General features: G+C 36.2%; 1 protein-coding gene and 1 pseudogene across 2 annotated transcripts; one reads left to right on the top strand and one right to left on the bottom strand.

Moving 5' to 3' along the window:
- Positions 1 to 2,185: 2,185 nt before the first annotated feature.
- On the bottom strand, positions 2,186 to 53,996 carry PTTG1IP2 (PTTG1IP family member 2; the record flags this gene model as incomplete). The annotated part of the gene is made up of 6 exons (XM_081283310.1): positions 2,186 to 2,332; positions 26,749 to 26,854; positions 30,950 to 31,043; positions 32,369 to 32,462; positions 42,117 to 42,163; positions 53,840 to 53,996. 6 exons carry the CDS (start codon positions 53,994 to 53,996, stop codon positions 2,186 to 2,188), a joined length of 645 nt encoding a protein of 214 aa, XP_081139436.1.
- Positions 27,339 to 28,450, top strand: LOC308645313 (large ribosomal subunit protein eL43-like; annotated as a pseudogene). The gene is made up of 2 exons: positions 27,339 to 27,342; positions 28,045 to 28,450. The product of its transcript is annotated as a large ribosomal subunit protein eL43-like (transcript).
- Positions 53,997 to 72,089: the final 18,093 nt, after the last annotated feature.

A 72,089-nucleotide genomic window follows, 5' to 3' on the forward strand; every position in this document is an offset into this window, starting at 1 on the left:
TTCTTATATATTCTGATATGTTCTATAATTTCCCCTTGTATTGCATTTTGTACTCAAGTTCATATACCCTGTCTTCAAAGCCTGAAGTTATGTCTTCAATGACTAATATTCTATTTTCTATACAACTTAATTTGTTAGTGATGCTTTCAAGTGAATCTTTGATTGATTGGGTTTTTCATTTCTACTAGCTCTGATTAGTTTCTTTTCACATCTTTTCTTTCTTTTTTGAAGTGGTATTTCATGTCATATTTTATCTCTTAATTTATTCCTTTTACTTCAATGAATATTTTAATAATCAGTTTTTTATAATCTTTCTCTGGAATTTCATCCACATCAATATCAGTGGGATTCATTGTTGGGGAATTGTGGATTCGGGGGGAGTGGTTCTTTTACCTGTTTCCTCATTTTTCAGAGGTCTTTGACTTGTGCATCAATTGAGATGGATTCCCCTTCCTCTTTTTACAGGCGTCCTTTTGTTTGTAATTATCCTATTTGTTCTGGGACGTCTCTCTGCTTTTGATATATGAATGGATGTCAAGAGGTAGGACCTGAGGTCCCTTTCTGATTGTTCCTCCTTGGGTCCTGGTTGTTGTATTGTGTATTCAAGTTCATATCCCCCTGTTGGTTTAGGGTTTATGTCTCAATTCTTTGAGTTTGAGTAATGTCAGGGCTCAGTGAGGTTAGATTGTATGTAGGGTAAGATTCACTGTTGCTTGGTTGAGATGAATTCCTCAGCTGTACAATCTCTATTCTGTGATCTTGAAGTGTCCCAATATCTTTCCAGCCCCTTGGGGACGGGGGAGCCAGAAATGGTGCTAATGTCAGCAATGGATAAATGCTGACAGTCTTAGGATAAATGTCCAGTGTTTTCTTTTACATCTATAACACTAATAGCCACCTACATAGAAATGGTGGTGTCACAATTTAACAACAATACCAAAAATTAAAAAGCATAAACTAGATAAAGCATTCGACAGAAGGTGTCTATTATGTTGTACTCTGCATTAATAATCACAACTTAAATGGGATACAAATTACATAGTCTATATGATTTGCATTATTTAGTGGGATTACAGTTTAAGTAAAAGAAAATAGGCTAGGAAGACAAGAGAAAGTTGAACCATTTGGAAAAGTGATCAGAGGCAAAATCTAGGGAGCAGGTGTCAGCTGTAAAGGAGGAGGAGTAATAACTGAAAGTAATGAAAAACAGTCAGGAGGAGGGAGCAGAAATCTTGACTGTTAGTGAAGAAGGGTAGCTAGGAGGGCTCAGAGCCTGGGCAGGAATGAACCAGTAAATATAAGATTGAAACAACTTGAACCCTAAAATAATTGTATCCCACCTAAGTCTAATCTAGGTTAAATAATGAACACATGCAGGAGAGAGCTATTAATATGTAAGTAAAGTTATAGGATTAAAATACATACATACATATATATATATATATATATATATATATATATATATATATATATATATATTTTCATTCAAACTTATCCATGCAGTGAGAGCATATATAACCAACCACACACACTTACATACACACAAAATCATGCACAATGAAAAAAGAAACTGAAGAATAATATGTTTAAAAAAACCGTTAAAATTTAAAAAGTTAAAAAATGGAAATATGAAAGAAAAAAGAAATAAGAAAAAAAGAGAGAGAAAAAATATTTTAGTGATAAAGGGCTTGTTTCCATGGTGGTGGTCTAATCTATTGGCAGGGATGGATTTTCAGTCCTTATATTTGTGGCTTTGTATTTTTGGCCACTGTCATTGTGTGCCTGGCCTAGCTGTCAGCCAGGTGTAGTAACTCTCAGTTTCCAATCTCTCAATGTTGGGTGGGATAGACCGGGGAGTGTGGAGGAATTGTGTAATCTGGGTATCAGCCCTGAGTATCAGATGTGCCTGCGTGGCCCCAGTGAGCGACTTCACAATAGCTCTTCTGGGGTACCAGCTATTATGCAAAGTTTCTCCCTTGGGATCCAGAGGCTGAGTGGTCCTGGTAAAGTGTTCTTTGTGCCTGTTTCAGTCTCTCTGGTTCAAATATCCTTTGGGAATGTTTTCCTCGGCTGCTAGTAACTCCCTTTATGAATTACCAACCCCCACCATCTCTGTTCAGAGCTGCTCAGGGACAGTTTTCAACTCACTTGCCCGCTCTTCCCTGCTGGCTGGCTGAAGACTGCCCTAGTGGGGCCGGCTCCTTGCCACGCCCACGGAGGTTGCCACGCCCACGGAGGTTGCCACGCCCACGGAGGTTGCCACGCCCACGGAGGTTGCCACGCCCACGGAGGTTGCCACGCCCACGGAGGGCTTGCTGGCTCCACTTTCACCCTAGTGGACCGCTTAGGATGTGTTTTCACTGAGACACTTACCCTACCAAGTCTGTGTCCATTGATTAGCCTTTCTCTGTAAACCACAGGTTTCCCTAAGTCAATTTTTCTTTCTTGTAAAATTTCTTTTCCCGGCCATATGTCTGTTTTGTTTGCGCTCCTGGCTCTCCTCTGATGTCAGTGGGAGCTGGCGCATCTCTAAGGCATCATTTCTTATGTTTAAGTTACCAACTTTCTGTAGTTCTACGGTTTTTATTTTGCTTTTTAATAACAGTTCGTTGTTATGTTTCACTGAGGATCCTTTGTTACTCACCTTGCTGCGAAGTCTTCCCGTTTTCTAAGTCTGATGCTAAGCTACTACTAGGCCGCGCTTCCTTTCTCGGCACTGCCATCTTCCCTTCCCAACAGGCCCCTGCGGATTTGTTTCTGACTGGCCAGAACTGGGCTGCACGTCTATTAATAATTAATATTAACAGTGGCAAGTAAAGTCAAAGTGCCTTAGACCAACTGGGATTTGCTGGAAATCCAGCCAGCCTCCCTCAAATACAAGGGCAAGGTGGGAAGGAGGGCTTCTTGATGGAGATCAGGGGCATTTAGCACATGTGGGCTGGGAGGTAGATATTGAGGAGGCAGCCAGTAGAATCTTCTACACTATACAGGGGCAAAAGCCTCCAAGTAGCAGCTGAGAATCACTGAAAGAGATATTTTAGAAACCTGTCGATCATTTTCTGCTGCCTGTTGCTATAGTGACTTTCCATTTTTCTTCCCTGCTTGTCTTAACCACCTTCTCTTCTTCTAAACTGGCCATGAACTGCAATTAGTCTGCACTATTCTGAGTCTACTACATGCAAAGCACCATAATAATTTGAGGGGCTTAATCTTTTGAGGGCATGTTTATTAAAATTATGTCGTTAATTAAGTCAGTTTATTATTTTATAAGCCAACTTCTGAAGTAAATTGCTATTTAATATCAAAGGCACATTTACTTCTTTCTTTTTACCCCAATAATAAGTAATCTTCCACAGAGAAAAATATTTTCCACTGAGTTGTTGTCACTAAAATACAAAAAGTATCCTCAACAATGCAAGGGGTTTTCTTCTCAAATGTTCATTGTATCCCAGAATGCTTTTGAATATATTATTTCCTCCTCTGGTAATTTCATTCCATGAACATAGTTATATTCTGCGGAATGTCTTTTGTGTCATAAAAGTACTTTTCTTTTACAGTTCTTTATTGCAAAGATGGTATTGGTATCATTATGGTAACTGACAAAAATCATTTGCTTTCTGTCCTAAAGCTTGCTATAACTATTGAAATTAATATTATTCATAGCTCTGAAAGAATCAGATGTGAATCATTATGAATTAATATGTGCCTATTGAAGGGGTGACTAGAAAAAATAAGGATGATTATTTTTTATCATAACAGACCTTCAGAGGCTGATGACAAAGCTCAGTGTTAGAGTGTGCAGTATGTACAAGGCCCTAGGGTCAATCCCCAGCTCCAGAAAAATTAAAAAACAACAAATCTGTATAGGTCAGTCATTTCACTGACCTTAAAAACACAAGAAAGCACGTGGATTTTAAAGAAAAAAAAATATAGTTGAAATCTTCACTGAAATATTTACTATTTTTGTGAGTTTTTGCAAGTTGTTTCCAAATCTTAGTTTTCTTCTGATTTTGGAGAAGGAAGGAAGGAAGGAAGGGAGGGAGGGAGGGAGGGAGGGAGGGAGGGAGGAAGGAAGGAAGGAAGGAAGGAAGGAAGGAAGGAAGGAAGGAAGGAAGGAACCGCAGATTCTCCCTATAATTTATTTTCTGAGACACTTTCTGCACATCCCCTACAGGGACTCTTTTAGGTTCCCCCACACCTCCAGTCTGGGGTCAGGATGTATGGGTTTATTGAAATACAACCTAAACACAGAGAAGTATACTAAATAAATCTAGGAAACCAGCACCCAGATTTAAAAATCTATTAAACCAGCTTCCAGATCAAGAAATAGAATATTATTATCTTCCAAACCAACATCCTTTTGAGACTAAAAGTTTGCACTATTTTTTTCAACAGGCTATTTAAGATATAATTGACATTTAATAAACACAATAAATGATGCATATTTAAATTGTACAGTTTGATAAGTTCTGATATATACTCATGAAACCATCACTGTAGTAAAGGTGATAAATAGATCCACCATCTCAAAAAATTTCTCATGTCTCTTTTTAATCTTTCCTTTCATCCCTCTTTCCTACCCTCAAGCAACCAATGGTCTGGTTTCTATTACTACAGTTTGCATTTTCTTGAATTTTATATATACAGAATCATATACTATATCTTATGTGTTGCATGCAAAATAATTTGTCCCTATTTATTTCTAAGTGATATTCCATTGTATGAATACACTATAACTTGTTTATCCATTCTTCTGTTGATGGACAATTGGGTTCCCACTTTGGGATTATTATAAATAAAGCTTCTATAAACATTCATGTAAAAGTCTTGATATAGACATTTGTATTCATTTTAATGTAATATTTAGGAGTAGAATGGTCAGATGTATAGTAAGTGTATTTAAATTGTTTTAAAAAACTGTTAGTTTTCCAAACTGATTGTGCCATTTATATTTTTTATAGCATTGTGTGAAATTGTAGTTTCTGCACATCTTATTTTTAAGTTGAGCCATTTTGTTGAGCATCTCCATTTGGTTTTATATTCCACTTTCCTAATGACTACTAACAGTGAATATGTTTGCATTGCTTGAAGGAGCTCTAGTTTTAATTATACCAAGACAAAAGGCATAAATTGGAATATTCCTGGGCAAACTTAGACAAGCAAAGGAGAATAAAGGAAGTGAGATGAAAAGGAAAGAAAAAAGACCATGTCATTGGCTTATAATGTTGTGACAATACCTTACTAGCATAAAATTTCATGACATTTTATTCTTGTTCCTATGTAAACTAATAAAAATAATGCACAAGGATTCTTCTTTCCTCAAAGGAAAAATATGGCAAAAGTTACATCTTGATTGCACTCTCAAGGTCAATATTTTTATAAAAGTTGGCAAAGTGCTACACTTGAAATTGAGCTATTCAAAATATATTTATCTTTAAACCATATTGTATATACTATAAAACATCAAAAAGCATATGTTAGATAGTGCAATATAGCAACCATCTCACAGCATTATAATTAATATGGCTCAATTTTATAAAACATTATAAATGGTTATACCTTCTAAGCAATTCCAGACTTTATTTTTCCTTTAGTGACACAAATCAGAATGTGCAAGACTGCCAAGAGGTCTTTTGTAGAAACTTTGCCAGGCATCCTTGAGAAGAAATTATAGTGTCAGAAACGCTTGATTAAGCATTTTGTAAAATAGATGGACACAATACCTCTATCTATTTATTTATTTATTTGGTGCTAGGGTTAAATTCAGTACCTCACACATGCCAAGCAAGCAGTCTACCACTGAGTCGTAACCCCAGCCCCTTAAGAATTTTGAATCATGGATATTTTGTTCTACTCTCTTCTCATAGGAAAGGAAAAAAAAGCATATTGGCAACTGTAGATGCTTATGAAAATATTCCATTGATTTTTTTCTGTTGTAATCAACTTTTAAAATAAAATGACCTCTTTCTATAAGCTAGACAGAATCTAGAATCTGTATTCATAGTGCATGATGTCCAATGATATTATATAAATTTTCATACAGTATTGTTATGCAAATATTTTGAACAACCTTTATTGAACTGTGTAGGCTCTCAAATTCTGTTAATTAGGATTAAATATTAGACACAAAGTCCCTCCTAGAAATGGAGCCAGATTCCCTAGGGTTTTACCTTTAATATCATCTTATGTGCTCTGAGGTTTTCACAGTGATGAACAAAGTAAACATCTGAGCTGGAAATCACTGAAAGTGTTTGAACCACACAACAAAGTAATAAAAAAATGTGCTTCTCCTTAACTTTAAAACCAAGCATGAATTTTTCTGGTTGACTGGTACATGGTTGACAAAGCATTTTCCCCCAGAACCATTGGGTTTCATTTCCATGGAATCTGTCTAGTACAATAACTTTTTTGTATGATTTTAGACATATTTAAAGGAAAATTTTGAGCTGTTATCTCACAAAGTGGCAGCTTCCTTAAACATAAAAGCAGTGTGCTTCAAATCCTAGCCTTTCCTTTTTAAACCACAGGATCAGGATCTTGAGCAATTTATTTTGCCTTGGCTGGCTTGTTTTTAAAATTTCTTATCTATAATATAGGGGCACTAGTATTCATGTATCTCAAAGAATTTTTTTTTAAAAAATGAGAAAACCACCATTTTCTTGAAGTCATTTGTCAGAATCACCAATAAATTGGCATCAGAGCCCAGAGCTGTGGTGCACTCTTCTAATCCCAGCAGCTCTGGAGGCTGAGGTGGGTGGATAGTTGAGTTCAAAGCCAGCCTCACCAACTCAGTGAGATCCTGACTTTAAATAAAATACAAAAAAGGGCTGGGTATGTGGCTCAGTGGTTAAGTACCCCAGTACCAAAAAAGAAAAAAAAATTATCATCAGAGCTGAACTAGGATGAGGTCTCTCAAGTCTTGATCTTCTATTCCAAGCATGCTGCTCAGTCTTTTGAGGAAGCTTGGGTAATTACTATGAAGTTTCAGCTAGCAGCTGGTATTAAACTAGTCATTTTTGATTCCTCGCCAGATTGCACCTCCTTAAAGGGAGAACTGCACACAATTCTGGTTACAGTGTGTGTGTGTATGCGCCTACCCCCACAACCATGACAATTCCTTTCCTTCTTTCCTAGTTTACTTTGCTCCCTCTGTCCACAACTGGTATTTCCTGGCGCCATCCTGGTTTTGCATTATCTATACAACTCAAAAGAGTTTTCAGAAACTTGGCAAAGCTAAGAAGATGTATCCCCGCTAAGAATCCAACAAAATGGTACAAGATGGGGAGTGAGGTTTTTGGTCAGACTGATGCTAGGTGGATGGAAGGGCCTTAGGAAGAATTAATCAGATTCAGTTTTAATTTATATGCTGTTCATTTTATTTTTTTAATTTAATTTTTTGGTACTGGGGATTGAACCCAAGAGCATTCAGCCACTGAGCCACATTCTCAGCCCTTTTTATATTTTATTTAGAAACAGGGTCTTGCTAAGTTGCTTAGAACCTCACAAAGTTGCTGAGGCTGGCTTTGAACTCAAAATCCTCCTGTCTCAGGAGGAGAGGAGGAAGCCAAACTGATGGTGACAGCACTTTGAAAAGAAAGATCTGAAATGGTTTCAGCAGTTGTTGAAAAAAGCAGAGAGCTTTGCATGGTAACTATTTTGAAAGAAGTACATTCATCTGAAACTACTGACAATCCATGTTGCACTTAGATTTCATAAAACTTTTTAAAATGCTTTTTATTTTCATTTGGATTTAAAGTGAAGAGCATATAGCCAGGTGTAGTGGCGCATGCCTGTAATCCCACACACTTGACAAGTTCTTTATAGCCTATCCCTGACTTTGACCAACAATGGATTATCTGAAACAATCATGGCTCTGAATACCTTTCTGATACTTCAAAAACAAATTCTTTGTCCCCATTTCTCAACCATTTTCAAAGACTGATGACCTGCACCATTGAATATTTATATATTTTAAGTGTTCTGCAGATTGTTAAGGACATTTCAAAGGAAGAGGTCCAAAGACATTTTAAATATCAGTAACATTTAAATAAGTAAAAAAATTCCCAATAGTGAATGCTCTCAAGGAAAAAAATTACTTTTGATACTTCTTTTTAGAATTTGTTAAAAGGTGGTTAAATTAAACTATACCTATACTTCTCTTATGCATGTGTTTGGGTATATGTAATTTTAAAATCTCTTGCATATTATAAAATAGAATGTTAAAATTGAAAGAGAAAAGCAAAAGAAAATTAGCATGTAAAATGCCGTGGAAAGAAGCATTTGCAGGGAAAACATAAATGTAAGAGATTTGACAGGCTTCTTTTACATTTTTTTTATCCAATAAAAACAGTAATATTCAGGAATAAAAATGTTGTGAAAGCACATTTGCAGTTCAATATTCTTGACACATTTAAAGCTTCAGCTCCATAGTCAATATGTCAAGAATCTAAAAACTTGGAAGAATCTTTTCATTTTTGAATAATCCATTTTAAAATACATTTTATCCCATTATTTCAGTTGTTTTAATTTGCAAAAAAAATTTAGGAAAAGTTTCTAACTTTATCAACTTTAAATTTTGTATCTTAGTGCTGTATTCCTAAAAAAATTGGGTTGACATTTTATCTAGATGTTTCATTTTGTTTCATACCTGAAAATTCAGGAATCATAAACTCACTAACCTTTCACTCCTAAAACATGCACACAAGTGCTCTTTAATAATTTAAAGCGCTTTCTATATTGATAAAGTCATACTGATGAACTCACTAGGAAAAGATTAATACTACCAAACCAAACATATATTTCACTATAGAAACCAGGCATAATAAAGCAAGAAAAATAAATTCTAACTGCTCAAAATATTTTGCTTTTCTTATATCAACACATATGTCTTAAATCATAGTGACATTTTTTTCCTCTTTTGTTGGAATACATGACAGTTAGTCACATACGGTAGCAGGTGCAAAAGATAAATGCTATCCTATTAAAGTCAAGAATGTCAGCATTCCATGTGCAGTGATGGGCAGGCCTACCTCATTTTTGCATAAGAGAGCTCCTGGGAAAGCTATCACCAGACCTTATTACTACACTATCAACTTATTCTCACCTTGAATTGTTATTCTTCAAAGAATTCAGCTGAGTTGCACTTTACTTTTTAAGACTAACTGATAGACGATGAAAGAAAAAAGTTATACAGAATACAGATAAAAGGTTTCTTACCAATTTCATTTAACAGCAAACGAATTTAAAATTTAATTTTTTCAATAGATGATTGCTCATTTTGGAATTATGACATACTGGTAATTATTAAATCTGACTATATAAAATAACTAATTAAAAAGCCATAAAAAGGTCAATTAATTATGGCCAGTCATGACAAAACTAACTGAAAAAAAATTGTAGCATAATTGCAACAAAATGAAAGTTTTTACTATGGCTTAAGACTTTTCATTTCCTTTGTTTTTATTTATAGAAGCCCCTTTTCAGATGATTATAAATCAAAAGCCATATTCAGGTTCTGTAATTATGGGAAGACTGTTTTCACAATTTATTGAAGGTGATGTGATATTCAACAGCCGATCATACATCCTATCTCGATTGTTTTGAACAAACATGTTAAATTGGAACTTATTATAGGGAAAGGAGAAAAATATTGAACTCCCCCAAAGATATCAGTTGATGATATTCTGAAAGGTATGTGAAAATGAGCAGATGTAGAGAATTAACAAAAATGGACATTTAACTTTCTAAAAGTTAGCATACTTTTGAGATCCCTATAATAAAAAATAAGATACATTTAAACATGGAAATGGTAATCTCATATATAGTCAAACCAAATACACCCTCTAGATATCATTCCCAATTTTTCTACACATAAACATCCCACCTTTACCTAGAATTATAAGAATAAAGTGCTGCTCTGTCCATGTTTAATAAAACTTGAATGTCCTGGGCATCTCTTTGTCTTTTCACTGTATCTTTGTGCCAGCGTTGCATTTCCAACCAAAGATTGAGACTGATTGGATATACATGGCAGATATAAACCCCCAAGAAAGCTTCTGACAAAAAAATTATCACCAAATAAACCATAAAAGCCAACTGAGAGTACTATTACATCCTTCTTTTACAGTGAGGTTTAGCATCCTCTCCAAAGTGAGCTCAAACTCCAGAATCCAACCGAAGGGCAAAGAGATAATGAAATAAAGGAGCAACAATCTCAGTTTACTAGCTGCCTCTTACTTAATGGAGCAAAGGGAAAAGGAAGTGGTGGTAAGATTGCTTATTTCTGCATTGCTGTTCATTTCTTTAGTCAAAGTTAAAGTTTCTGCCTGCTATAGCATGGTTCTTGAATATTCCCAAAGGCCTATGTGTTAAAGGCTTGGTTGCCAGGCTGTGGGGTTATTGGGAGGTGGTGGAACTTTAGGGGGTGGAGCCTCGTAGAGGGAAATTAAGTCATTGGGGTGTACCCTTAAAGGGAATATTGGAACCCCACCCACTTCCTCTCTCTTTGCTTCCTGGCTACCACGAGTTAAGTAGAAGTGCTCTATAATGTGCTCTCCACCATGATGTTCGGCATGCCACAGGCCCCTCAAACAATAGAGAAAAGTGACCATGGACTAAAACCTCTGAAATCATGAGCCAAAATAAATCTTTCCTCCTTTTAATTTGACTGTCTAAGGTATATTGGTACAGTGACAGAAAATTGACTAACATTGTAAAAGATGGCAATCAAGCTTTGATCCAATGTAAGATATGTCTTGCTGGAGTTATAGACAACTTAGACTAAGTTTTTTCTAGATCAAATAATATTAGCTCTGATAACTTGGGGAAAATCTTTTAAATATATACAGAATAAAACTTCAATCATCCCCATTGTGACAGTGGGTAATTTTTTTCATAATTTTTAATACATTCCCACACCCCCCCTAAGTTCAACTGAAGACATATTAACTTTAGATCAAAGTCCTGCTTCAAATAGAAACCATATCAAATACTTCTAAATTTTACTTCACAGAAGCTGGAAAAAATGAAAAATGTTGGTGAAACAATTACTAATAAATATATTGGAACATTACTGAATTTTAATGAAGAAACTATTTGAAACAAGTCTGGCATCATTTTATTCTATTAAGAAATCCTCTGGGGCCAGGGTTGTGACACAGTGGTAGAGTGCTTGCCTAGCATGGTTGAGGCACTGGGTTCAATCCCCAGCACCACATACAAAGTAAACAAATAAAATAACAGTATTGTGTCCATCTATAGCTAAAAAAAGAAAAAAAGAAAAAAGAAAAGAAATCCTCTAAAATTCTTCCTAAATTGTAAAGAACCTCCACCTCTTTCGTTTGGGAAATAAAAATTTCTACATATTTAAGAAACACATTATCATTAATTTGATCAAAATTTCATCAACAGATTCTAATAATATCAAATCATTATGTCAAGTTTATGACCATTGGGAAGATTCTGAATATGGAGTATATTTTATAAGTATAAGCAAAGTTAAAATAATAGTTATGAGAAAATAATTTCACATGACCTTAGCATATGGCCTCTAACCCTCGAGCTATATATAAATGTATATGTCAAGTGCTTGAACATTCTATATTTATACCACCTTTTGTTCAAAGGGAAGAATATGAAGATTGCAAAACTAGCTAGAAAGGAGATTACTGAAAAGTTTAAAAAAAAAAAAACTTTTAACTAACCATAAAATCTTGCTTAAAGAGCTTTTTCAACCCATATAATCTCAAATTACTACACAAGTCACAATGTAAAAGTAATGAAATACTCCACAAAAATGTTCAATAGAATTTAAATTTTTAACTTAAAGGATTCGGAAGTTCAATCATTTTGGAAGAGACTGTAAGGATGATTAAAATCCTGAAGGAAGCCTGGAAGAAAAAGGACACCATCATTACTAGAAATTTAATACAGTGTTAACTCTTAAGTTTCACATTCAGACTAAAAAGCTTTACGTTCAAGACATTACACCAATTTTTATAGAAATGTAATGTTTCTAACTCATGGTTCAGCCCTTGAAAAGCTGTTCATGGGTAATAATGATTATAAACTCAAATCAGTCACACACACACACTGGACTAAATTGGAAATGGAAAGCTTCTTCAATTACCCGAGCAAACATAAATGATTTATTTCCTTCTGCCAACATGAAAGGGAATTAGTTGAAAGTCCATGAAGGATGGCATTCACCCGCCCTGCACTAAGGTTAGAGAGCTCACTCAGCACAAATATTCCCAGAAAGGGTTCAACTTAACAGTAAAAAAAAAAAAAAAAAAAAAAAAAATCATCTATTCCAAAAGGCCACTGTGTCGGTTCAACTTTTCTTCTGCTATAAGAAAAGTCCCTGACTATAAAGCAGGAGCTGTGCAGAATGACACCTCCCTAAGGAAACTGCTTCTCATACTCCCCTATGCAAGGCCTCAACCTCAGCAGACCACTTCGTATTGCCTCTGACACTATCCTTAGTCACAACCCCATGTTTTTGATTTTCCATCTCAAATATCTACTTCCGAATATTTCTCTACATTTTATATAAACTTGAGCCCAAACTCCTTATAATGGTACACAAATCTCTACATAATCTACTTCCTGTTTGTGTCTCCAGCCACACTGACCACCCATCCAGTTTCTCTAATATTCCAAGCTCTGACTCACCTTCGAACCTACATGAAGTATGTTTCTTCGTTCACACTTCTCCTGGCTGACTCATGATTAAACCCAACTCCCTCAGGGAGGCCATTCCTGTGTATTTCAAACAGATTATCCATCCCATTTCCTCCAATCTCATTTCCTTCTTTTCTTCTAGCAGTATCGTAATTTTAAGTTATTCTTCTTTGCTCCTTACTTTTTAAAATATCCCTCCTAGAATATACACTCCTTAAAGGACAGAGATCTTTGGTGGTTTTGTTCAAGCTGTATGATGTATGTGTATGATCTGGCACACAGGGAGAACTCAGTAAATGCTTACTCGGTCAACTCCATCCTACCCTGAACTATCCCATTCTAACTCCCTATATTCTTTTTGGATACAGGGTAAAATGAACTCATCATTTACTCAATTTTATCAATACTCTTTCAGCCAACACATTCCCCTACTGTATGCCAGGACCTGTAAGGTGCTATTTCAGCTGTCATTTGCTGAGCGTTTCTTATGTATCAGGCACTATTGTCAGTGTTTTACCTATGTTATCTCACTGTGTCACAACTATGTGAACAAGCATCTATTTTACAGGTGAGGGAGCCAATATTGAAAGGCTAATAGTATATTCAAGATATCACAAACAGTAAGTGACAGAACTGGGATATGACACTGTATTGGTAAAACACAATTTCCAACCTTTCCATGAGTACAAGCACAGAGGGAATATAAAGTGAGCTGAAATTCAAGAGGAAAGAGGAAATCTGCTGAAGGGGGACCAAGAGCATTTCTTTGGAGATGGCAGTTAAGCTTTAAAAAGAAAGTTAAGGTTTTAACAAATGAGTACTAGAAGTTGGTGCAAGAGGCCCTTAAGAAAGGAAATAGAACAAACCCATAAGGAAAAGAGATACTAAGTGTGTACAGAAAATACCAATGGCACAGTTAATATATCTTTTTAAAATATTTTTTAATTGTCAATGGATCTTTTATTTTACTTTGTGATATGTGGTGCTGAGATTCAAACCCAGTGCCTCATATATGATAGGCAAGCACTCAACCACTGAGCCACAACCATAGCCCCCAAATCTTACATTTTTGAAAGAGGGGTTGTGAAAGCAAATTCTGAAAATGTCAGTGGTGAAGAAGAAGAAAAGTCAGAGAATACCAGAGAGGCCAGCTATGTATCATGTGATGTCAATGGTATAGTGATAAAATACTGTATGTATAAAATATAAAATAAAATATACTGACAAAATACTTATATTCTGATATAGAGATGATGACTTATAAATTCTTAAAACAGAGTAAATATGTTAGAAGAAATAGAAAGGGTTACATCTTTCAAATTCTACAAAGCAAAGTTATTTAAAAATTCACTCAATGGTTATTTAAAGTTCAATGGTATTTTTCAAAGTGTTTATGCACAACTTTTTCAAGACTAAAATCAGTAAACTCTATGAGTACTTACAAAATAAGAGCTGTAACATAGTTATTTACATAGGACAGATTTAATGTCATCAAAAGCTTTATTAAAGTGATTACCATGAATTCCCCTGGCTGAATAATCCAGCTCAGCTTTTGCTTTTTATGTTGCCTGCTCATGCTTTTCTATTAAAAAACCAAGGAGTCAATCTTTTTTTTCTTTCAGTAAGAAGCAATTACCTTCAGTTCTTCTGATACATTCCCATCTTCCCATTAGAATATCTACCTGATGTCCCAAACAACTAAAAGCACACATGCACAAACATGCATGGGAAATAAAAGTTTCTACATATTTAAGAAATACATTATCATTAATTTGATCAAATGTGTGCATTAATTTTGATCAAATGCGCACGCGCGCGCGCACACACACACACACACACACACACACACACACACAAAGTGAAGCTTGGATTAGGAAAGGGCTGAGTTAAAGTTATATCCATGATTCTCCCTTACTAATCCTATCAAAGGCACATAATTTGTTTTCATTAGTTCACCCCAGAGAACCTGACATTCAGCTTCATTTTACAAATCTAGGCATTAGAAAACTTCTGCTACAGAATCTTACCCCTCCCTCTCTCTCTCTCTCTCTCTCTCTCTCTCTCTCTCTCTCTCTCTCTCTCTCTCTCTCCTTTTTAAAGTTGATATATATGACAAACTATGTGCTGATAATCATAGTGAGAGTTTTAACAGAAAACTTAGCATCTCAACAAGGGAAGGACATTTTAGGCGCAGTGTTCCCCACCCCTGCATACAGGGCAGTTATGTCCAGGAGATCACAGTGCTTTCCCACTTCTCTGCATGATGCTCCCAGCAGCCACTATCTTGTAAGATAAAACATTGCCCGTGTATGACTATTCTCTTGGTACATAAAGTGTATCCTGCAATTCAAGGCACTTTGGAAACCTACAATCTATTTTCAGCTATGCTAGGACCCATTATTTAGCAAAGTGCTTCTTAGTACCTAATAGTTTAAAAGCATCACTGCAGTTTACAAAATATACTATATGTATGAACAACTTTTGCCTGTGCTCCTAACTATCCCTACCTAGTGCTAGTGCTCTGTGTCCTGTATCATTCACCCCCATGAGATTCTCTTCCAGCTTCTTGGGGGAATAGCACAAGCTCTTTCCACACTGCAGATTAAGGCCATCCTTAAAGATCCTTTTATCAGCCATCTACATATTCCATCTACATACTCCATGATCATTCTCATCCATATCCATGGCTGCATGTACACTGTTTCTTCATTTATTTCTCCAGCCCAAACAGCCTAGTTCCAGACCCACAATCCCAACTCCTGGGTGGGGCTTCTATTTCTATGTGTTGCTATTACCACAAATTCAGCCTTTCATCACGACTTCCTCACCTTGTTGCCATTTTCCTTCTTTATATTAACAGCATCATTATTTACTAGTTACTCAAGCTGGACATCTTGGAGTTTCTTCTAGTGACTCTTCTCACTCCTTGCCTCTAAGTGATCACTGCAGTTTGCCAATTCTAACTCTGAAATGTAATCAAGTCTGCCACCTCCTCCCAATTTCCAGTGCCATCAGCCTCATTCAGGCATTCATCTGGGCTGATTTTATCGACTGGCATGCTCCTTTTAATTGATCTTCCAGCCTGAATATTCCTTCTCTAACTCATCATCAACCCCCAAATTTTCTGTTTCTCCTGTTAACATTACCAAAGCATGTTTCCTTACAAACGTGATTATGTTACCCTCACCCCTCCTAAAAAATGCCTCCACATTCCTTTAATGCTTATGTTCCCTGTCACCTTCAAAATAAAGTTCAAATTCCTAAGTGTAGATTTCAAGATCCACCATAAATAAGGACCAGGTGCCTTTCTTGTCACACAGTATCTTGATTAAAAGTTCAAACTCTGGAGCTGGATGGCCAGCTGTATGGTGCTGAGCAAGGCCTCTGTACATGATAGTGTAGGCTGAGAGGTCCTGTGTGAAGCATGTGGCCTAGGGGTGGGTGACTATGAAAGGTAGCCCATGCACCACCACCAAACTGTGTCTTAGCACGGGGCTGCTCCAGGCTCAGAAGGAAGTGGCACCACTTTCTGTTTCACAAAAAGACAATATAGGATTTGGTTTCCTTATCTTTACAGTACGGATAATTTTAGGATTTACTTCATGGGGCTATTGTGAGGATTTAGTGAATTAATGTGTGTAAAGTCCTTCGGAAAGTTCTCAGATCATTGTAAGTGTAGCTGACTTGTTCCTTATACTTTAAGTAAACATTAGAATCCATTTACTCTTACTATATATAGTCTGTACTTTTTTCATCTTCATATCTTTTATTGCTTATTTTCCTTCCCCTCTCAAAAATTCCTTCCTCTAGCATACTAGGCTCCAATTTCTGCCTGTGGATATCTTCTTTTTCCTAGTTCAGCTGAGATGCCATGATTGCCTGCATTGAGGTTTCCTTGATCCTCATGTGTATGAGTTTTTTAGCCCTAAACTCAACTCTTGGGCACCAATGGACCTCTGTCATGGTATATTAACCATAATATGTATTTTATTATCTAAACTCATTTCAAGCACTTAATTATTTTTTCCCCAGTACTGGGGCTTGAACCCAGGGGTGCTTTACCACTGAGCTATATTTACAGTCTACCTTTCTTGAAAGATTTTAAGTGTTTTTTGGTATTGTGTAAGTTTCCACCTTATGTTCTCACAGTGCCTAGAAAATTATAGTGACAGAATAGGTTGGTATAAGTAATACCAGAACCTACTGGTGTTGTGTAGCATAAACAGTGCTTTCTGTACAGTATTTAAATGACTTCTCACACAATTTTGTAGTATTTTCCCCCTTAACAAAGGAAAACTTAGAATAAATAATTTTTGTAGTCATAAATTGTTGAGAGCCACAGCCGAAGGGGCCCCAGCAAACTTCCAGCTGCCAGCAAACTTCCAGCTGCCAGCTGATGATTGGCTTACAGCGGCCCCAGCAAACTTGTAGCTGCCAACTGATTGGCTCCTCTGCGGTGATGCTCTGCGGTGATGTTGTTTCCCCGCCCTTTCAGACCACGGAGCTGCTCATTGGGGGACTTTTTTGGCTCTGCCCACACGACCCAGCCAATCGGCCTCAAGAGCAGGAGGAGTAGGGGAGGTGGAGAGGCTTGTAGGAAGCCAGTGGTGGCAGTTGGGCTCTGAAGGTTTTCCTGAAGAGCTGAGTGGTTTGGTGTGTGTGTTCTAAAAATAAAGTTTGTTTCTTTTGACAAGTGGCTCCTGAATTGTGCCCAGCCAGACTGCGGCATTTGGTGGCCCATACGGGGAACGAACCCGAGACCTTGGCATTATCAGCACCAAGCTCTGATGAATCCAAATTTAAAAAGTTTAGAGTAAAGAGTGTTATTTTAAGTTTATCTTTGGGGAATATATACCCCTTCCCAATAAGTAGTTAAAAGAATGGTGGGGACAGAGATAAGAACCAAGATCTTTCTGCTCAGAGACTGAGTTCTTTTGACTTCATGATAGCAATTTGCCTGACTCTTCACCTAACCTAGAACTACCCTTTATTGATCATATATTTCTAGATTCTTTTCTTACATTACTCCGAATATTCCTTGCAGAGTGGTATTATTATTATTATTATTTTGCAGATAAGAAAATTAAGGCTTAAAGGTGTTAGGCAATTTATCTTCTTTAATTTTGCTCATCATGTCTATTACATTCAGATGATTCAAATCCTAGAGTTCAGTGTTATGGTTTGGATATGAGGTGTACCTCAAAAGCTGCTGGAATGTTTGGAGGTGAAATGATTGGACTGTGAGAGCTGTAACCTAATCAGTTCATGGGTGGTAACTGTAGGCAGGTGGGGCATGGCTGGAGGATGGAAGGATTGTTCTTCTCTGTGGCCTCTTTCTTTTTCTCCCTCTGCCTGGCCTCCATGGGTTGAGAAACTTTCCTCCACTTTACCCTTCCACCATGATGTGCTGCCTCACCTTGGGCCCAGAGCAATAGAGTCATCTGAACTGTGAACCCTAAATTAAAATTTCCTCCTTTAAGTTGTTCTTGTCAGGAATTTTAGTCACAACAAAGAAAAGCTCACTAACACAGAAATTCTCCCTCCTGTAAGCTGTTGTTGGGGATTTTGGTCTCAGCAACATAAGACTGCCTAACATAGGATAAAATATTACACTTACAAAAATAAGAATGCACAACTTAGGATCCTGAATGTGCCTCTTGAGCTAAATTCCATGCACTGAGAACAAAGAGAAAAAAAAAAAGGAAGAAAGCAGTATCAGAATTAATGGTTAGATTTTAAAATAACACAAGAATATAATTTTGAAAAGGGAAAAATTGGGGGAGGACTTACTGGAAATTAGTATGACTTATTTAGGAGTAAAACCGCCATTAGTACTAAACTGTTATATATATACTCAGCTACCGAAGTACTTAAAAATGCTTAAAATATAGATATTATTTAAAGTTACATGTCTTGAATATCATTAGTCAAGTTTGCCAATACTTACTCTTTGATTGGAAAAGCTTGTTGGTTTGAGAAAAATAATGCACAAGTGAAAATAAAAAGGAAAAAAAGGAACTAAAATAGTCCCAAAGAAATGACTCTAAAAGAGTAACCCTCCTTACAAAAATACTAGTTTCTAGAGCTCCCAGAGTGAATAAGGCGAGACACTTGCAATGCATTATAAATGTATAATTACCATTTAAATAGAGGAAGAAAGCTAATGAGTGAATTAAGAAAAAGGCATTTCTTTTAGCCAATGAGAAAATTGGCATTTCAGGCAATAATCATCTAATCTACAGAATCCAGTTAACAAAGCTATTGTCATTCTGCCACTCACCCTCACCCTTTTAACAGGCATTCCCTAGCAAAAGGAAACAACAGGTTAAGTCTTTCTCCATAATTTTCAGGCACAATTCACTCATTAGGCTCTGGCATGCTCAATGTATAATTTAACAGCGCATGTTTATCAAAAGGGAGCCAAGAGCCAGGTGTGGTGGCACATGTCTGTAATCCCAGGGACTTGGGAAGCTGAGGCAGGAAGATCACAAATTTGAGGCCTCCCTGGGCAATGTAGTGAGGCCTTAACAAATTCCCAAGACCATGTCTCAAAATAAAAAAATAAAAGCCTAGGGATGTGGCTCAGAGGTCAAGTTCCTGTGGGTTCAACCCCCATTACAAAAATAAATAAAAAAGTTTAAAAAGACAACAAAGAGACATAAAACTTTCTCTTTAATTCTGCCTTTTTAATTACTTTGGCATCCAAATTATAAGATTAAACACAATTTTGAAGTAAATTTTTATTAATGGCACAATCATCCTGATTAGAAATCATCTCATTTCACCTCTACTCCAATACAGGCTTTCACTAACAACATTCTTATTTAGGGATTTCCCTATTAACACCTGTTCATGGATATGGTTGAACAAGTTGGATGTAGAAAATATTGCTTTATCCCATGAAGGCACTAATGTTCTTTTCAAATGAGATAAAAATTTGTCATGTAGAATTCATAGCTCTTTGAAAAGTATCAAATGTGTCCCTATTGAATATCTGCATAATGAAGTATAGAGGGTAAAAGATTGGTTAAGAACCACACAGATTAGCTGGCAAGACCCCTCACCTGATGCATGTGCATTTTGCAAGTCTAATCTATTCCCTTTGAGTTCCTACAACTCTTCTTACCATGAGATTAGCTACTTCTTATGATGGGTTTGGCAAAATTCATTTGGATTTATCAGGTTGTACGTTGGTTAGATTAATTATTGAAACCAAATATCTAAAAAGAAGAATAAAAACCTGAGTATTTCTGAATTAAGAATACAAATGTGAAGCATGAAAAAAGTATTCAATAATGGGCTAAAAGGCCATGCATGCACACAGTGTGACAAAAGTGATGGGGCTGTGGGTTGCATACCTGCAACTTTATTCTAGTTCTTTCTTTGTATCTTCATATAGCAATTTTATTTGGCATCTTTAAAAATTTTGTTATAAGACAGTTTAGCAAGTTAAGTGGACACTGTTTAACCATTCAGTTATCATTTTTATTATCTAAATCATGGATTCACAAACTACCACTCACATACTAAACATGGGTCTCTGCATGTTTTTATGAATAAAACTTTATTGGAATACAAACATGTGCATCCATTTATGAATTGTGTATAGTTGTTTTTGCACTAGTAGTTTAGCAAGTGGTCATGACATGACTCAGAAAGTCTAACATATTTACTGTCTGGCCCATTATAGAAAACCTAGGTGAGTCCCTGGTTAAAACTTCTCTTATTGTTCTAGATGGGAATTATACTTTCTAGACACAGCCTTCTACTGTTTTCTATTCTCTGACCCATTTGATCTGTTTTTGTTTTTCTACTTCACCAAAACACCCCATTTTTAAGTTATCTTTTTTTGTCTAGCAAATCTGCCAATTTATGTTTATGTATTTTCCTCTTCTCAGTAACCATCACAATTAATTCTAATCCAAACTTTTTTAACTTGAATGTAAAAGTGGTTACAGGTGGCTTGGTTTCTGCATTCAGTCAATTCAAAGAAAAATAAACTCAATCAAAATGAAAAGATATAATTGAAAGAATTTAAAGATTTGGTTAGGCTCTAAAGAGAATGCTAAAGAGATTCAGGAAGAGTATGCTCTTAATGAATAGTTGACTGTTTCAAAATCCCATCATCCCAGAATCACTGATTTCAATGCTCTCTCCTAGATGGATGACAGATGCTGTGGTGGATGCCATGGTATGCTGCCCAGACCTCCTTTCCAGGAGCAAAGCACTCACTTCAGATGCCAGGCCCGTTTTGAAAACTGCCTTCAGTCAAAGGGAGCCAGCTACTTCACTCATAGTTAAGCTCTTTTGTAGGGCATCCTGTATCTACTGATAGTTGAAGTTTGCGCACCTTGCTTTCATTTAAGACAACCTCTAAGGCCAGCCTGGTTCCAGTGCTCCCTGTACAACTCATCAAGGCCTCTCTGGTGATTATATGACAGTTCAACCCCTTCTTCTGCCCAAGTCTATTTCTGTTTTTCCCTTACATGTGTTACTCCTGGGGGCATCCCCCTCTCAACCCCTATAGGCAAACCTCTGCCATCCAGCCTATTTCTCAGGGAGACAAACTTAAGACAGCTGTTCTCTTCAAACTCTTTCTCTCATCCCATTTCCTGCTATACCTTGTCTTTTTAGATTTTTTACTTGTCCCTCCTCACAGACCTGTTTCCTCCATTGCTGGATAAAACAATTTTCTCTCAATGGAGTTCACTACCTTTTTAAAAACTTTACCATTAAGATATGAAGGAAATCCATAGCTAGTTCTATAATTTATGGTAGTGTGTTTCAATGTCTAATTTTAGGTTCTCAAAATAGTCTCTTGTAAAAGATGGACTTGAGGGGCTGGGGTTGTGGCTCAGTGGTAGAGCACTCACGTAGCATGTGTGAGGTACTGGGTTCAATCCTCAGCACCACGTAAAAATAAAATAAAGGTATTGTGTCCAACTATAACTAAAACAAACAAACAAAACAGATGGACTTGAAATATCAGGTCTATTCTTTTAGTGTTTAACTGTTTCATTTTGAACAGAATATCTAAACAAAAACCATTTAAAGTTGTGCTTTTTACCTTATGTATTTAAAAGGCTTTAAATGATTATTGGAGGGTAAACTGTAGTGTGAAAACTCCTATTCTGTAGCCCTGCAAAATTATTTGCTTCAAAATGAAATGCTCTGGCATAAACAACAATGGAAAAATAAGAAGTCAAACATTTTTAAAACTCCTAACATTGAGCTCTTGTTTGGCAAGTATGTCTCAGAAAAAAAGGAAAGAAAGAAGGAAGGTAGGAAGGAGGAAGGGATTGAGGGAAGGAGAGAAAGAGAGAGAAGGAATGGAGTGGAGTGAGAGAGAAGGAGAGGGGAAGGAAAGTAGGGAAGAAGCAAAAGAGAGCAGGACAACCACTATGAAACCCATCAGAAAACAGTTGTTTATTCATTAATTACTTTGCATATAGTACCTCTGAGAATTCTAGAAGGATTATCTTTTCTGGAGACCAAATGTTTAATTTTGTGAAATATCCAGCGTTGGCATCAGTTTGAATAAGCAACTCATCTTTATTCGACTTGAAATTAAAAGTAAGAAAATAAATGGAAAGATTAATATGAGGTGGGGGGAGTTTAGTTCTATTAATAAATATGAAAATAACCTATATAGTCTTCAAAATGAAACAATTATAGTATTGAGGAATGATTAGTCAGAAGATCAATATCAGTTAGTAGACATACAAAAATATACATAAATGCAAATGGAAATTTAATTTATGAAAATGTTTCCATCTCATATCACTGGTGTAACCATGGACTTCATGTTGGTCCTTTACTTTTATATAATAAGCTTGTCTTCTTTATAGTTTCTGACTTAAATTCTAATTTGTTTGATATTAGTGTAGTTAGCACTGTTTTCTTTTGATTTTCATCTTCATGGAATGACTTTTCCAATACCTTCACTTTCAATCTATGTGTGGCCTTAAAGGTGAAGTGAGTCTCTTGTAGGCAGCATATACTTGGTTCTTGTTTTGTTTAATACATTTGACCACTTTGTATTTTTTTTTTAAAAATTGTTTTAGGTTGAAGGTAGACACAATAACCTTTATTTTATTTTTATGTGGTGCTGAGGATCAAACCCAGTGCTCACATGTGCTAGGCAAGTGCTCTACTGCTTTGCCACCAACCCAGTCCACTCTGTGTCTTTTGAATAGAGAATTTAATGCATTTTACACTCAAGATAATTGATAAGAATTCACTGCTGGCATTATATGGTTACTATATAGTGATAAAAGGATAAATTCATGAAGAAAATAAAAGAATTATATATATATATATATATATATATATATATATATATGTATGTGTGTGTATATATATACATATATATATAATTCTTTTATTTTCTTCATGAATTTACCCTTTATCACTATATAGTAACCATATAATGTTAAAATGGTAAATTCATGAAGCAAATAAAAGAATTATATATATATATATATATGTATGCATGTATGTGCGGGGGTGTGTGTGTGTGTGTGTGTGTGTATACACACACACATACATACACACCTCCATTCAACATTGGCAAACCTAAATACACAAAGTAAATATTTAATAGACCCAAAGGGAGGGACAGACAATAATATAACAATAGTAAGGGACTTCAATAATTCACTTTCAACAGACAGAAATAAATTAAGAAACATTGGATTCCAACTCAGACCAAAGCTCAAGAGCAGCAGAAGACATACTCTTCTCAAACACACATGAAACATTCTCCAGGATAGACCCCATTCAGCCACAAAACAGGTCTTAAAAAAATTAAGGAGAATGAAATCATACTATGTTTTCTTATCACAATAGTGTGAAACTAGAAATCAATAATAGTGGGAAATCTGGGAAATGCAGAAAGAAAAAAAATCTAAAGGAAATAAAAAAGTACCTTGAGACAAACAACATATGAAAATGTAGAGGGTGCAACAAAAGTAGTTCTAAAAGGTAAGTTTATGGCAATTTGTGACCACTGAAGGGTAATGGAAAATAATATTCCTACAAGACAGCTCCCCAAGAAAAATGGAGGGACAGTGTGGTGTGGAGGAGAGAGGAAAGTTAGCTAAATAAGAAACCTCTCCCAGTACATCATTTCCCAGGAATAATGGACCCTGAGGGAAAAAGCAAACATTCATCCCTCCCTGGGTTCATCCCCACCATCTCCACCAAAAGCAAACATTGACCCCTTCCAAATCACAATGGGTCCTGAAGGAAGGAGGCAAATACTGAAATGCCCTTTCCCATTACAGATGAGTCCTGGAAGGAGAAAAGCAAATAGTGAAGCTCTCGGTAACAATGAGTCCCAGCGGAAGGAGTAGTGAGCTTTCCCAGTGATGAGGAGTTTCGATCTTTTTACAACTGCCTTCCTAAGTTAAACTTTTAACCTGCATAACTAGATCCCTGACTGTCCAAACTGCACACCCCCAGTCTCCAATGATTAATTCACCCTCATTGTAAACTCTAAACCCCAAACTCGTTCTGTAACCTGGGGTGGGGGCATTTCCCATACCCAGAAAATGAGCCCTCCTGTTCCTGATGGATTGATTTCACTGCAGAATAAAGGAAAGCTTGCTGATCTGAGGTTTGCTTCCTCCTGCCTCCATCACTTGTGTACTATGCGCTTACAACCACATTGAAAAAGACTGGGATTGTGGCTCGGCAGTAGATTGCTTGCCTAGCCCAGGCGGGACCTGGGTTCCATACTCAGCATCACATAAAAATAAAGGCATTGTGTTGTGTCCATCTACACCTAAAAGATAAATATTTAAAGAAAAAGACTCTCAAAAAAACCAGCCTAATGTTAAATATCAAAGAACTTGGAAAATAACAAATTAAGGGCAAAGTTAGTAGAAAACAGAAATAGTAAAGATTCCATTAAAAACAAATGAACTAGTGCAAAATCAAAAGAAGTGCTGATATTTGGAAAGACAACCTAAATCAACATTTAGCTACACTAACCACACTCAGATTTCTAAAACAGCTTTATTTAGGCACTATTGTATCTTCATTTTCTGCCGTCTTTTATTAAATGTTCAGGTATTGAAAATTTGTCCACATTTTACAGATTTAATTTCCCATTTTCTTTCTTAATAATGCAAATTCCATTCCTGCAAAGTTGTTTAATAGATGGGGGGGGGATTACATGCAGGAAATTCATGCGATATCCTCTTTGGGAACTTTACCATTGAAGACACTTCTTTCTCTGGAAGATCTGTTATCTATTCCTCATATCCTATGAAAAGAGAAAATAAGTTGACCTTTTCCAATTCTTTCTAGCAAAAGTCAACAAAAACTTACCTAATTTGAAAATATGTTAACCACAAAATATTGATAGACAATCAAAGTTTTTCTACTCTGAGATTTTATTGTTATTTTAATATTTAGGGCTCAAATGCCTGAAGGAAGTAAGTATCACCTTGGGTGTGAATTTGACAAAGAAAAAAAGGTCAAATATTTGAAGTAAACCCAAAACTTGATGTCTCCAGTGAGAAAAAAATTTGTGCATAATCAGTGAATCTCTACTTTTAGCAAATCATCTTCTGAATTTATTTTATAGGAAAGAAATGAGGATGAAAAGCAATGCTATTACTACCTCTCCTGGAAAATTGTTCCCTTTGTAAATGAGGACCATCACAGATTAATTACACACACACTATATAACATCTTATGGGTTTCATACTTTGCTTCTCCACAAGTCAGAAGTCTCCTAGTTCTGGCTTGCACTTTTAAGGCTATCATATGCAAATAGGCTGCCAATTACCTCCCAATTTGTAACTCCAAAAGATGCTGAGTCTCCCTCCACATTAAGACCATCTTTTCTTGATCTCTATGACACTGTTGTCTCATGCTTTTTCATCTTTTTCCTAATTCTTTTTGCAAGATTTTGTTTCCCTTATTAACCCTTTAATGCAGGATAGAAAATAATCTTGCCTTGTGAATTCGATGACCATTTATTCCTTATAATGGATCTAATATAACTAATGGTTCTCTATCTGTAAGCTGTTTCTACCTAAAATAAAGAAGAATACAACCCTGTGTTCTTTTCCAACCATTTCTCCTACAAATTCTCGTGGAATTTAAAGTGGAAGGGGAAAAAACCTGAAATAAAGTAAATTCTCTGTAGTCTTCTGGTTTGATTTCAACTCTGCGAAAAAGTAGCAATTGCCTGCACTTTAGCTCCTCTTCTGAAATAGCTTTCTGAAACATCTCATAATTCCATTATCACCAACACAATTTCTACATAACAAGATCTAGGAGTTGGCAATGGAGTGTGTATGTGCTCAATATTTCATCCTTGCCCTTCAAGGTTAGCTCTGCTCTTCACTCAAATTGTGGAACCTAAAATGTGGTTCCAGGCTTTTAGCATTTGCCTCTGTGATCCAGAACACCATAATAATCTAGATGTAACCTCCAACCCCCTAAAGTTATTTTTAGTGGTAATGATAAAGGACCTTATAGCACCCTTTCCTCAGTCATATTATCTAAAAATTTTTGAGGTCCATTTAAATGAACAGGTGGTGTGGGATAGGGGCACAGTTCTGACTCAAACTGGGGCTCTGGGATCTAAGCCTGAGCAGCAAAGTGGCCATAGGCTGGCCCAGAAACTGGGTGATGAGCCAAAGGAAGCCAAGAGTTGAGTCTTGAGTAAGGGACAGCCTTATAACTAAGGGAAAGATTAAAGACTTGAGTTGAAGAGTGGACACTGGGTCACCTAAGGTAATAGGTAAGATGAAGTGAATTAATTTAGGGAAAGTGTGCAAAGATTCCTTAAGGCAATGGTCGTTTTTGTTAAGTTTTCTGGGCTGAGTATGAATTGAGGAACAAAGGAAGCAATTACATCCCCAACTGAGTTGAAAAATTTTAACACTTCTCCATCAAAATTGTGATTTTTTATCAACTCTAGTGTAGCTATTGAAGTTATAAGAGTATGTCTCAGAAATGAGAACAATGAAATCTGCTGTTATGTTTCCCATTCATACTTTAATTTTGATGGTAGAATAAGTAAGGAAGGGATTTTCAACTTTCAGTTACTAGAAAGGCCCAGGACATCCCATAAAATAAATGGAAGTACTTGCCACCAACATCCCAGGTGTTTACAGGAACCGTTACTCCTCTTGAATAAATGTTGGTTCTATATCTGTTCAAAATAGTGGTGAATGTAGAATTAGGCTTATTTTCAGAATAGTTAGGGTTAAAATTATTTTATTAGATAGAGTACATTTATATAATATTTTTTCCTTGCTTTATAATATAGAATTCTCTTTTTATCTATCCACAGAAGAATTAAAGCATTTGATTATAAAAAATCAATTAAAATAAATGGAATGTCATTTAAAATATCAATAATTAGTAATAAATTTAACAATTGTTTATTTTATTTTCTGTATCCCCTTAACTAGAATGTAAACTCTGTGAAGAAAAGGATTTGATCTTTTTTAAAAAAATATTTATCTTTTAGTTATAGGTGGACACAAAATCTTTATTTTTATGTGGTGCTAAGGATCGAACCCAGTGCCTCACACATGGTAGGTGAGCGCTTTACCTCTGAGCCACAACCCCAGACCTTGATCTTTCTTTTTTATCATTACATCCTTAATGACAAAGATACTATCTAGTGCATAATGAGTATTTAACAAAGGTTTTCAGAAGGAATAGATGAGAATCAAGGAGGCACCAAGTTTGTGGGCAAATATTTATATTCCCTTAACATTTAGAACTTTTAAACGTGCTTTAGGGTTTATAATTATATGGCTGAAAACAAGAATATTATATCAAATCAGCAATCAATATTTTGATGCTTCATTGGTCATTTAAGGGTATTATTTAAAAGAAAGACTGATGTTTCTACAAGGAATTTAAAAAAAAAATTTTTTTTTTTTGCACCGCTAAGGATAGACCTCAGCACCTTGCATGTGGTAGGCAATACTCTACCACTGAATTGCATACCCAGCAGACTGATGCTTCCAGAAGCCAACCAAGATCTTTGGATTTTAAAGTACAATAAATCTTTAAAAAATTTTTTTTGTTCTAATTAGTTATAATGACAGCTTAAGGCACTTCAATTCATAGTACACAAATGGAACACGATTTTCCACTTCTCTGGTTGTACAATAAATCCTTAATAGGATAAATTCTTCTAGCAGAATACAGTTTCCACCTAATTAACAAGGCCTAGAATATCTATAGTACAAAATCAAACAGAAGAGATGGTATGAGAATAACTAAGTTAAACAAAAACTAAGTGCAATTGTTGAATCGTATTTGCAGAGAGGATTCATGTTTTTTTCTTCTGAATTGTAGATTAAAGAATCTTCCCTGTAATTTTAGCTGCTCAGACGCTGAGGTGGGAGGATCACAAGTTCAAGGCTAGTGTCAGCGATTTAGGGAAAATACGTCTCAAAATAAAAAATAAAAAGGACTGGGGCTCTCCCATCTGGGGCCTAAGTCGCAGCGACAAGGCTAAACGCATCAAGAAGGTCGTAATTATTAGTAAATATGGGACCCGATACGGTGCCTCCCTCCGGAAAATGGTTAAGAAATTTGAAATCAGCTAGCACGCCAAGTACACCGGCTCCTTCTGTGTCTAAACCAAGATGAAAGAGACCGACTGTGGGGATCTGGCAGTGCTGATCCTGCATTGAAAACAGTGGCTGGTGATGCCTGGACCTACAACACCACTTCCGCTCTCACAGTCAAATCTGCAATCAGAAGGCTGAAGGAATTGAAAAACTAGAAGAAGTTCTACCATTTGAGACATCCCTAGCCTATAATAAATGGGCTAATTTACATAAAAATAACAAAAGGACTGGGAACATAGCTCAGTGCTAGAGCGCCCCTGGGTTCAATCCCTAGTACTGCAAAACAAACAACCTCTCCCCAAGCTTTGCTGATGGCTCTTTGCTCAACACCCTACTCTTAGGGCTAAAATTTGCCGCTTTATGCATAAATACAAAAGAAAGTGATTACACAAGAAGTCAGGATCTTGGAAGGAAAATATAAAAAATAAAAGTAAACAAAAAGCAGCCTCTTGCCACAATGTAATGTGTTCAAGAGCTCTTTCTTTCCCTACCTTTCTTTGTTATTTTTTTTAGAGGTAAAGAATAAGGAGGCGCGGGTGGGGTGTAGAATAAGGAATATCTTCTATCTTATCCTATCTTGTCCTTATATGTTCACAAGGAAAGAACAGAAGATCTTGAAGCTAGAGAAATACAAATTTATAGACGAAAATGGAGGTCTTAAACAAGCAGAATATTTAGGCAGTCCTTATATTTTTTCCTAAGCCTGTTAGTGGACACCTATTTTATCTTTGGTTCTATCTATCTTATCTATGGATCCTTCTTATAAAAGATATATGATCTGAATAAAGAAAATAAGACCGTATTGAGCATTAGGAGGGAAAAAAAACCCAAATTTATAGGCAGATATGAACTACAGAATTATTTTCCAAACCTTTGGCAAACTCCCTTTGAAACAAAATTACATGATAAGGTACCATAGGAAAAGAAAAAAAAATACTAAAATGAGGATGATAAGAGAACCTAAAAGTTTTCCTAAATCAGTAGAATAATCAATAGAATTCTACTAATTTTTGTACATTAGAACCCGATGTCAGAGGACTTTCAGAAGAATGCCCATTGGAAGAAAATGAAAACATTTTATTAAGTACAAGACAAATGGTTAAAGTGGTAGCAATAAACATACATGGATTTTTAACAAGAAATAATTAAAATAGTTATACACTGTAGAAAATTCAGAAATTATATTGAAAAGTCATAGTGTACGCATGAAGCAAGCTGAAATGCAGCATGATCTTGAGAAATGGAGAATAAGAAAAGAGAATCCACTTGGTCTTGACACCTTGAAGCAATGCAAACTAGTAGTATAGCATTGTGTTTCCTACTTCCACTTTGGTTCCTTAGTGAACAATATTTAAACCATTATAATATGTTTTAGTCTCTTAAGTAGTTTTAAAAATTTATGCTCAAACCATAGAGTAAGCACTTCAAGATAATTATAGCCCAGGACACAACATAAATATTACACATTTGACAGGGTAAATTAATGAGAAAGTTTACAGGATTTAAGAGATAGAAGGAAGGATGAATGTAAGAAAATACAGGGAATCAAATTGTCTTATTTTAAAAATAATGGGAGAAGTACTGAGATATAAAAATAGAGGTTAAATGGATTATTCAAAGTCCACAAGATAGCCAGCAGAAGAAATATTAGTAATCTTAAGGTCTAATAAGCACAAACAATGACAAATAATAATTTTAAATCCCCAAATAAAAAGATGATATTATCTACTAACAACAAAATAAGAAAAAATACATTGATAGTGAAAGATAAAATCTTCAACTTTCATGATGATTCAACTTTCATGACTTTACATGAATAGCATGTAAAGTCAGTAAGTCATGAAAAACCTGTAATACCAGCAGCTCGGGAGGCTGAGGCAGGAGGATCGCGAGTTCAAAGCCATCCTCAGGTATTTAGCAAGCCCTGACTAACTTCGTGAGACCCTGTCTCTAAATGAACTTTTAAAAAGGGTGGTGATCTGGTTCAGTGGTTGAGTGCCCCTGGGTTCAATTCCTGGTACTAAAAAAAAAAAAAAGGGCTGGGGTTGTGGCTCCAGCGGTAGAGTACTGCCTAGCACCTGTGAGGCCCTGGGTTCTATCCTCAGCACCACATAAAAATAATAAATAAAATAAAAGGTATTGTGTCCAACTATTAAAAAAATAAAATATTTTTTAAAAAAAGAAGTCATGAAAAGAAGATATAACCATCTAATTCAAATAAGAGGAAGTAACCAGCAAAAGAAGTACAAAGTACGTTCTATGTAACATTTCAAAAGTTTGACAGTACAAATATGATTTAAAGATGTTTTGATGATTGACATTTGTAACTAAGAGGATAATATCTGGAAAGAAGGTGTTGGAAATAGGAAAATTAATTATTTTTTCTTTTCAAGCTATAATTTCTGTACTTTTTAACTTATCCTTACCATGTGGATATATTATTTTATGACATAAAAACATAAAACATTTCCTAATAATGAGCTTAGCATTCTCTTCACTGATAGTATTCCAAAGTGTTATGCTATAATTTCATTATAACTATTATATTATAATAGTGTTATTGGACTCAATAATATCCTCGTTCCAGGACTTGCTTATAAGAAACTCTTAGAATACTGAAACAACATAAGAATACAAGGATAAAATAAACATACTCATGCATGAAATGGTAATAGGCACAGCAATACCACAGAAAAGCTATCAATAATATTCCTGTGAGTATCAGCATCACGATTCCAAACAGATCAACTGAAACATATGAACAGAAATATATTTTAATAATAGAAAATATTTCTTACATCTTCATCCTATTATCATTTGTAATGTGATTATCAGATACACATTACAAATCATTATTGGAAATAATGATAAAATAACATGTATCACAAATTCCAATGAAAGTGCATTTAATACAATAATCACCAACATCTAAAAATAATCTGGGTGCTAAAAGGAGGTAACCTTTAAATCTTCTCTATTTTGGTAAATGATTAAGGCTCTCATTTATTTTTCTCCATTATTTTTTCTTGAATTACATTTTTGGTACTTTCTCAATAGATAAGATAGCAGATCTTTCAGATTACTAACTCTGTAAGGATGCACATAGATAGACATCATGATGTGGTTTTTTGTTTGATTCATTATCAAAAACTCAGCCCAGGCTTGCTAAGAAAGAAGATTTCTAACTCTCACAAACTTTTTATTCCCCTCTACTATGCAGCTTATTGTACTGGTATATTGTAAAATGAAACTAGGAGGGAAAAAATATGAAATTGGAGACTTGAGTTTCTATTCATACTAAATACCTACTAAATGCTTCTTCATAAACTGCAAACACCTGTGCTTTACATATACCTGATAGTACCTGAAGCCACTGGAGACTTGAGGGCAAAATTGTATCTTTTCACTTCAATTAAGAAAAAAGAGATAGCTGGTTGTTCTGGATGGGTTCTCTCATATAGTTGGGGTTTCAGGTGGAAAGTCTTTTGTTTCAAATTTTTGGAAAGCTTAAAGATATAGGTATATTTTCCTACCTTGATACATTCTATATAACATCTCAAAAGTTTGACAGTACAAATATGACTTAAAGATGTTTTGATGATTGACATTTGCGAAGTCTTAGGGAGTCCTGGTTCTGAAGGGCATTTCTCAATATAGACTACACTCACTAAGGAAATATGTTATAATAGTGCTATTGAGCTCAATGATATCCTAGTTCCAGAACTCGCTTATAAGAAACTCTTGGAATACAAAAACAACATAAGAATACAAACCTCCCTTAACTAGATTATGAATATCATACCTCAGAAATTTTTAAAAATAAATTTAAAGTATTTAACAAGTCAGATGGCAAGACATCCACCAGTTGGAATGGTGGCTCATAATCTGAATCTATACTGGCTGGAAACAACCAATAAGCATGTATGGGGTCTAGGGAGCACTGATGTACATCCCTGGATTTGCTGTTTTAATAAAGTAAATAGGATAGTTTTAAATGCTTCAAATTAGCAAATCACTACTACTTGCAAGTTGGTGGAATAAAGTACATATAAATTTAAATAAGGAAAACTCACCTTTACAGTTTGACCAAAATATAGAATTGAATGGACACCCAGCAAATGGAAAACAAAATTTTTTGCAAACCTTTTCTTCATTGCACCAAATACACTGTATTTAGAAAGAAAATAATAATAATCAAAGCAGTGTCCACATATGATAATCCAATCACAGTAAGTTTTCACTACTAGTTCAGTAAATATTCAATAAATAACAGCCATCATCATCGTCATGATTTATTATTTGTAGTACATGTTATTGGTGGCCTTCCCATGTCTTCTTTACCAGGCCCAAGCACTCAAACCTCAGCAGCAATAAATTTTGTCTGCGATTGACTCACAAATTTCCCTGCTCTTGATTGACTCCCCTTGGTAGATGAGGATCACCTTGCTCTTGAGATTATCCTCACCCTGGACCAGTAACTGACTGGTATGGGGTTCAAAACCATAAGCATCCTTGCCTAAGTCAGGGACAATTCTGCTATGTGATTTTTTTTTAAGTTGTAAATGGACACAATATCCTTATTTATTTATTTTTATGTGGTGTTGAGGATTGAACCCAGTGCCTCACACCTGAGGGGCAGGTGCTCTACCACTGAGCTATAGCTCCAGCCCCTGATTTTTTTTCTTTTTCCTCAAGAGCTGTCCATGATTCAGGGCAAATGTGGGCTTTAGCTGAGACCCTGTATTTTCTTGGCTCTCGTCCCTTGTTTTCCTGAATCCTTCATATCTTCATGGGATTTTGCTAACGAACAGCCACTGAAAAATCGCATGGATCTGGATCCCTTTCTCAGACTCTGCATTTAAACCCAAGATACTATGTCACAAAGCAGTAACAAGGGCTGCATTAGATAGTTTTTAAAATGTCTCCAATACTCTCCTATTCCCCTTGTCTGCAGAAACCACTCTTTCCTCTGGGGAATCTTTCTCTGTTACCATGGCCCTGGTGGTGTTATCAATTAGGCTTATCTCACCTCCCTCTGCCTTCTGCTCATTGGTGGTCAAGTAGTCATGTGTAAATAAGAAAGCTGAAGTCCCTTGCTGAAGTAAATGAAAAAAAGGCACAATGGTGAAAACTATTATTAGAAACTATTATAAGAAAGAATTAAAAAAAAAAGAAAAAAAAGGACAGAGTGGTAAAAATGGCTGTCACATAGGAACTACCATGTGACAGGTATTGTTCTGTCTTTCACGCATTCTCACTCCATCCTTTTGAAAACTTTGTGTGCTAGATACCATTATGTCTACTCTATAAATGAGGACAATAAGGCACATAGCAACTACATGACTTATACAATATGGTCACAGGGCTAGTAAACAGGAGAGTTTGTATTGGAAGCTAAGCAGCCTGGCTCTGTGCTGGTAACCAATTCTGTAAGAGTGGTTCCAAGGCCCTTCCAATCACCTCTTGCTATACATCCTAAAACCAAGAAAGGTAATGATTCACCCAATGTAAAGAACTACCCCAGAGACACTGCTTGAGAACAAGAGATGGCTAAGTTTTTTTGTTTGTTTGTTTTTTCAATGTTGGCCAAGATCAAATCTTGGACGGAAGCCACTAAGGCTGAATGGGTCCTGTATTCTTAGACTGTCGCTTAAAGACTGAAACTGCAAAGATAAGACCTAGATTCAAGGACTATCCATTTTTTTTTATTTTTTAGTTGTAGTTGGACACAATACCTTTATTTTATTCATATATTTTTATGTGGTGCTGAGGATCGAACCCAGGGTCTCGCATATGAAAGGCGAGTGCTTTACCGCTGAGCCACAACCCCAGCCCTCAAGGACTATCTTATAGAGAGACTTCTAGTCTTGGTTGTTAGTTCTCAGAGTTTTGAAAAATCAAGCCCATTCCATCTAGCAGAGTTTTAAGGAAGATAAATTTCCAGAATAAACTTGAACCCAGCAGAGAGGAATATGTGGTAACTCAATTGCTGAGCTGATTCCCAGGCTCCAGTAACCTAGTCCACAGCAGGGAAGCTCTGGTAGCGGCACAGTGCTCAGAGAAGACTTTCTTTCCTATACTTCTCTCTACTGGGTCCCTGAAAACACTGGAAAAGGAAAAGGGAGCTGTTTCAGTAGACCAAGCATGGGGCAGACTGACTGGTGACCAACCAACTCACTTCTCAGCCAGGGAAACTCAACAGAGTATATTATAGACTCAATATGATATAGGACCACTGACTACTATGGTATCTTCTAAATGAGAGGTTTTACTGTTGCTATCCTGCTTTCTCTTTTCTATTGAATATTGGGTCTTTGGGAGTTGATTTAATTGATTCTGACTCAAAGGAACAAAGCCTAAGGATCCATATTCAAGCATAATTCAAGAGTAACACATCTCTCTGAGATTCCAGACTTAGACCTTGACAGTGATTTGAGGTCAGTCCAATTTTAGTTGAGACTTAGTGGCATTAATTTTCTAGGAGCACTTTTCAAAATATGGGAATGACGAAAATAAAATACTCATGTTCTGACCGGGAAAAGGGTGAAATACCATAGATTGAAGTAGTTTTATTCCTTTTCTTTTTAAATATTCTCTGTTTTGCATTCCTATTCTCCTTTTTCTGATAATCATACCCTTATCCTTTGTGAAACTCTTTCCCTAATTCTGTATGATCCTGCAGCTAGCTGTCAGTCATCTTTGCCTTTCCCATTTCCTACTATTAGAGTGGTCATTTGACCAGGCACTCAAGAGTAGCATAGACTTTGGCCCAGTAGCTAGTGCTGGACTGAACATAGGTCCAAATATGGCCAATTATATTCTTGTTCAGAGTTATGTACAGACACTGGGAGATATTTGCTGGCAACCAGCCTCTTCTACAGCTGTATGGAGAATGCCCATTTACTGTGGGAGAAAATGAGGTCAATACACAGGAGAGAGGAAAGGAAAGAGAAATGCAAATAATATCCTTTGAGATTCAACTGAACATGAAATAAGGCTACCCAATTTTTTGGGCCAGTGAATTCCCCTTTTGATTAAATTAGTTTGCATTGGCTTCTCCCACTTACCACAACAAAAATGTGATACCTTAACTATCTTGACTAAGTCTAAAATGTCCTAAAAAATGACAACTTCATACTCATTGTCCAGAGGAAAATTATAACATATTCAACATCCTGAGACTGGTAATGTATAATTTAGGACAAATTACAAGGATCTTTTTCTTGTAGGTAACGAAGAAGACCCATATAAAGAGTTCTTACCAACCTCCCATCTCTTATTAGTGTAACAACTGAGAAGCCAGCTGAAAGGCTTTAGGGTAATTATTATAATTGCCCTTTAGGAAAATTAGAGTACCCAATTTAGGGTAGAAGTCTGTTTTAGTAAGCTTATATGGACATTGAAATCTCTATTTAATGAAGAAATATCACTGAAATGAAAAAATTGCAAACGGGGAAGGTACACAATTATGTTTAGTAGTTTGTTAACATTGTATAAAATGGCTTAATATTATATTGGCAAAGAAATAGAAAATGAGTATTATTATGCAAAGGGGGATTTGAAAACAGTGGACACTGAACACAAAAAAGAGCATTTACAGGATATATATTGGTAAATGTTAGATGCAGAAGAGATTACAGGTGTACAAAGCACTGTTTTTGTTTTCTGGAGGGTCAATTTAATGGGTAGGTAAAATATGTACACTTTACAAAATTACATACATTTCTAAGTGAAAGAATATTCTCTCAAAGTGTTGGAACATGTACAAAATGTAATAGGAATTAAGAGGAGAGCTCACTTTCAGCTGGAGTGACTACACAAGGTTTCTTTCAAAGAATAAGGAGAGGTTGGCCTAAGTCTTGAGGAGTGGGTCAAATGTGTACAGAAAAGGAGGGACTTGAATACAGAAGATATGACAGCATAAAAGTCTTGCCACATGGCAAGAGGGAAAGTCTGCTATGGTGGAGTTGTATAGAATAATTTGGAAGGATCATCTTCTCTTGGATTGTGATGGGTCCTGAATATTAGAATAAAGAGCATTTCATCTTAACAACTGAATTATTTGCAGCTAAAGGTGAACATGAAAGAGCATTAAATGACAACAATAAACCAAAAGGGCCTGGAGGGATGAGCAGTAGTGGGATAGGGGTGTGGGAAGTCCAGCAATCAGCTGAAAGAAAAGAATGGACCACAGATGTTTTAAAGAAGACAATGGAGCTAGAGATTTCTAAAATTATTATATGGGTATGGAGAATGGACCAGTAATAAAGAAATATGGGAAATGAGCATATTTGTGGGAAACAAAATCATAAATCTAGCTTTAGATACCTTGAGCTTGAGGTGATAAAAGAAATTATCCAAGAATAATTGTTGATCAAGCAATGTAATCATGACTACCAGGAGCTGTTAGATCTAAGAACATGAATTTGGGGTTTCTTGATACTTACATAATCATGGAAGCCATGACCGGTTGGGATAGCACAGGGATGAGGACACAGTACTAGGATGTGCTCTCGGGTAGGAATACAAATAAGAAGGATTGGCAAGGGAAACAGTGTCCAGGTAAGAAGTAGGGCAGTGCATAAAGTGAAAATCACCAGGGAAGGAGCAAGTTTCCAGAATGATGAGTGCCTAACTAGAAAGATTAGGGTTATAGAGAGTTTTTTGGTAACCTTTAAAACAGTTTGCTAAATATTCAATCACATTGCATGACAAGCAGTGGTAGAATAAATACTATAGCTATTAAAAAAAAAAGTGGGATTTTTTAATGTGTGTGTGTCCCCCACCACCACCACCACAGTTTGTCAGAACTCCGAAAGAAAGACATTGCAGAGACTGGATTTAGACTGGATTTGTCAGAGAGGCAACAAGAAAATGAGAAAGGCTTTGAGTTTGTGAATGTGCATGTTTCTGAGTGGAATGCTTGCATAGAGGCAAAGACTAAGAGATTAGCCTTGGGAATGAAAATAGGTTTCTTAAAGGGAAAGAGTAAGAGAAAAGACATTGAGACCCTCATTGTTATACAAAATTACATATAAGAGGTTATGAGGGGAATGGGATAACAAACATGGAGGGAAATGAATTACAGTAGATGGGGTAGAGAGAGAAGATGGGAGGGGAGGGGAGGGGGGATAGTAGAGGATAGGAAAGGTAGCAGAATACAACAGTCACTAATATGGCAGTATGTAAAAATGTGATGTGTAACCGACGTGATTCTGCAATCTGTATTTGGGGTAAAAATGGGAGTTCATAACCCACTTGATTCTAATGTATGAAATATGATTTGTCAAGAGCTTTGTAATGTTGTGAACATCCAATAAAAAAAAAGACATTGAGTTGGTGAAAATAATAATAATAATAATAGAACCTGAGCCTGACAAATGGCCTTAACGTTCTCAAGGAAAATCAAACTTCAGAAGAAGTGTCATACCAAGATTAAGGAAAGGTGTTGAAGGTGTTGGGAATGGTGCCATGGAAAATAATCCTTGAGACTGGTTCCCACCCCATCCACTGAGGGACTTTTGACAGGTGATACCCACATACACACTGGCATATCCAGATTTGAATCCATAGCCCTATTCACCTTCCCCTACTCCATGTCCTAACTATCACAAGCATTTGTGCCTATGTACACACACTTTTTCAGAAAAATAGATAACAAAATGGGTATCGTTGTTGGGTAGGAGTTGTGGCATTTATATTTTACAAACATATAAGTAATAGTCATTTTATTTGAACTATTAAATAGATAAGGTAGACTGTGGGAGATTCACAAGTCCATTAGGTTTGTTGTAACTTCACACCTTTCTGTCCTAATAATCCATATCAGGATGCAATAAGTAGAAAGATTTGATTATGAAGAAAGCCTAGGATCTACTCTTATTTTTAAAGTCAGTTGCAAAACTCAGTCATATAACTCTCATTAGCAAAAAAATAAAGATTATTTATGACCGTCTCACCATTGTAACATCACAATTAAGAACTATTAAAAGGATTTCACAGTGATGCATAACAACTCTAAATAGCAATGAGGATCCAAGTAAAGCAGTGTTTAGCCTGTTTTAGTCAGTATGGCTTTAGAAATTTTATTAATAATGGAGAAGAATATATCAACAAAAATTTTCTTTTCACATGGTGTATTTATGACTAATGTGTTGTGAGATAGGGTTATGAATGAGTTGCTTTTTTGTGGATTTGGTTTTGGTAAGAATATATTCTCTTAAGAAGGTCTGCCTACACTTTTTAAGTTCAAGGAAAAGTTTTAGATTGGATCCAGTTAATATTCTCTTACAGCTAAGAAAGATAAGCATATAATTTATCATTCTAAGTAGAATACTTTGGGAAACTAGCAGTGTGTATAAATAATTTCTCTGGGTCAATGAAGCAAAAGACATAAAGTAGGACAGTCCCAGACATATCACAACATCTGTTCATCCTTTTTTTAGTCCAAGAAGAACTCAAGTATTCTTGGTTGCTTCATGAATTACCATCTATAAATCCTGGCACTCTCTCTGGGAGTTTGGGGGGTGGCAAGAGCTGTCAGTGAAAGCCTGTGTCCTTCCAAATTGGGGGAGGACAGGGAATCTTTTTCAAAAGATGATACCCTAATTCTATGTTGACTATGGGAATTATCCTTCAGTTAATTTCTATGAGGGACTGGTAATATTTTAAAAACTACATTCAAATACATATATCCCCAGAATTGCCAATATAGACACTTATGTTTAGAAAAGTTTTAGGATAAAATTATCGACCTTTTTCCATTATACAGTGTACTAAATGTTATTTAACTTCTTCTAATGGCTTGAGTTAATTCAGTAGTTACTGAATGCTTGCAGGTGCTAGGAAATATGTGAAGTGTTACAGATGCAAAGATGACTAAAACGTAGACAGTCCAGGGAACTGAGAACAGAGGGAAAGTGAGAACAAAAACAATTTATATGATACAAGTTACAAGTAAAAAATGTACGTAAGTTCAAAAGAGAGGTGTAGGGGAACAGGAGGAGTAATCTTCTAAGAGGAATGGTAAGGGTGGGTAAAAAATGACAGTAAATGTATTGATTTGGGGAGTGAAGTTTATACCTAAAGTCTCTATTTTTATGTAGATTAATGGGGTGTGGGATAAGATTGGACCTTTAAAGATGGTCACAAAGTTTTGAAATTACTGCTATGGGGAATTTTAGGAAACGCTGCCAGCCAAAGGCAAGTACTGAGTAGCATTTGGGCTCAGGTGAACCCAGAAATTGTGAATTTGTAATGGTACTAATGCAGATTCTCATGATATATGCTTGAGCAGCAATCAGCTAACAATGCACAGTAAATGAATACATAGACTGAAGGACCCATCAGAGCTGGGAAATATAGATCCAGCACGGTTAAAAATAAGAGGGCAAGGCTATTAAAGTAGTAGTTGTTGTTGTAACCCCCAAGAATATGATGGATTCAGGCAAGAATCATTTTTGGCTGTTTACATCATCAAATGCTAAACAACAGTCCTCATTCACCTTTCAATAAAAGTTTTCAATGTGAAATATTCCTGCCAAAAAATTAAACTGAACTTTATTAATCCTCTATATCTAATTACCAGTTTATAAGAACAGAACAGCTGAGAACACCTGTAATCCCAGCTATTCAGGAGGCTGAGGTAGGAAGATCACAAGTTCAAGGCCAGCCTGGGCAATTTAAGGAGATTCTGTCTCAAAATAAAACTAAAAAGAGCCAGGGGCATAGTTTAGTGGTAGACAATTTGCCTAGCATATGCAAGACCCTGGATTCCATCCCTAGTATCAAGAAAAAAAAATCAGGGAAAAGAGGAACCTGGATGTGATTAGCAAAACCCAGACTGTAGGAAACCCAATGGGACAAACAATTTAGCTTCTGTCACAATTAAGTTGTAGTAAAGAAAAAAACAGAGGGAAAAGAATAAATAGTTTAAAAGAAACTTAAGTTATATAGCAGTCAGTTTCAGCATATATCTCTGAACTAAACAAAAACATGAAACAAGGCTAATTGGTTATTTCCTGGGAACTTGATGATATTAAGTCACTGTTAATTTCTAGGTGTGATCATGGACTTGTAATATTTTAAAGTAAAGACCTTATGTATTAGACATACATACCTATATATTTACAAATAAATGATATGGTATCTACATCATTATTTAGTTCAAAATAATCAATTGTGGGAGGGAGGGCATAGATGAAACAAGATTGACTGAGATAATTCTTGGAGGTATAGGATGCATAAAATTTTATTATACTATATTATACTATTCTGTCTCTCTTCACACACACACGTGTGTGTGTGTGTGTGTGTGTGTGTGTGTGTGTAGATTTGTATGTGTGTTTGTTAATTTTTGTTTTGGCACTGGGGATTGAACCCAGGAACCCAGGAGCACTTAACCACTGAGCCCATCTTCAGTCCTTTAGAGACAGGGTCTCACTAAATTGTTTAGGGCCTTGCTAATTTGCTGAGGCTGGTTTTGAACTCATGATCCTCCTGCCTCAGCCTCCTAAGCCACTGGGATTATAGGAGTGCACCATTATGCCAGGTTATTCTTGTTTTTGAGACGGGGTCTTGCTATGTTACCAGGCTGGCCTTGAACTCCTGGGCTCAAGTGATCCTCCTGCCACAGCCTCCCAAGTAGTTGGGACTGTAGTCACACACCATAGTGCCTAGCTCTGTTTTCTCTATTTTTATACATTTGAATATTTCCAGTGTAAAATATTTAGCAATGAAAAAGCAGGAGAATATTCCATCCAGGTGAACAGCCATGAAAATTCACAAGGAAGGAAGGAAGGAAGTCCATTAAGAAAGAGTCAATAATCTTGAAGGAAAAAGGAGAGGGTGAAAGGACTGAAAAGTACTCTTTCTTGTTAAGTCCAAAGAGTAGGTACCATGTCGGGAAATGGGAAAGTGATGTTCAGTGTAAATTGTGCAGGGTTCAGAGTATGGGGTGGAAGTGATATCCTACAGTGATATCCTATGCATGGTGTTGAGAAGGTGAAGACACTGAGATAGAGTGTTTCTAGGCTTTTTCTGGCTTCAGAAAGTTTCCAAGGCCAAGAATAAACTAGACCAAGAATTTCATGAGCCAGAAGAAGCTCAAGTCCTCATTAAAGCAGAAGAGTGACCTGGAGGAAGATAAGAGGCACAGCGTGGTATGTGCAGATAACCATGACAGATACCAATTACTAGAATGTCCTCTTTGCTAATTAGAGTTTTTTCTTTTGTCTTTGGTGTTAATAGTCAATTCTCCAATATAGATTAGACTAGAATGGTTTTGTAAGGGTTGCTGCAAAGCTCTCTCTGGCACAAGTAATACCATTTCCCTCATTGCCTCTGGTATTTCTAATTTCTTTCAAATCTGAAGTGAAGAATAAAGATGTCAGACATTTAATAATCAGAGAAGAGGACCTTAGCTACTTTGTGAGTGAGGAACTGTGTGTCACACTCTATTCTTTAGGGATTAGAATTGGCAAGGAAATATTCACTGAATCTCAAAAGACATATTTTCTTTTCTTCCAAAACTTCTTCCAAAATTTCAGTGTGATTTTCTTTTTCAAGCCAAGAATTGTTTTCTTTCTAAAATATAATATTCTAGAAGAAAGTACATATTTCATCTAAATTATTTCCATTATTTATTTCTAGACTCTCAAAGCATGATTTGAAATGGAGAAATAGATTTTAGTAACTGTTATTAGTTATTACTTTATAAAAAAGTGTATAAAACAACATTTAGCATAACTTTTTGATGACAATTATAAATGTGTGAATTTATAACATTCCCAAGACAATTGCCTCATAAGAAAGTTAACTTACTTTCTTATCTTCTGTGCACAACTGACAACTATTCTTTTGAGTACATGCTACAAGAAAAAAAATTAAGTACAAAAATGTAAATCAAAAGCCTATTTATTGCTCAACTTTATAAAAAAGTGCATTTCATTTAGACATTCCTCTTTCAAGCCATATTCATCCATATGAAAACATTTTACTTTGTTATTTTCACATAGCCAGATACTTTTCCCACCAGCACTGTTTAAATCCTGTAATTTCCTCCTGCTACTCGAAAAAGCAAGAAATGGCATCATCCCACATCCATTAGCCAAGTTCTAAAAAACAACTTCCAAAAAAATATGAAAAAACAAATTGGAACATCATTGTATATCTACAACATCATACTTCAGAAACCTCTTTTAAGTAACTCTTTTGTTATTCAGCATAATTTTGCCAACACATTCCTGGTTAACTAATTAGTCTCTTAACTATTGAAAAAGTATAATTCTCCATACTCTTTGGCACAAAGTTTTAAAAAGTTACCCCAAATAAAGATTTTTATTCTTATGGAAAAAAAATAGACAATATAACTTATTTGAAAGTTCTAGAATGAAAACTTTGAGACTGGATAAAAAAGCATTTTGATAGTGCATTATATTATTCTAACATTTTCTTAAAGAAAGGGTCTAGAATTAATGCCCTAGTTGTTTTGTGATATAATAACAATAAAGTCACTCTGCCTATTATTTGGGGGACAGTGTTCACATGATCTGCAAGAAAAATCAGACACTTCCATTTAATTTCAAACTGTCTGATTGAATGAAGATCTGAGTTGACCGGGGAAGAATTTTGCAGTTCAGTTTTCAAATTAAGTCCTATTGAGTGTTTCTTCCATTAACCCAAAAGTATCCTTGAAATCCGTATGAGAAAGCTGAGTGAAAGAAAAGGCAAGGTAAAAGAGAAAGATCCTACCTTCTGCCATGCCCTGGATTGCTGGCCTCATCCAGAAGATAGGAGCAGGAAAAGGAAGGGCACAAGACTTAGCCACTATCCTCCAAACTCCACTTGCTTCCCATAGCTTTTGTTGTTAACTAGAACTTTTACTTTGGAATAATTTAAGAGTTACGGACGTCACAAATATTGTACAGGCAGTTCCTCTATACCTCTCACCCAGTTTCCCCATTTCTAAAGTCTTACACTACTATGATACATTTGTCAAAACTAAGAAACTAATATTAATGTACTATTTTTAACTAAACTCCAGATGTTATTAATATTTCACCAGTTTTTTACACTAATGTCCTTTTCAGAATCCAAAATCCCACCCAGGATATCACAATGAATTCAATCATCATCTATCCTGGTCTGCAACAACTTCTCAGTCATGCTTGCTTTTCCATACCTGAACAGTCTTGAGAACGGACTTATCAGATATTTTGTAGCACACCTCTTAATTTGTATTTATCTGTTGTTTTTCACACAATTAGACTGTGAACTTAGGTTTTGGACAAAACAACAAAATAAACTGCAGAGGTGAAGTCCCCCGCTCATGTCAGTCTATAAAAGAGGTTTAAATTGAGCATTTGTGTAAATAAGCAGCAATCCCTTTCTCTAATAGTCATTCTTGCTCTCACTGGAAAAACCAATCAGGGGACAACTCACCTTTTGTTGTGTTCCAGAAGAAAGAAGTATTAGCTATTTCTTTCTTTCTTCCCTTTATAGTGATATATATATGTATGAAATCATAAATATGTATGTAATTTATATATATATACACATTAATAATGTATATATATGTATGCAATCATATGTATATACACATACACACACACACACACACACACACACACACACACACTGGGGATCTAATACAGGGTAACTCGACCACTGAGCCACATCCCCAGTCCTATTTTGTATTTTATTTAGAAGCAGGGTCTCACTGAGTTGCTTAACACCTCAATTTATGAAGCTTGCTTTGAACTCATGATCCTAATGCCTCAGCCTTCCAAGCTACTGGGATTACAGGCATGCACAATCATGCCCAGCCTTATATAATTTTTTTACTTCTTCTAATTAGTTATACATAATAGTAGAATGTATTTTGACATCTATATATATGGAGTATAACTTCTCATTCATCTGGTTGTACATGATGTAGAATTACATTGGTCATGTAATCATATATGCACATAGGATAGTAATGTCTGATTTATTCTACTATCTTTCCTATTCCATTCTCCTTCCCCCTTTCCTTCATTCTCCTTTGTCTAATCCAAAATACTTCTATTCTTCCCTAACCTCTCCCCTCGCTAATTGTGAATTAGCATCTGCATATCAGACAAAATATTCAGCCTTCAGTTTTGGGGGATTGGCTTATTTCACTTAGTATGATAGTCTCCAGTTTTCAACCATTTACCAGCAAATGCCATAATTTCATTCATCCTCATGGCTGAATATTTTCCATTGTGTATTTCTTTCTCCATTCATCTATTGAAGGGCACCTAAGTTGGTCCCATAGCTTAGCTATTGTGAATTAAGCTGCTATAAACATTGACATGGCCATGCCACTGTAGTATGCTGATTTTAAGTCCTTTGAGTATAAACTGAGGAGTGGGATAACTGGGTCAAATGGTGGTTCCATTCCAAGTTTTCTGAGGAATCTCCATACTGCTTTTCATAGTGGTCACACCAATTTACAGCCCTACCAGCAATGAAGGAAGAGTGCACTTCTTCCCTACATCCTCGCCAACCTTTACTGTTGCTTATATTCTTGATAATAGCCATTCTGACCGGAGTGAGATGAAATCTCTGTGTAGTTTTGATTTGCATTTCTCTAATTGCTAGAGATGTTGAACATTTCTCGTTTCTTGACCAGTCTTCTTCTTCTATGAAGTGTCTGTTCAGATCCTTAGCCCATTTATTGATTGGGTTATTTGGTTTTTTGGTGTTAAGTTTTTTGAGTTTTTTATATATCCTGAAGATTAATCTCTATCTGAGATGCAAGTGGCAAAGACTTTTTCCCATTCCATAGGCTGTCTCGTTCTTGATTATTTTCTTTGTTGAGAAAAAAAAAACTGGATAGGCAGAACTAACATCATCAAAATGGTGATATTACCAAAAGTTCTCTATAGATTTAATGCAATGCCAATCAAAATACCAACGGCATTTCTTGTAGAAATAGATAAAGCAATCATGAAATTCATATGGAAAAATAAAAGACCCAGAATAGCAAAAGCAATTCTAAGCAGGAAGTGTGAATCAGGCGGTATAGCAATACCAGATTTCAAACTATATTATAGAGCAATAGTGACAAAAACAACATGGTACTGGTACCAAAACAGGCAGGTGGACCAATGGTATAGAATAGAGGACACAGAGACTAATCCACAAAGTTACAACTATCTTATATTTGATAAAGGGGCTAAAAGCATGCAATGGAGGAAGGATAGCATCTTCAACAAATGGTGTTGGGAAAACTGGAAATCCATATGCAACAAAATGAAACTGAATCCCTTTCTCTCGCCATGCACAAAAGTTAACTCAAAATGGATCAAGGAGCTTGATATCAAATCAGAAACTCTGCGTCTGATAGAAGAAAAAGTTGGCTCCGATCTACAGATTGTGGGGTCGAGCTCCAAATTCCTTAATAGGACACCCATAGCACAAGAGTTAACAACTAGAATCAACAAATGGGACTTAATTAAACTTAAAAGTTTTTTCTCAGCAAAAGAAACAATAAGAGAGGTAAATAGGGAGCCTACATCCTGGGAACAAATTTTTACTCCTCACACTTCAGATAGAGCCCTAATATCCAGAGTATACAAAGAACTCAAAAAATTAGACAATAAGATAACAAATAACCCAATCAACAAATGGGCCAAGGACCTGAACAGACACTTCTCAGAGGAGGATATACAATCAATCAACAAGTACATGAAAAAATGCTCTCCATCTCTAGCAGTCAGAGAAATGCAAATCAAAACCACCCTAAGATACCATCTCACTCCAGTAAGATTGGCAGCCACTAGGAAGTCAAACAACAACAAGTGCTGGCAAGGATGTGGAGAAAAGGGTACACTTGTACATTGCTGGTGGGACTGCAAATTGGTGCGGCCAATTTGGAAAGCAGTTTGGAGATTCCTGGGAAAGCTGGGAATGGAACCATCATTTGACCCTGCTATTGCCCTTCTCGGACTATTCCCTGAAGACCTTAAAAGAGCATGCTACAGGGATACTGCCACATCGATGTTCATAGCAGCACAATTCACAATAGCTAGACTGTGGAACCAACCCAGATGCCCTTCAATAGATGAATGGATAAAAAAAAATGTGGCATCTATACACAATGGAGTACTATGCAGCAATAAAAATGACAAAATCATAGAATTTTCAGGGAAATGGATGGCACTAGAGCAGATTATGCTTAGTGAAGCTAGCCAATCCCTAAAAAACAAATACCAAATGTCTTCTTTGATATAATGAGAGCAACTATGAACAGAGCAGGGAGGAAGAGCAGGAAGAAAAGATTAACATTAAACAGAGACATGAGATGGGAGGGAAAGGGAGAGAAAAGGGAAATTGCATGGAAATGAAGGGAGACCCTCATTGCTATACAAAATTACATATAAGAGGTTGTGAGGGGAATGGGAAAATAAACAAGGAGAGAAATGAATTACAGTAGATGAGGTAGAGAGAGAAGTTGGGAGGGGAGGGGAGGGAGGATAGTAGGGGATAGGAAAGGTAGCAGAATACAACAATTACTAATAGGGCATTATGTAAAATTGTGGATGTGTAACCAACGTGATTCTGCAATCTGCATTTGGGGTAAAATTGGGGGTTCATAACCCACTTCAATCTAATGTATGAAATATGATATGTCAAGAGCTTTGTAATGTTGTGAACAACCAATAAAAAAAAACAAACTAATGTTTACAGAGAAATTATTCATTAAAATTCTTAGTATAAGAAAAAAAAAAAGAAAGCCAGGGGTTTAATTTCATTTTGCTACATACGGATTTCCAGTTTTCCCAGCACCATTTGCTGAAGTGGCTATCTTTTCTCCAATGTATGTTTTTGGTGCCTTTGTCGAGTATGAGATAACTGCATTTATGTGGGTTTGTCTCTGTATCTTCTATTCTGTACCACCAGTCTACATATCTATTTTGGTGCCGATACAGTGATGTATTTGTTACTATAGCTCTGTAGTATAATTTAAGGTCTATTGTGATGCCTGCTGCTTCAGTCTTCTCGCTAAAGATTGCTTTGACTATTCTTGGTCTCTTATTTTTCCAAATGAATTTCATGATTGCTTTTTCTATTTCTATTTCTATGAAGAATGTTGTTGGAATTTTATTAAGAATTTCATTAAATCTGTATAGTGCTTTTGGTAGTATGGCCATTTTGAGAATGTTAATTCTGTCTATCCAAGAACATGGGAGATCTTTCCATCTTTTAAGGTCTTCAATTTCTTTTGAGTAAGTGATGCCTGCTGCTTCAGTTTTGTAGTTTTCATTGTAGAGGTCTTTCACCTCTTTTGTTAGATTGATTCTCAGTTTTTTTTTTTTGAGACTACTGTGAATGGGGTAATTTCCCTAATTTCTCTTTCAGTAGCTTCATCACTGATGTATAGGAATGCATTTAATTTATGTAAAAGCTATATATGCTAAACCCAAGGCCAACATCATTCTAAATGGAGAAAAACTGAAAGCATTTCCTCTAAAAACTGGAAAAAGACAAAGATGCCCTCTTTCACTTTTTGTGTGTGTGTGTTGGGGGCGGGGGTAGGAGGGTACTAGGGATTGAACTCAGGGACACTTGACCACTGAGCCACATCCCAAGCTCATTTTTGTATTTTATTTAGAGACAGGATCTCACTGATTTGCCTAGCACCACGTTTTCTGCTGAGGCTGGCTTTGAACTTTTGATCTTCCTGTCTCAGCCTCCCAAGCTGCTGGGATTACAGGTGTATGTCAGTGCTCCCGGCTATTTCACCACTTTTATTCAATATTATCCCTGAAACTCTAGCCAGAGCAATTAGAAGAAAGAAATTAAAGGTATATGAATAGGAAAAGAAGAACTCAAACTATTCCTATTTGCCAACAACATAATTCTATATTTAGAAAAATCCAAAAAATTCTACCAGAAAACTTTTGGAATTCATAAATGAATTCACCAAAGTAGCAGTTATTAGCTATTTCTAAGGAATTTTCAGGTCCCAGATTCTTCACCTTGAAGACCTAATGCTTGTATGGTTAGTTTCTATCTGATTACTTCCTTCTTCATGACTATGTTTTCCATGATGCCTCCAGCATTGTTTTCTCCTTGTACTCTTTTTTTAAAACAACTTTATTTATCTATCTATTTATTTATTTATTTATTAATTATGTGGTGCTGAGGATTGAATCCAGGACCTTGCAAGTGGGAGGCAAGCGCTCTACCGCTGAACCATAACCCAGCCCCATCTCCTAGTACTCTTGAAACATCTCTGGTTATTCTTTTTGAGTTTCCTTGACACAGCCAATATCCAAAATGGTTGCTACTCCATAAAGTTCCATTCTTGGTCCGCTTTTCTTCTCCCATGAAGGACCACGATTTCAAATGCCTAGAGATGCCCAGCATCAACATACATTATGCTATATATCAGATCAAAACTTCCTTTTTTATTGCTATTGTAATTAATAAATTAATAGTTTAAAAAAATTAAGTTATCTGGAATTTTTTCGAGAACAGCTAAGAGAAAAAATGAATAAGAAGGTTTTACATATTAAAATTCTCCATAGCCTCATATTGTATTTACTTGATATGCTGATTTTGGACATGGGCAGGTGAATTCATGTGGTTTTGATTTTTATCAAATATTATTTTAATTTCTGTCAGCATTTGATGTGTGTATTCAAAACTATGTTGTTAGGTGAATAACGGTTCATAATAGGTCATCTTGATGTATTTTATTATATGTCAATATGAAATATCATTTATTTTCCTACTTAGTAATTTTGTAACTTGAATTCTTCTTCATCAAATATTGATATTGCTACATTTGCTGCCTTCTTCAGTAACATTTACAAGGTTTCTTATACCATTAACCTATTATTTGCTCACTTCCTTTATCAGTTTAAAATTCACACCTCCTATTTCTATTATTGAGCTGTGACTGAGCTATCCCACTCCTCAGTCTATACCCAAGGGACTTAAAAATAGCTTACTACAAGGACACAGCCACATCAATGTTTATAGCAGCACAATTCACAATAGCTTAACTGTGTAACCAACCTAGATGCTCTTCAGTAGATGTATGGATAAAGAAAATGTGGCAGAGATACACAATGGAATATTACTCAGCAATAAAAGAATAAAATCATGGCATTTACAGGCAAATGGACGGAGTTGAAGAATATAGCTAAGTGAAGTTAGCCAATCCTCAAAAACCAAATGTCAAATGTTTTCTCTGATATAAGGAAGCTGATTCATAGTGGGGTTGGGCAAAGTTGTGGGAGGGGAAGGGAGGAGGCATGGGGTTAGAAAAGACGGTGGAATGAGATGGACATCATTACCGTAAATACATGTATGAAGACACGAATGGTATGAATATACTTTGTGTACAACCAGAGATATGAAAAATTGTGCTCTATATGTGTAATATGAATTGTAATGCATTCTGCTGTCATATATAACAAATTAGAATTAAAAATATATAAAAAAGAGATATTTTATATGCACCTTTCTATTGTTATCTAATTAAGACATACATTCTCTCCTTGTAGAAAAATCCTAATATGATTTCACTCTCTCCAATTCCTCCCCATGTGATTTTGGAGGAGAAATCACATGGAATTTTTATTACTATTGAATAGCTTTAATTTGGGGGTTGTTACATGAACTATGATATATTTAAGTTGCTATTGACTCAGTTATTTTACATTTATTAGTTTCTTTGCTTATTACAATTTCTCAAATTTCACATATTCCCCTTAGATTCATTTTTCATTTTTCTGACTTATAGCCTTCACTATACTTTTTATACAGAGTCTGGGAGTGTTAAACTTTTTGACTCTTTAGGTGTCCAGATATTTTAATTTTATATAATTTCTAAAGTTAAGAATCACTTGCTTACGATGGTTTATATATTCTAGCTTCAAACCAAACATTTTTTAAAAATGTAAAGATGTTTTTGGTAAATTCTTTTTCATTATTTCTTCTCTTTTATTTCTCTGCCCCCTCCCTCCTAACATTCCTATTACACTAATATTGGCATGAACTCTTTTATTTTTTCTACATGTTCTACATTTTTTGACCTTTGTACTATATTCTATGAGAATTCCATGGTTCTATCATTAAGTTTGCTAATTTATTCTTTCACTATGTTCATCTTGTTTATATTTTTAATTTTTAGGATACTTAGTCTTTTCCATAATAGTTTGTTCTTGTTTCATGCATATCTCCATGAGAATATTAATGTTTTGAGAGAGGCCACCATCCTAGGCCCTGGGTACCCCTGCATTTTCTTGCTGAATGTGTCAAATTGCTTGGTTTAATCACCTTTGACCCTGATACTATTCTACATCTAGCTGTATAATTAAAATATCTCAGGGTAACCACAATCGTATTTTAGTCACAACTACTTACTCTTCAGGAAACTCAATTTTTTTATTGCTTATTATAAAAAGTCACAAACTCTTACCCTTGAGTTCCTTAGCTGCAGCACAACTGGCTCTAATCATAGCTATCATATGGGTCCATTGTATTGCTCCATAGGATTTGGGACCACAAAACAAAACAAAACCTGATACTACCATGCTGACACTCCTGCTTTTTGCTGTGCTGTCTATTTTAGCATATAGGTCTGTTTGCTACCTTAGGCATCTCCTTTGGGATATTTTCCTTTCCATCCTCTGTGAGAATATATTCAGAATTTATAGTTTCAATTTTTTTAATCTATTAAATGTTTCTTAATAAGTTGGTTCTTTATCCATTGGATTTTGTGATTCTAGATTGTGTGAACTTTTTTTAGGTCTAGGTGTAGTTTATTATTACTATTATTACTATTTATTATCACTAATTATTACTATTAATGCTATTTAGCATTAATAGTAATAATTAGTGATAATAAATAGTAATAATAGTAATAATAAAGGGAGAGAGTTGGAACATGGTATCAGGCTCAATGTGTTGTCAGTGTATCTTTTGTTTATGAGTGTGTGTGTGTGTGTGTGTGTGAGAGAGAGAGAGAGAGAGAAAGGGAGAGATAGATATTGGGGGGTTGAACCTAGGGTGCTCTGCCACTGAACTACATCCCCACATTTTTATTTTGAGACAGGGTCTTGCTAAATTGCTGAGGCTGTCCTCTAACTTGCAACTCTCCTGCCTCAGCCTCCTAGGAACTAAGGATTATATGTACCAGGCAGGTCATATATATCTTTTGCTTGCTTTCTAGGCCAAGAATTTACATTCATTGCTAATAATGGGTAGTTGCCTCTGCTGTTTCTACTGTCTGCTGCTTAAGACAATTGAAAGTGGAGGGGTAATCAGCAGTAGTGCTCCAAGATTACTTGGCAGTTGCTCTACATATTCCCTAAGGTTCTTTGTATTTACAGTTGCTGGCCTTGTAAGCACCCCAGAACTTTAATCCTCTCCTATTTGTGATTTTTTTTCCCCATCAGTCTGATCTCAATTGCTTTTTGTATTTCAGGGATTCTTATTGCCCTCATCTTTTTTCCCCCCAAAACTATATATATATATATATATATATATATATATATATATATATATATATATATATATATATGACACTTACATGCACCAGTTTTGTGAATGCATAATATGTATGAACTCATTTGAGCCTCACAGTGACAACTTGAGGATGACACTATTCTCATTTTGCTGATAATAAAGCTGTCATGGTATATATGGGCCTAGCAAATGATGAAGCTGGGCCGTGAGTCCAGGCAGTAAGAGCCTCTGTCCTTGTCTTGGTCATTGGTCTGCCTTTCAGAATGAAATAGGAATTGTCAGAGAGGCACAGCTAAATATAGAATTAACTATTCACTCAGATTAGGTAGATCAAGGAAGGCATCATGGAAGAGGTGGAATTTGATCCAGGCCTTTCAATACCAGAATTGTTTTTTATTCATATTTCTGCATAAGGTCCAAATTCTATTTCTGCGAGGGGCAGAAACACTTAAACCCGAAAATTCAAGTTCAGTCACTAAACTAAGCCACTTTTTAGTAAATATTTACCTAAACTCAAGGCTTGATGGGAAATGCTCAGTCTTGTCTGTTACCTGTCACTCAGAGAACAAGTAGCAGTGTCGGTGAGGATTTCAGTGAAGGTCTCTAGGTGTTGGAAATGAAAAGTGTGATGTCTAAGAATCCAGATCCTTGTTGAATGGGAAAGCTAAGTGCTTGCACAATGGGAAACCTGCCTGAGGCTAGGAGGCCAACTCTCTGGGAGCTCCTGACTTGCTGACTCAAGCTGTTTCCTCAGAAGCATGAACCAGGGTTGGTCAGCCCTACAGCTGAGCTAACTAGAATCAGAACTTCCATCTCTGGAGACCAGACTGTTAACTGTGATTTTTAAATTCGTTTTGTCTGTTTACTTTTTTGTTGTTGTTGTTGTTCTTCAGAATTTTAATAAAGTCTTTTGAAAAAATTCCACTATATGACTCCTTTTGCTAGGCAACCAAGGAAAAGATTTGTTTCTACCCTTTGGTTTAGGCTCCTAGGTGATGTTTATAAGAAGGGGCCATAGTGACTCTGGAACACAGTTTAGGATTGTGTTTAGAAGTGATCAAGAGCATAAAAAAAAAAAATCTATGGAGAAAATGAGACACAGGAAGCAAGATAGTTTCTTTGATTCAGTGTTTGCCCATCCCCTCTCCCTCCCCCTCAAAGGAGATTCTTATTTCAGTACAAAGCTGAGAGCTGTAGGTTGGGTTTTAATAAGGAAGACTGATTTGCTTACACATAGCTAGCATTCTTTTATACTCTGGAAATGAGACAGCAGTAATTATTCTGTCTTCCTAAAAATGGCAATCTTGGCTTTATAGGGCCAAGATTTTTCTGAGTAATTCTCTCTCTCTATTCTATCTATACAATTCCAATTTAAGATATTATAAACCTTATTTTCAGGTCCATGAATTCAACTCAGCATGACTTTTAACATTTCAAAATTTCTTCAGTTGGGGAGGAAAACAAAGGAAAGCTTTCAAAGTGAAATAATTAGTTCTTAAGGAGAAAAAAAAAAGACAACAAATTAAGCAATTTATTAGCTGAGAACTTAGAACATAAAGGAAAAGGAGCCATTATGGTCATTGAGTGTGGTCTTATTAGAATAAATTTCAGCAGCTTATTCAGAGCATAAAGTTTATGTGATATATGTAGGTCATGCCAAAAGAAGGAGAAAAACATCCCTTTCCCAAATTTAAACCTGTTTTAATCCACAAAGCAAATCGACTACAATTTAATAGGGTTTTCTCCCAAAAATGTCTAGCCTTTAAAAGTGACTTTGCCCAGAACATCAAATGCAAATTTTTAAAAAGATTCTTTTTTTTTTTTTTTTTAAGTTGTAGATGGGCACAAAACCTTTATTTTACTTATTTACTTTTATGTGGTGCTGAGGATGGAACCAGGGCCTCACACGTGCTAGGCAAGCGCTCCACCACTGAGCCACAAGCCCAGGCCCCACATGGAAGTTTTCCTGAGATGGACATTTTAGTGAGCTAGGAAGCTCAGTCCCGGAAAGACTGCCTCAGGTCCGGTGCACTCACCTTCTTCAATCGAAGTCTTTCGTTTCTGTTTCTCCTCCTTTCTTTTTCTGTACATTTGGGAAAAACCATTATCTGAGAAGCTGATAAGCAGTTGGACTAGAAAGAGGGAAAGTAAAACCGGCAGGAAGATCTGGCCCCACGTCCTCGGCCAGCACATGGCTCCTCAGGCCTGGCGACTCTAGCCAGTGGGAGTGTAGCGGTCCCTGGGTGCCGGTTTGCACAGGCGGACTCTGCTCAGGGACTGTGACCCATCACTGCCCGGGGTCCTGACACCTCCCCATCCCAGCCTGGACCTCAGCATAATCAGCAGAATCTCAGAACCCCTAATAGTTTGGCTAGAATGCCGAACGTTGGTAATGTAATCCTCGTGGGCATTCGGCTAGGGCTTCTGGGGCCCTGAACACCCGTACAGTGCATCCCCTGGGTTTGATCTAGGTCTGTTTACCTCCAAAGTCCACATCTTTTTCAGAAGTTGTTATTTTTTGACAAAGGCCTTGATTCTAATTCCACTACCCACAGCGTGTGAAGCAGTTGCGCCTTTCCTCCAATGTAAATGAACCCACCACCAGTCCCACCTCATGGGGGTGAGATGTAGTGCTGATGTGAAACTTGCAGTTCTGAAAACCCTCGATGTTGTCCTTAACTAGTTTGGTGACCCTCTTTATGTACTCTAATGGGTTTCTTAATCAATGTACAGTGTGTATTAGGTGCTACACAGATGAATATCTTTTTCCACAGCTTTGTAATTACTTTAATATATCTAGTAGTTACAATGATATAATGGAAACAATGCGAACTTCCTTTTAAAATAAATCTGTGTTAAAAAATCAAATGTCAGAAATACAAATAACAGTACATAGTTTAAGGATATGGCAAGAATTGGAAAGGAGGTTCCAAATGGCTGAAATTTGAGCAATAGTAGTCCAGCAGGAGTGTGGAGGGGTGGCTGATAGAAGTTTGTCCTTGACAACTGCTTATTTTTTTCCATTTTTCAAAAATGAACAATGAGCTGGGGGTCGTGGTGCTTACCTGTAAAGTCAGCCACATGGGAGAGTAAGGCAAGAGGATGGCAAGCTACAGGCCAGCCTGGGCAACTGAGACCCCCTCTCTAACTAAAAGTTAAAGAGGGCTGGGGATGTTGCTCAGGGGCAGAGTGCCCCTAAATTCAATCCCCAGTACTGAAAACTAAAATAGAGAATGATGGAGTTGTCCCACACATTCCTGGCATATTGATCTATTGATTTGGGGGCAATTGGATCAAATATTGACAATAAATATGGAGAAAGTAAAGAAATGCATAGAGTTCAACTATTTTTCCCTTGCCTATTTGTAATGCAGAGAACAGATAGAGGACTATTAGCTACAGTATGAAAAGTACTCTTATAAACTGACAAGAACAACAACAACAACAAAACAGAAAATAGGAAAATGCACAAGGGATTTAAAGAGGCCTTCTGCAGGAGCAAAACCAAGTCAGGAATAAATAATGCAAAAAATATATATTAAACACCAGTACTAGGAAATTATAAATTGAGTAATGGTGAACAATCCATTTGCATCCACCAGATAGACAAACATTTAAAACTGCTAACACATATTGCTGGTGAAGATGTGGGAGGGAAAGGTATCATGATAACCTTTGGTAAAACTATGAATTGCTACAGTGTCTTTGAAAAGTAACCTGGTAGCAAATTAAAGTTTTTTTAAAAAAAATACTTATATTCTGTATAGGGAATGTACTTATTAGGGAAATTTGTCTCTCACTACTCCTCAGTTCTCATGGTATGAGTGGGCTACAACTTCTTCCCTAGAAGTAGAGCATGAAAATTAACCTGAATAAACAGGGCTTAGAATTTTCCCAGCACCATGATGATTCAAGGATGGGCACATGACATAAACAGTCCAATTCAAGACAATCTCAGGGATTTTGCCAGGAATGCTGGAACAAAGAAACCTGTCTTCCCCTGAGTTCAAACTTGGAAGAATTCAGTCTCCATGGCTGTTAAAAGCCATCTTGATATTATGGGATAATGGCCGTGAAAATGTCCGTATCAAAACATAAGTGACTCACAACCTCAGCTGCTGTTCCTCATATTTCTCCACTAAATTCATGCCAAGGCCATGCTTCCTATAAGCTGCTCTCAGTCAAGACCAAATATGACAGGGATACTAATGTAAAATGCCTTCAATGGGATATTTTGGTGTGAGGACTCCCATCAATCTGTTTGAAACTTTCTTGGAACTGTTCTGTACCCTGAAACTACCAAGTCAATCTTATTTCTTCTCTCTTTTATATGTGTCAGACCTGCATTGCTGTTTGAAGGTTCTCTTCACCTTCACTAGTTACCTCCCCTTTATCTTTTCCAACTGTTTTCTCAAGAAATAAACTTCTAATTCCATTTTAGCAGATGATTCTTAAAGGACCCAAACACAGATAGTGATAGGAACATTCTGAAAAAATTAGGCAATCATTTACCCACACATAATTAACTTTTTTTCCATGGCCTCAGTCTTTTGTGGATTAATTTGTCATTGATTAGTATGCTAAGGGTACCAGAAGAAATATCACTACAAACATGAGATTCAACAATGGAGATTTATTTCTCATAGTTCTAGAGACTAGAAATCCAAGATCAAGGTTGTAACAATGCTGATTTCTCCTAAGGCTTCTCTCCTTGAATTGTAGATAGCCCTTCTGTGTCCTCACATGGCCTTTCCTCTGTGCACACCCACTCTTAGTTTCTCCTTTTATTTCTATAAGGACACCAGTCCCCTTAGAATAGGGTCCCATTCTTAAGTCCTGTGTAATCTTAATTAGCTGCATAAAGGCCATATATCCAATTACAGACATGCTTCAACATATGCATTTGGCAGGGGACACAATTCAGTCCACTACAGGAACAATACTTTTCTGTCATCATTTGATTTACTCTTTGTCCTTCAGAGTAGCTACTGTGGAAAAAAAAAAAAATCATTCACCTGCAATCTGTTTTTTTCCTGTGGTTTTTTTTTTTTCAAGTAATCTCTATTTTTGCCTTAGTCATAAGCAAATGAATACCTATTATAATGATTTTCAACACTTTCACTGATTTGGCATTTATCAGGTATAGATAAGAGTTGATATTTGTTTAAAAGAGAGAGAAGGAGCCAACAGACTCTTGGAAAGAACGATTCATGCTGTAAATGTCTGAGCATGTCTACTGATGCCCTCTGTTGGTAGCAACAGAAATGGCCTGTTTTAGTCCAGCTTTGTTCTCTTCTATGTTATGTTGAAAATGGGAAAGTACAGTGACCTCCATATATCCCTCTTGGACATTCTGTGTTTGTGTCAGTCTGACCATACAGGAGGGTTAATTGAAGAAAATTCAATGAAGGGTGAAACACACTTGTAGGTGTGGCAGGAGTAACAAGAACAAAGGATGGCGAAACACCAGGCACTTACAAGAAAGGGGGTCTCTTCTCAGCCCTGGAACTGAAGGACAAAGTTAAGAGTGAAGAGGTGAAATTAAGAGACAACCTAAGGATTGCCCAGCAGGAACCGTGGTTACAAGGTAGAGGAAGTAAGTGGCTAAGAGAGTAGGGGAAAAATACCATGACCTCTCTTCTCCTGCTATCTATCCTCCCAAAGCCAGAGGGCAAAGAATCTCAGGTAATACGATCTGCAAAGGGCAGGGTGGGGCAGTTGTAGAAAGAAAATAGGAGTAGAGGATTAATGTGACGATCCAGCATACTTTCCCCTCACAAAAGGAATTGCCCTCTGTCTCTTCTCTTCCTTGAATTTTCTTGTCCTCTTTTCTCCTTCCTTCTCTCCCCACTCCGGCAGCCCTACTCACATTCACATACACACGATCATTCTGGATTATGGCTATTTATTTTATATACTGACTTCTTAAATGCCTCATCCATGGGTGGTAAATATTCCTGCACCCATCATAGGAGGAACACATTTAAAAAAAAAAACACTTGAAATAAATAAACGAGTGCATGTCCATTATCTATCTTCATGACTTAAAATCTTCCTGAGGGAAAAAAAGCCAAATGAAACTTATGTCACGTATTCTACCTGGAATTCAATATAATGAATCCCAATCCTGAGTACTAAATGCTTCAATAAAGCAAATGGGATAATTTTTCATGATTTCTGGCTATAAATTTATGTGAGGAAAAAAATTCAAATAACAGATTCTAAAAGAACTTCCACACAGTTTGATTTTTATAAATAAAATGTGAAGTATATTTTAAAAATAAGACTAGCTTACTTCGTGTCTGACTTAAAGTCCACACAAGACTTTAAATGGAAGTGAAGAGTCAAGTTTATCTCTAAAAATGACATTAAAGTCAACACTGAAAATGCTCAAATAAAGGCTATCAGTTGAATTTTTAAATAAACAGTCTGTTGAAAGTAAGCAGATTAAAAAAAAAAAACTCCAGGTTAATTAGCCAGTACTATTATAGCCAGGGTCAATATCCCCATCTCCCAGACACACACAGAAATTGTTTATGGTGATTGCAGTATATTCCTTTGTTCCAACCATTGTAAATGTTGATCACTGAACCATGGAAGTTGTCTGATATGACAATTAAGACAGACAGACATGTGAACTCATTATTGGCTTTCTAATTACTGCAGTTGGCTTAATGACAGGGTTGCATTAAGTTTTTAGTAGTACTATCAGTGTCTAAATCTTAAAACAGATAGCTCTTCAAATGTCGTATTTCCTTATATATTCCCAATGAAGTGGGGGAGAGGGAACAGCGTAATGGAGATTGCTGGCATTTTGTTGCCATTAAAAAGGAATATTTATAATCTATTAGACATTTTGAAGGCACATATAACATGAAAGGACACTGCAATGGAAAACATACATTCTGGTTGGCTATTGTTGCATTAAGTGCATTGTTCAGCAAATGTTCCGCTATATTGAGTTTCAGGCATCAGTTGAATTACATTATGGTGAGATTTGTGATTAAGGTATGCTAACTCAAAATGACAAGCCAAGAGCTTTTAAAACCCACATTTCAATGAAATCTGGCAGCACAAAAACAGCTGCTCTAAGTCTGCTCCTCTAATATTTCAAAGGAAGAATAGTACTGGGTTTCTGATACCATATGTGCCAACTGCAGAAATTCTAGAACAGCCTGGGAGACCCTGGGTGAAAGGTCACACTGTGTCTTATACAGATGGCATATTTAATTATTAAAGAGCAATGTTAATCATTTAATCATTTCAGACCTTGAAATAAAAGGTCATCTTTGGGTATCTCAAAGTTTGTTATAACCTAAAGCTTGGCTGTCAAACTTATTTGGAGCCAGTAGGTAGCATATGTGATTTCATATTCTCACTTGATTTACATTCTCATGTGAGTTGAATTTGTTTTTCAGGCTCTAAAAGACATTTCATGGAAAAGATTTGAAGGTCATGTCTTTGGCAGAGAATTTTAAATTAAATCCAAATCTTTGCTTCAGACTTAAATCAAGCTCAAATTCCTCAGGAGGATGGCTGAACAGCCCCTTCTTTCAGCAGAATTGTTTGTAGTTCTGCTAGAAAATTTTGCATCTAGTTTCAAAAATATTTTCAGAAATAGACTCGTTAGTTTTTGCTATTACAAACAATAAATAACACCAACAAAGTGTCTGAGGTATAATGTTCAATAAATGCTGGGTCTTCTTCTCATCCTCACATCTTCTCATCAGATGCATGCATCCACATATTTGCATGCATACATTGGAATTCACTTTGATATAATCTGGCAAAAATGTGCAGAATTTTTAAAAAGGATAGTTCAATCATTTCTTAAAAGCAAAATCAAATACAAATCTTAGCATTAATATGGGCTATAGGTGAAGAAAAGAATGCTATAACTGAACTAAGAATAATAACCAATGTTGAGTGACTAATATCAGTAAGAGGATGAAATAGGATTCTCCAGTATTCATCCTCCTACAGAAATATTGATTTGAATAACTACTCATGCACAAAAATACCAACACAAGATATAAGGTTTAAAAGACAAAGCTATTAAAAATAATATCTACAGTAACTCAATAAGGTGTTCAAATACAAACCATGTACACTGTGACACAAAAAATAAAATGTGAGGAAAGTGAAGAGTACAAGTTTCTCTATTATCAAACTCAAGTCATCAGCTTCAAATAGCCTATTAAAACTAAAAAATGTTTTATGTAAGTCTCATGGTAAGAACAAAGCAAACACTGACAATAGATATGTAAAGGACAAGAAGAAAGGAATCAAAGAATGCCACTGGAGAAAATCACCTAATCAGGAAGACAGCAAGAGAAGAAAAAGAAAACAAAGGATCACAAAACAAGCAGAAAGCAAATGGCAGTAGATAAATCCCTACCTATTTATAATTACCCTGAATGCAAATGAACTCAATTCTCTAACCAAAAGACATAAAGTGACTAAATGGATTTAAAAATAAGGCCCGATTATCTGATGTGTCTGAGGCTCATTTCATATTTAAGGGTACATATAAACTGAGAGTGAAAGAATGGAAAAAGATGTGCCATCCAAATGGAAATCAAAATAAAGGAAGGGTGGTTATACTTAAAAAAGATAAAATAGAATTTAAGACAAAAACTATAAAACAAGACATAAAAGATCACTATATATTGATAAGGAGGTCAGTTCACCAGAAGGATATAACAACTATAAATGTATATGCACCCGACATCAGCACACAAATAGATCTGAAGGGTGAGATAGACAATAATACAATGGACTTCAATAACTTACCTTCAGCAATGCACAGATTATCCAGATGATATGTGCTTCCAATAAGAAAATGTAAGACTTAAACTACACTTTAGACCAAACTACACATTAAACCTAGCAGACGTATACACAGCATTCCATTTAACAATAGCAGAATACATATTTTTCTCGAGTGTACACGGAACATTTCCAAGATAGATCATAAGTTAAGCCACAAAAAAAAGACTTTAAAAATTTAAGAAAATTGATCCAACCATAATGGGATGAAACTAGAAATCAGTATCAGGAAGAATTTTGTGAAATTCACAAATACGTGTAAGTTAAACAACATACTTCTGAACAACCAATGGGTCAAAAAAGAATTGAAAAGGCAAGTTTAAAAATATGAGACAAATGAAAATGGACACAACAAAAGCAATTCCAATGGGAAGTTTATAACAATAAATGCCTACATTTAAAAAGAAGATTTCAAATAAACAACCTGAAGTTACACCTCATGGAACTAGAAAAGGAGCAAACCAAGCACAAAGTTAATAGAAGGAAGATAATAATAAAGATCAGAGTAGAAATAAATGAAATAGAGACTAGAAATACAATAGAAGAGATAAATTTTAAAAAGCTTTGGGGATCTGGGAATGGTGGTACATACTTGTAAATCCAGGACTTTGGGAGGCTAAAGTGGGAAAATCATTAGAGCCCAGAAGTTTGGGACTTCCTGGGTATTGTAGTGAGACCTCCATTGCAGAAAGAAAACAAAACGAAAATGTTTAAGTTTTGTTTTTGAAAAGTTAACCTAAATCAACAAACCTTTAACTAGACTAAGAAGAAAGAGAAGACTCCTATTAAACATGAGAAGCAAAAGATGAGACATTACAACCAATATCACAGAAATACAAAGAATTGTAAGAGACTATTATAAATAATTATACTCCAACAAATTGGATAACTTTGAGGAAATGAATAAATACCTAGAGATACAGAACCTACAAGAATGAATCATGAAGGACTAGAAAATGTGAACACACAAATAGTAAGTTTGGGGACTGAATCAATAATAAAAATTGTCCCATCCAAGGACAGATGACTCCATTCTGAATTGTATCAGACATTTAAAGAAGAACAAATACCAGTCCTTCCTAAATTCTTCCCCCCAAAATTGAAGATATGGGAATCTTTACAAATTGATTTTATGAGGCCAACATTGCCCTGATGCCAAAATAAGACAAGAACATTGCAAGAGAAGAAAATTATAGGTTAATATCCCTGATGAACATTAATGGGAAAATACTCAACAAAATACTAGCAAACTGAATTCAATAGCACATTAAAATGATTATTCAGGCTGAGGTTGTGGCTCAGTGGTAAAATGTAGCATGCGTGAGGCACTGGAGTCGATCCTCAGCACAAAAAAAATGAAATAAAGATATGTGTGTCCACCTACAACTAAAAAATAAATATTAAAAAATGATTATTCACTACGATCAAGTGGGATTCAACCCAGGGATGCAAGTTTGGTTCAACATATGCAAATCAATAAATATGATACACTTTATCAATAGAATAAAGGACAAAATGATACAACTTTCTTGATAGATGCATTAAAAAGATTTGATAAAATTCAAAATCCCTTCATAATAAAAACTGAACAAGTTAAATATAGAAGAAATACAACTCAATAAAGGGCATACATATCAAGCCCACAGCTAACATACTAATAGAGAATAACATAAAGTTTTCTAAGATATAGAAGACAAGAATGCCCATTTTTACCACTTTTATTCAACATAGTACTGGAAGACCTAGCCAGAGCTATCTGGCAAAATAAGAAAATTAAGGGCATCTTAATTGGAAAGAGGGAATCAAATTGTCACTGCTTTCAGGGGACACAATCTTGTAAGTAGAAAATCCTGAAGACTTGCTATTGGATCTGGAATGTCCTGCAAAAGGCTTGTGTTGAGTCTTGGTCCCCAATGCAGCAATGTTCAGAGGTGGGGCTCTTGGTAAGTGATTGAATCATGAGAGTTCTTACCATCAGTGCATTAATACATTGATGGGTTAATAATTTGATGGCCTTATTGGGAGATGGTGAAAACTATACTCAGTGAGATTTGGTTAGATGAAGCAGATGACTGGGGTGTGCCTTTGAAGGGTACATTTTGTTCCCAGACTCTTCCCTTCTCTCTACTTCCCAACTACCATTAGGTGAGCAGCTTTGCTCTATCACACACTTTGGTCATGATGTTCTGCCTTACCTTAGTCCCAAATCAATGGAGCCAGCCAACCACAGGCTTAAAACCTCTGAAAACCTTTCCTCCTTTCATTTTCTCAGGTATTTTGGTCAAAGTAATGAGAAGCTAACACAAGACTTCACTAAAAATTTGTTAAACCTAATAAATTAATTCTGTGAAGTTATAGAATATAAAATCAACATATATAAATAATTAGCAAGTCTGTATGCCAACAATGAACTATAGGAGAAAGAAATTGAAAAAACCCATTCACAATAGCTACAAAAAAACCCACAAAACTTAAGAACAAAGCTAAGCAAGAATGTAAAGACCTGTATACTGAAAACTATGAACATTGATGAAAGAAACTGAAGAATACACAAATACATGTTCATATTCATGAATTGGAAGAATTTTGTTAACATGTCCATACTACAAAAGTAGTCAAAGATTCAATGCAACTTCTTTCAAAATTCCAATAACTCCTTTACGAAACTAAAACAAAACAAAAATCCTAACCTGTATATGGAAACATAAAAGACCCCAAAAAGCCAAAGCAATGTTAAACAAAAAGTGCAAAGCTGGAGGCATCACACTACCCAACCTCAAAATATACTGCAAAGTCATAGTACTCATATAAGCATGGTACTGATATAAAAACAGACACACAGCCCAACAGAATGGAATAGAGAGCTCAGAAATAAATGTATGCATTAGTCAGTTGATTTTCGACAAAGGTGCATAGAACACACAATGTGGAAAGAACAATTTCTTCAATAAGTAGTGCTAAGAAAACTAGATATCATATACAGAGTAATGAAATTAGACTTTTATCTTACATGTCATATACAAAAATCAGCTCAAAATGGATTAAAGACTTTAATGTAAGACCTGAACTGTTAAACAACCAAATAAAAACTGTTTTAGTCAGTTAGATTTTTTTGATTTGGTTTTTTTGTTTTGTTTTGTTTTGTTGTTGTTGCTGTGACAAAAAAGACCTGACAAGAACACTGTAGAGGAGGAAAAGTTTATTTTGGCTCATGGGTTTCAGAGGTCCAATCCATGGCCAGCCAACTGCACAGCTCTGGACCACAGGTAAGACTGAACATCATGGCAAAAGGATGGGCAGAGGATGGCATCTTAGGACATGGAAACCAGGAAGCAGAGACAGACAGAAAAAGAGAGGGAGGGAGAAGGAGAGTGAGAGAGAATGCTCCAGTTACCAGGGACAAAATATAAACCCCAAAAGCATGACCCCAGTGACCCACATTTTGCAGCCCCTACCATCTGCCTATAGCAACCACTCACTTAATCCATATGAGTGGATGAATCCACTGATTAGGCTACATTACCTCATCATTACAACTCTGAACATTCTTGCATTGTCTCACACATTAGCTTTAGGGGGACATCACATATCTAAAACATAACAAAAACTTGGGGGGAAATCTCCATGACATTGGTCTGTGCAATAATATTTTAGATATGAGTACAAAAGCATAAACAATAAAAGCCAGAATATATCAGATTGCATCAACTAAAAAGCTTTTATATAAAAAAATGAAACAATCATTTAAGTGAAGACACAAATTACTGAATGGGTCATAATGTTTGCAAACCATTTATTCCATAGGGGGTTATATTCAAAATATAAAAGGAACTGAAACAATTCAATAGCAAGAATATAAGATATCCAGTTTAAAAATGGGCTGAGTTCTCACTCAAACAGACATTTCCCCAAAGAGGAGATATAAATGGCCAATGGGTATATGAAAAATATTCACCATCACTAGTCATGAGAAAAATATAAATTAAAATCACATAAACATCTCCTGTCTTTTAGAATGACTATTGTCAAAAAGAGAAAAGATAACAAGTGTTGGCAAGAATGTTCAGTAAAGGGAACTCTGGAACACTGTTGGAGTAAATGCAAACAAGTATAGTCATTATGGCAAATAGTATGGAAGTTTCTCAAAAAATTAAAAGTAGAATCATCATATGTCAGAAATTCTACTACTGGATACAAATCCAGGGGGTATGCATTCAGTATGTTGATGAGATATTTACAATCCCATATTCATTACATCATCATTCATAAAATAGAATCAACCTACATGTTCATTAACAGATGGATAATGAAATAATGAATAATGAAAATGTGCTATATATAAACAATTAAATATTATTTAGCCTTAATACAAAAGGAAATTCTATTATTTGTGAACATTATTATATGAAGAACATTACGCTAAGGGAAACAAGTCAAACACAGAAAGATACCATATTATCTCACTCATATGTGGAATCTGAAAACATTGAACTCACAGAAGTAGAGTAGAATAATAGTTATAAGGGGCTTGGGGTGAAGAGATAAAGAGGTATTGGATAGGGGCTGGGGCCATGGCTCAGTGACAGAGCGCTTGCCTGGCACGTGAGGCACTGTGTTTGATTCTCAAATAAATAAAAGTCTATCAGCAACTAAAAAAAAATTTAAAAAGAGGTATTGGACAAAAAAGAGGTATTAGACAAAGGATAGAGATTTCAGTTAGATAGGAGGAATAAGTTAAAAGAAATCTATTGTACAATATGATGGCTAAGTAAAAAATATATTTTGAAAATGGTTAAGAGAGTAGATTTTAAGTATTCTCATCACAAAAAAATAATAAGTATGCCTCAGAATAGCTGAATTGAGCCACTTAATAGTGTATACATATTTCAAACTATCATGTTGCCTATCAAAAATATATACAAGTTTTAGCTGGGCATGGTGGCATACACTTGTAGTCCCAGTGGCTCAGGAGGCTGAGGCAGGAGGATTGCAAGTTCAAAGCCAGCTTCAGTAACTTAGCAAGGCACTAAGCAACTTAGTGAGACCCTGTCTCAAAATAAAAAATAAAAAGGACTGGGAATGGGCTCAGTGCCCCTAGATTCAATCACTGGTACCAAAATAAATAAATAAATAAATATAATCAGTGAAAAAAATGTTGATATTATTGGTAACTTGTTAGGTGCCAGGCACTGTGCTAAGTGCCTACATGCTAATACAACAGTCCAATGAACAAAGTGTAGTAATTTCCTCTATTTTACAAATAAGTAACTAAAGCACAGAGGTTAAGATACCAGATACAAGACTCAGGTTACACAGATGATAAGTGGGGGAGACAGGGTGCCAAACTACGTCACTTGAATTTTAATGCCCATAATTGTGTGAGTACCCTCCAGCTAAAGAGCCCCAGGAACACACCTATGGTTGAAAAGGTGAAGTTATTTTCTCATTACAGAGAGAAAACTCAGAGCATGGGCAAAGGTGAAATGATTCAATAAAGGGTGTTTGAAAGGATTTGTCATAAATTTTGGTCTTGTGTTAGGTGATTTGGAAGAGATTTTAAGGACTAGGACTTCCCCTAAATTGGATGCTAACAAGAAATGGGTATAATTCTATGATTTGGTTTCTTAATAAATCTGATCAAGACAGAGGGCAGGTAAATAAAAGTAAAACTGTAAGTATTGCAGCAGCAGTCACTCAAGTCATTTGGGACAGGGACAGATAAGGTAGGTCACCCAGCAAGCGGGTAGAAGAGCCAAGATTGGAATGTCAGAGTCTACTCTAGACTTGCACATTTCTTGCCTTACAGTCAAGATCAACAGAAGCAGCAGAGAAGCAAATCAAGGATGATGGGAGTGATTTTTTTGTACTAGGGATTGAATTCAGGGGTGCTTAATTACTGAGCTATATCCCCAACCCTTTTAATGTTATTTTAAAATTTTGAGACAGTGTCTCACTAAGTTGCTAAGGGCCTCACCAAGTTGCTAAGGCTGGCTTTGAACTTGTGATCCTCCTTTCTCAGCCTCCAGAGCTACTAGGATTACAAGCCTGTGCCACTGTGTCTGGCTGGGAATGATGTTTTAGGGGAAAAAAAACAGAGTTCTGTATTCAAGCTAAGATCTGAACTGTGAGATGGGCACCAAAGAAGTCTCTAAGGGGAGCTACCTGCTCTGAATGGAAGGAAGGAAGGAAGGAAGGAAGGAAGGAAGGAAGGAAGGAAGGAAGGAAGGGAGGGAAGGAGGAAGGAAGGGAGGAAGGGAAGAAGGGAGGGAGGGAGGGAGGGAGGGGAAAGAAAGAGAAGTCAGTCTACCCTGGGTGGGGGCCACTCTTTTTGCTCTCCTGGAAGCTTCCTAGGTCAGCCTACCTCTCAGTGCTTACTGAACACTCTCATCAGTTTCAAAGCCCCATTCCCATTGCTCACGTGTGTGATAGGCTGCTTTAGAGCACTGGGTTCATACTGGCAGCTGGATGCCTGCTATGGACCTGATGGAAGCTTCTTTCCCCCAATTCTCCAGTTGCTTTCATTGGATTCACCTCTTTCTGGGGTCCTAAACCTCTATAGTGGTACTGCTGGGAGGTTCTGCCTGGAGACTCTGTATTAAGCCTTGATATAAAACACAACAGAAGGGGTGCAATGAACATGTGCTGTGTGCCCTCCTGTACAGCCACCTCCTGAATAAGAAAGCCCCGATTTCCTTGGGAACTTTCCCTTCACCATCAGATGTAGTCTTGGAAGGACATGAAAGCAAATGTACCCTCCTTCAGCCACCAACACACATATCAAGGAGGGACCACATGGAATGAATCAGGCAAATCAGTCTCTTTTCCAGGTCTGGATCTTTAGTGGAGTAACAAGACTGGAACACAGTGGAGCCTACATAAGCAATTTCTGAAGAGTCTATCCCCCAAATATTTCCAGTAACATTTTGTTTAGTTGGTTTATTTGTTTGCATCCAAAGAACACTAATTGACACATATTTATTTGGTAATGTTTTCTATAGTGCAGAGTTTAAAGAAAACATGTTTTAACAATATCATTTCAAAATAATAAGGAAGGACATAGTCAAAGCTCTGGCTTCCTGTTCACATGGAAACCAGACGATGCTCTCCCAGGAGACTCTTGCTTTATTAAGATTACTGGTCTTTTTTTCCTAGCAATGTTAGGAGGTCAGAATAAATGCCACAAAGATAATAATAGGTCTTTGACCTTTATTTTCATGAGACTCTTTACTTTTCTTCCCAATGGGAGCAGATGATGTTGAACTCATATTTTTTCTCCAATTTGTGTTGACAAACAAAAAGAGAATCTTTGCTTCAATCTATTCATGTAGAAATCTAATTAGAAGATTCCTAAATCTAAAGAATGTTTCTCTAAAAATCTCATCGTTTTAAAATGAGGTAATATGCTTTTCTTGAAATAAAAAATACCACTTTGCATTTGTTCCCAGTTCTTTGTTTTAGAGTGCTCCATTTGAAGTCAAATCAAGAAATCTCTGGGAAATAAAATATTTGGGTGACAGAGCAAGAAAAGAGCATATTTAGAATAATATATCTTGTAAAGCATTCAAGATGGGGAATAGGAGAGTCCTGAATAACTTCATACGAACATAGGTTTGTAGGTACTGGAGAGTGATCTTAGTTTAGAAATCAGATATCCTGTGAGCTTTTTATTCAGCAGAGTAGCAGGTCACACTGAGAAAGACGATCATTCTAAAACTGCTTGCTTGTCCTTATTCTCAGATGATTGCCCATGTAGAAAATTTGATGAAACTATAAACTATTGTAAATTAATAAATGAGTTGAGAAAGGTTCTTTGATTCTAAGTCATTAGAGTTCCCATATACTGGCTCTAACCAATTAGAAAACGTACTTGAAACAAAGACCTCATTCATAGTATCACAAAAGCTGAAGGCATAAATCTCCTAGCTTTAAATTTCAATATAAACCTCAAAACACTGAGTGCAAAAATCGTACTGTGAAATGGTAGTTATAAAATGAGAAACTTATATAAAAAACTTACATTTAAAAATGTTAAATTAAAAAGTATTATTAAATATTTATGGATTAATATACAAAATTCAGATTACTGTTACTTCTGGATAGTGGAAGAAAAAAATGGAATTGGAGAACATTTATAAGGACTTTATTAATTAAGAAAAAACCTAAAGGAAACATGTGGCAAAATGTTGATGCTGTTTAGATAAACCCCTTAGGAGAAACAAGTCTCTCAAGCATTTATATAAAACAGACATGGTTATAGTAAGGGGAAAATGTCCCAGGCTTGGTTGCCAATTTTGCCAACTAGTAAAGTTACTTCCTCTGGTTCTCAGTTTTATCATTTATAAAGTGTGGGTATTTGGTGCTTTCCATTTCTCATAGATTTGTTGTATAGAGTTATGTAGAGAAATATAAACTTGAGACTGTTCACTATTATGGAAATGTTAGAGGATCCTGTGTATACAGTTTCACTGATTTTCAGATTGAATTTTATAAAATTCAAACATACTTAATATGTTGGTGAGTGAAAAAAAATCACATTTTGGGGGGAAAAAGAGGAAAGTCTGCTTAATTTTGAAGGCTCAGTATCAGGAGAATGGTAATGTACCAACAGGATTTAATCCCCAGGATTCACTGGAGGAGGAAGGTTATTACAGTGCACTTTTCCTGAGTTACTAGAGGACTTTAGGCTATAGACTGAGAATGATAGAAATTAAGAATCTTTAGGTTATTTTTCTATGGATAAAGAATATCCTCTGGGATTTACTTTAGCTAGAAATAGAATGTCAACTATTGTGGGAAGCCATTCTAACATGTGATTGGGTGACTCCCGTTAAGGGCCTGAGGCGCTTTGGCTGTGTCGAAGCTTTCCCGACCCTTTCCTGATGAGAGAGCCCATCCGTGTGGGGGTGTGCCTGACCACTGACCCCGGGGACCCAATCACTGACCCTGACCTTAGAGTGCAGCCCCCCCTCAACCTTCATTGGATGGAATTCTCCCCTGAATCTCTTGTTCCCCAATAAAGGGCTACTCCCAGGCGTGTTCACTCTCTCTCTCTCCTGCTAGCCCTGAGTAATCCTCGCTGCCCTGCTGGGCGGCTAGAGGTGGGAACCAGAGAGGTGAGCCGTCTTGAACCTAGCAATATAAATAAGGTACTGTCTGTGTGTTTTATTTCGATCTCTTCTAACTAACTTTATGCCTAGAACCTCATTAATGAAACCACTGCGCAGGCCGCGTGGTAGAAACTATTATATTTATCCACAGATAGAGAAAGGCAGTGATTAAAGGCACAAACTCAAAAGTTACACTGTCTGGGTTTAAAACTAGGCTTTGCCACTTGTAACTGGATGCTAGGGGATTTAAGCTCTTAGGCCTCAGTCTGTTCACAAGTAAGATGGTGATGATAATAGTAACTACTTTCTGGCCATTAGAATTTCAGGGAAGGCAATCATACCTTTCTCCAAGGGCAATATATCTTTCTCTGTGGGCCCTGAAATATTTTAGTTGTTGATATACCTTTATTTTTATTTATTTATACATGGTGCTGAGAATCAAACCCAGTGCCTCACACATGCCAGGCAAGTGTGCTACCACTGAGTCATAGCCCCGGCCCCTAAAATTTATATTTTTAAGAAAAAAAATTTAAACTTATAAGTACAAAATAAGTTGTGGGTATAAAGAAAAGGCCTGTACAACTGAGGATGGCTAAAATTGAAGCTTCCTTACCTTTTTGGTGTATTCACTCTGGCCTTCTTTCACTCTCCAAGCCAAGAACCAATAAGAGAAAGTAGACACAGAAGTCAGACAGTTGGAGATCAGAAGACAGCCAAATATCCCTTATCTATAATTCCAAAATCTAAACATCTCTAAAAATTTAAAGTGCTTTTGTAATTTATTTGGCATCAAAATTTAATATCATCTGAATTCATCTGACAGTAAAACGTGATCTGAATTGATATGATATAGTCTTAATTTATTTCACTTGGTGTGGATATTCATATCCTTTATTACAGAAATCCTAATATGTTTGATAGGATGCTGCTTCAAAAACCTGTTTGTGAACCATACAATCTCTCCAAAATCTGAAAATTCTGTATTTTAAAACTTACCTGGCCCCAAAAGTTTCAGATAACAGATTGTGGACAAGGCCAGGTTTACTGCTGATAAACCTGAATTGAGGAAAACATCAACATCCCAGAAGTTCAGAGGCAGAGCTCTCCAGAGCAAAGGTGGTGAATGGAGGAGCAGAGATCCACTTAGGCTAGAGAAACTGCAGTTGCTCATTTCATTTCTTAAATTTACAAACTCGATCAAACTCCTTCTGAGAAGGAAGAAGTAAGGGGGCGGGCAAAACTGAGGAGCTCAGGTAGGTCCTCCCAAATGTTTTCTTCCTGGGAAGTTAATTAGAAATCAGCTTCTTCCCCAAAGTATCAATGGTGGAAACGTGAGAAGCAGCAATAAATGTTCCCCACTGCTACAGTGTGGATCTTAAATGTCCCCACAAAGGTCCACCTGTTAAAAGACTTGATTCCCAGCTTGGTGCTATTAGGAGGAAGAGGAATCTTTTAGAGGTGGGGCCTAATGGTCTTTAGGTCACTGGGGATGTGCCCTCAAAGGAAATTATGGGACCTTGGTCTTCCTCTTCTTTTCTTTCACTTCCCAGCGGTGAAGTGTTTTTGCTTGGCCACACACTCTTGCCGTGATGTGTTGCCACTGGTTCAAAGCAAGGGGGCCACCAAATCATTGACGGAAACTTCTAAAATTATAAGCCAAAATAAACCTTTTCTCTTTATAAGTTGATTATCTCAAATGTTTGTTATAGTAATGGAAAGCTAACTAACAAACCCATTAAAAATGGGGTCATGGGCTGGAGATGTGGCTCAAGCGGTAGCGCGCTCGCCTGGTATGCGTGCGGCCTGGGTTCGATCCTCAGCACCACATACCAACAAAGATGTTGTGTCCACCAAAAAAACTAATAAATAAAATTCTCTCTCTCTCTCTCTCTCTCTCTCTCTCTCTCTCTCTCTGTCTGTCTCAAAAAAAAAATGGGGTCATTATGAAGAGTAAATAAAATCATGGCTTACGGAGCTTGGCACTGCACATGACTCACAGGAAGCCTCAATAGACGTCGCTGTCATTATTATTGTCTAAACATGTATCGTGCACTGGAGTAATTTCCTTCTGGCTTTTAGTCTTAGGAAAGTGTGATCCACTCCAATTATAATCTCTTTTTGTGGAAGGGAAGTTAAGGGGCTGCTTACAAAAGCTAGTGAACCCTCTCAAGGAGAGTACTGGCCCCTAAGGAATAGATTTCATCTTATGATTTTATTTTCCCTCTCCTTCTGTCGCATTTTCCTTGTTCTGCTTTCTTCACTCTCTCATTTTACATTTCACTTTGTATTTTATTTATTTTTTAAACTTTAGTGTTTTTACTAGCTACTCTAAATCCTTTCTGAAACAAAG

The sequence above is a fragment of the Spermophilus citellus genome, assembly GCF_964194105.1.
Source record: "Spermophilus citellus genome assembly, chromosome: 3".
Classification (NCBI taxonomy): Eukaryota; Metazoa; Chordata; class Mammalia; order Rodentia; family Sciuridae; genus Spermophilus; species Spermophilus citellus.